At 38.9% G+C, this 62,107-nt stretch overlaps 3 protein-coding genes, 1 long non-coding RNA gene and 1 pseudogene across 7 annotated transcripts; 1 reads left to right on the top strand and 4 right to left on the bottom strand.

Annotated features, from left to right (window-relative positions):
• Positions 1 to 7,137: 7,137 nt before the first annotated feature.
• On the bottom strand, positions 7,138 to 7,720 carry LOC149407561 (uncharacterized). Its single transcript, XM_089607494.1, has 2 exons — positions 7,631 to 7,720; positions 7,138 to 7,522 (listed from the first exon to the last, which is right to left on the bottom strand). The coding sequence occupies exons 1-2, from the start codon at positions 7,661 to 7,663 to the stop codon at positions 7,148 to 7,150; spliced, it is 408 nt and encodes a 135-aa protein (XP_089463620.1). The 5' UTR covers positions 7,664 to 7,720; the 3' UTR covers positions 7,138 to 7,147.
• A 138-nt stretch (positions 7,721 to 7,858) lies between these two features.
• Positions 7,859 to 14,741, bottom strand: LOC149407560 (uncharacterized). The gene is made up of 3 exons (XR_016300142.1): positions 14,480 to 14,741; positions 8,027 to 8,245; positions 7,859 to 7,951 (listed from the first exon to the last, which is right to left on the bottom strand). It is a non-coding gene; the product is annotated as an uncharacterized LOC149407560 (long non-coding RNA).
• Positions 14,742 to 19,311: 4,570 nt separating this feature from the next.
• On the bottom strand, positions 19,312 to 32,293 carry LOC149407559 (uncharacterized; annotated as a pseudogene).
• Positions 32,294 to 41,953: 9,660 nt separating this feature from the next.
• On the top strand, positions 41,954 to 44,771 carry LOC149407558 (coiled-coil protein). The gene is made up of 5 exons (XM_089614400.1): positions 41,954 to 42,378; positions 43,283 to 43,407; positions 43,545 to 43,636; positions 44,183 to 44,269; positions 44,364 to 44,771. Exons 1-5 carry the CDS (start codon positions 42,038 to 42,040, stop codon positions 44,469 to 44,471), a joined length of 753 nt encoding a protein of 250 aa, XP_089470526.1. The 5' UTR covers positions 41,954 to 42,037; the 3' UTR covers positions 44,472 to 44,771.
• Positions 44,772 to 44,856: 85 nt separating this feature from the next.
• LOC149407557 (Lycopene beta/epsilon cyclase protein) lies at positions 44,857 to 49,167 on the bottom strand. Of its 4 annotated transcripts, none has more exons than XM_089614383.1 (18): positions 48,870 to 49,167; positions 48,670 to 48,790; positions 48,417 to 48,595; positions 48,223 to 48,330; positions 48,074 to 48,138; positions 47,872 to 47,977; positions 47,442 to 47,525; positions 47,222 to 47,368; positions 46,872 to 47,000; positions 46,695 to 46,762; positions 46,575 to 46,608; positions 46,418 to 46,502; positions 46,247 to 46,314; positions 46,037 to 46,153; positions 45,918 to 45,953; positions 45,717 to 45,803; positions 45,201 to 45,292; positions 44,857 to 45,095 (listed from the first exon to the last, which is right to left on the bottom strand). In XM_089614383.1, exons 1-18 carry the CDS (start codon positions 48,999 to 49,001, stop codon positions 44,999 to 45,001), a joined length of 1,755 nt encoding a protein of 584 aa, XP_089470509.1. In that variant the 5' UTR covers positions 49,002 to 49,167; the 3' UTR covers positions 44,857 to 44,998. The 4 variants fall into 4 exon arrangements, 3 of the variants coding, with proteins under 3 accessions (XP_089470509.1, XP_089470513.1, XP_089470519.1); XM_089614387.1 differs by having other exon boundaries at positions 48,223 to 48,321; XR_016296968.1 differs by lacking the exon at positions 44,857 to 45,095 and having other exon boundaries at positions 45,249 to 45,292; positions 45,918 to 45,946.
• Between the last annotated feature and the right edge of the window lie 12,940 nt (positions 49,168 to 62,107).

Here is a 62,107-nt window from a genome sequence, read left to right as displayed (position 1 = left end):
TTGACATCCTTCGTCCTCATCTTAGACTTCTCTTGCTTGGACGAGTCAGTGGTGCTAATTCCACTCCTTGTTCCCACCATTGTGAAAAGAGTTCCAAGATAACTACCACAAAAATAACCGTCAAGAAGGGTGATTATACAAATTAGGGAAAAATTGGGAAAGAAGGGCGACGAAACAAGAGAAATATCAAAATTTGAACAAGAGGTAACTTTCTAGTCTTTCTTGAAAATGAAACCGTCTGCGTGTTTGAGAAACTGGCATGAATCAACACGACGTCGTGACATAGAATGGGCCTTGATCAATCTCAAGCCCAAAACAGAATAGGTGGCATTTTAGCCTGGCAACACCGTCGAATAGGCCAACTAGAAACATGGGCCCATGAACAAACACATCTCAGTAATTGCTATTTTTCAATCACACACAATCCTAGGGAGGATCTGAGACTTTCAAACCGGTTAGCATCCAAGGCCTTTGTAAAAATGTCCGCGAGCTGTTTTTCGGCGTGAATATATTCGAGTTTGATCTTTTTATCTTCCACAAGATCTCGAATGAAATGATGCCTGATTTCAATGTGCTTAGTCTTACTATGTTGAACTGGATTCTTTGAAATGTTGATGACACTGATATTGTCGCAGAATAATGTCATGACATCTTGTCCGACACCATATTCAGCAAGCATCTGCTTCATCCAGAGAAGCTGAGTGCAGCTGCTCCCGGCTGCAATATATTCAGACTCAGATGTGAACAAGGAGATGCAGTTTTGCTTCTTGCTAAACCATGAGATAAGATTGTTTCCTAGATAAAAACATCCACCAGAAGTGCTTCTTCTATCAATCGTGCTACCTGCCCAGTCAGCATCACAGTATCCCACAAGCGTAGAGGAGGTATCATATGTATATAAAAGAGAAAATTCAGTAGTTCCCGAGATGTACCTTACAATTCGCTTGGCTTGAGCCAGATGGCTAGCTTTGGGATTAGCTTGATACCTTGCACACACACCAACCTAGTAGGCTATGTCTGGTCGGCTGGCAGTAAGGTAGAGAAGACTACCAATGATGCTCCTGTAAAGGCTTTGATCAACAGTTTCACCAAGCTCATCCTTAGTGAGTTTAACATGAGTAGCGGCGGGGGTCCGCTTGTGAGAAGACTTTTCCAAGCCAAATTTTTTCACAATGTTTTTAGCGTATTTACTTTGGGAGATACAGATACCATCATTCATTTGCCTGATCTGAAAGCCCAGGAAAAAATTAAGCTCACCAACCATACTCATTTCGAATTCAGGCTGCATTTGTCGTACAAAAAGGTCCACCATCTTGTTCGACATTCCTCCAAAGACAATATCGTCAACATATATTTTAGCAATCATGAGGTTGCCATCCTCCTTCTTTATGAACAAGGTTTTATCAACTCCATCTCTAGTATATCCATTCTGCACAAGAAACTGAGTTAGTCTTTCATACCATGCCCGAGGTGCCTGCTTAAGGCGATAAAGAGCCTTTTTAAGCTTGTAGACATGTTGGGGTGAGCTGGGATCTACAAAGCCTTTAGGTTGGGCAACATAGACTTCCTCATTCAAGTAGCCGTTGAGGAAAGCACTTTTAACGTCCATCTGGAAAAGTTTGAAATGAAGATGATAGGAGATGGCAAGCAAAAGTCTAATGGGCTTCAAGACGAGCAACATGAGCAAAAGTTTCATCAAAGTCCACACCTTCCACCTGCGTATAACCCTGTGCCACAAGTCTAGCTTTGTTTCGAGTTATATTGCCTTGCTAATCAGATTTATTTTTAAAAATCCACTTAGTTCCAATAACATTAACATTGTCAGGTTTAGGAACTAACTCCTAGACTTCATTTCTTTCAAACTGAACAAGTTCCTCTTGCATAGCACTAATCCAGTATTCATCATTAATAGCCTCATTTACATTCTTAGGTTCAATCTTAGAGACAAAGCAGAGATTACCAATCATCTCCCGATAATTTACAGGTGCTTTTGGGCAAGTGCGCATTCCTTCACCAATCTCACCAATCACCTCATGAGCAGGGTGATTTTTCTGAATTCTTCTGGAAGGACCTCTTTGTTCAGGAACAGGGAAAGACTCTTCATCAGGAATGATGCCATCCTCTTTGTCACCAGCATCTGTCCTGACATTAGGGCTCCCGGAGGAAACGTCGTCCACAATGTTCTCAACATCTGTCCTGACATCTGTGTTACTAGGAAAAACTTCATCTTCATCATTAGTACTTTTGGAAACAACATGATCATCATTAACCACCATATTTATGGATTCCATCATAGACTTAGTGCGTTTATTAAAGACGCGATAGGGCCGACTGTTTCTAGAGTACCCAAGAAAGATACCTTCATCACTTTTAGGATCAAGCTTGCGTCGGGGATCCTTGTCAGCAAGAATATAACATACAGAGCCAAAGACATGGAAGTACTTAACATTTGGCTTTCTCCCCCTCCATATTTCATAGTGAGTGATAGCAGTACCTGGGCGAATAGTAACTCTATTATGAATATGACAAGCCGTGTTGAGAGCTTCGGCCCAAAAGTGAGGTGGAATGTCTTTGGCTAGCATCGTCACTCTTGCCATTTCTTGAAGGGTTCGATTTTTCCTTTCCACAATCCAATTTTGTTGTGGTGTGATGGGGGCAGAGAATTCATGGGCTATTCCTTCTGCAGTACAGAACTTGGTAAAGCTTATATTCTCAAATTCCCTCCCATGATCGCTCCGGATTCTGATCACTTTGCCAATGCTTTCACCATTTTCTCTCTAAACTTTCTTACATAAAGCTTCAAAAACAGCAAAAGTGTCAGATTTCTCACGGATAAAATCAACCCAAGTATACCTGGAGAAGTCATCCACACACACAAATATGTATCTCTTCCCTTCAAGACTCTCAACCTGCATTGGCCCCATCAGATCCATGTGAAGAAGTTCCAGGACACGTGATGTGGTAAAATGTTGCACCATCTTGTGTGACTTCTTGACTTGTTTTCCAATCTGGCACTGACCATAGATTCTTCCTTCAACAATCTTTAGATCAGGGACACCGACAATGGCCTTATCAGATACAATTTTCTGCATGCTCCTAAGATTCAAGTGACCAAGCTTTTGATGCCATAGCTTGGCTTCGTCTACCTTCGTCACAAGGCATTTGTTGACTTGAGCGTTTGAGGCGGGAGACCACATGTAGCAGTTGTCACGAGATCTGGTTCCTTTCATAAGTTTATCCTGTTTCTCATTTATCACAACACACTTATCACGAGTAAAATTGACGTGCAAATTCAAATCACAGAGTTGACTGATACTGATAATCGAGTAAGACCTTCCACCAATAAAGCCTCAGTCAAACAAGACATACCAGGATAATTTAGCTGACCTTTACCTATAATCTTGGCTTTCACTCCATCGCCGAAGGTAACATGACAATTAGAGTAAGGTTTTACGTTGGTCGGGAAAGAATGATCACCTATCATGTGGCGAGAGCAACCACTATCAAAGTACCAGTCGCTACCGGTGGAAGCACTCAGAGATGTGTATGCGATATTGGCACGATAAGATGTGTCTTTCACTCTCCATTCCAACCATGAAGAAGGTTGACGGCGAGGAAGAGCATGCATATAAGTGGATTGATGCTGATGAAGATTCCTCCCATATAGGCGATAGCAGAAAGGCCGAATATGACCCCTTCGACCACAATGATGGTAGACCCAACGAGGTCTGTTGACAAGAGACCTGGTTGGTCCAGAAGGATGCCGCTGATGTTGTTTCTGAAACTTGTCATCGTCAGATGTTTGAGACATGTTTCGCGACATCTTGCCAGCTGGCTTTTGTGGAACAAAGGTAGTTTGAGATGTGGAAGCACCATGAGTATATCCAAGCCCCTTCATGTTCTTTGCAGGTTTTCCGATGGTTAGGATTTTGTCAAGGATGTCGGTGCTAGAGTTCAACATCCTGACGGATTTAGTCATCTGGTCTAGCTCTCCAAATAGATGGCTGACTTCCCGTTTCAGATCAACAATGGTTTCTAAGAGCCTTGCCTTGTCTTCAGTTAGAGAGAGAATAAGTGCACTCTGCTTGTCAAGAACTTGAGACTCTTCAACCCATTTAGTGTGTAAAATATTATACGCATCATTCATAGCGTCATCAGATAGTTCCTCATCTATAACAAGTCTCTGTGAAGATTCAGCAAATTCATGAATAGATTCAAGGTTATGAGTGGGAATAGAGGCTGTGAAGGCCACAAAGTTACTTATCTGGTCGGAGTCGCTATCTTCTTCCTCATCAGATAGAGTAGCGTTGTATCCATTTTTCTTCATTTTGAGGAAATTGGGACACTCCTTCTAAATATGCCCAAAGCCTTCACATTCATGGCACTGAATGCCTTTGCCTTTTCCAGAGCGTTCACCACTTCTTCCGTTTCTGTGAGGGTTAGCATTCTTCTGGAATCTTTGCCGAAAATTGTCTTTGACATCTTGGGAGACATTCTTCCCAGTCATCTGATTGAATCTCTTCATAACCCTGCCATAATTTTTGGCCAGCATAGCTATAGTGTCATCAGTTTCATTATCAGAATCCGAGTATACCTGCTCCTTCTGATCATGAATAGAGCTTTTGAGGGCCACTCCTTTATGTTTCTTCTATCGCCGTGATCTTCATTTTGAATCTTGGGCTTAAAGCTCTTAGAGTTTTCCTAACGAGATCTTCATCGGTCATGGGTTTGCCGAGAGAGTAGGATTCGTCTGCAAGGTCTCGAATACGCACATTGAAGTCTGCAACAGATTCATCTTTAAGCATAGTAAGAGCTTCAAAGTTTGTAGTTAAGATACTGCAGCTTTCGCTCACGGACTTTAGTGGTTCCCTTATAGGCGACAGAAAGAATTTCCCAAGCTTCTTTGGCGCTCGTGCAGGTATTTATAAGCCTAAATTTTTTTTTATCAACCCCGTTAAATATGGCATTGAGTGCGCGAGAGTTACCCAGAGCTGCCTCATCTTCAGTATGACTCCAGTCCTTCTCGGGTTTGGGACCTGTAGGAGCTCCTTTATCATCAACAGAAACTGGGGCTTCCCAACCATGTATCACTGCCTTCCAAGTTCTGCTGTCAAGGGATTTCATAAAGGCGCTCATGCGGGCTTTCTAGTAACCATAGTTGGTTCCATCAAGTACTGGAGGACGATTGACCGAGCCTCCCTCTCTGGAACTATCCATATCTGGTAATCAGAAAAAATACCCAGGAAACCACCAAAAGATTTAGGTGCCCACTCTGATACCAATTGAAAATCTGACTAGTCACAAAGACAAGATGTCGCACACAAAGTGTTGACAATGTGTCCGACAACTTGCTTGAACACAAATAATGGATAAACAACAAAAAGTGCGATAAGAAAAAGACACACAATATGGTTACCCAGTTCGGTGCAATACACCTACGTCTGGGGGCACTCTGCCAGTGGAAATGATTTCACTATCTTGTAGTCAATAGTACACACAAGGTTTAAAATGATTACATTCACCAAATCAAAAACCTCTATTACCACCAGTGAATATCTAAACCAGGGACTCCCCCTGGATTTGAGATCCGTCCCAATTCCACTCTTCGAGCAACCGCCTATGCTCGGATGACTTTCATTCTTCAAACGATCGTGAGTCTTCAATCACGAGTACACAGAACCCAACTCTCACAGACACTCAATCTTTCTGGAATAGTGTTTGAGAGAATATACCGCTCTTAACAAAACACAAAGCCTCCCAATCCGCCGGTCTTGCACGTCTAGGAGCTCTAAGTATTATATCAAAAGCGTCGAGGCTGCTAAGGGGAAATCACATGGCTTTTATAGCAGCTGTACAGGCCTGGAAGAGTATCTAGGGTTTTCTTACCCATCCTCACACGAATATCACGCAATAAAGTCACCATCGAGACAATCTGGCAATACTGGAAACTTGCCCGAAGTACTGTCTGCGCACAGGAGGAAAGATGTCTCACCAGAAGCTGGAGCATGAAGACCGACATCTTTCGAAACAACTTGCACTAAAAAATAAAGCCAACATATACCGTAACAACACATACATACACACACATATATATATATATATATACATATTTATTTTATTAATATAATGTATCATGCATAAGCAGAAAATATACACATAATTTACACTAAACAACAAAAAACGGCTTTAAAGTGTAGAAAGTACGTAAAACACTAAAATGATAAAAGTCGTACGAAGTGAAACTACATATAAAAAGTACCTAGCATAGCTTAGTTGGTAATTTTACATCACATCTAATATAAAAATTATTTGTTTAATTCTCACTAGTAGCAAAAAATTGCCTTAAAAAAACTACATAATTGCTTTATATGAAAAATTAACTATATGATTGTAGCGTTCATTTTACTACAAGAATTATCCGTATAAGCAACTATAAATGTAGTCGCGATAACACCCATATGTAGTCGCCATAGACCAACGGCGAGTACACCGGCAACTACATTTGTAGTCGCATAATCTTTGTCGCGCTTTCCTGAAGCAAGTACGAATGTTGTTGCCGTTGCTATTTTTTTTAAGGGGAAATGGTGGTAATAATACTCAATGTTTGGTCAAAATACTACTTAAATACTCAAAGTTTTTTTCTTTGGCAAAAATACCACATGTTACGTTATTCTGGGTCCGTTACTACTTGGATCGTTAAGTTCAAACGGAAATTTTAACGGCAAAGTACTTACGTGTAACTAAATCTGAAACTTTGAGTATTTTTGCCCAAGAAAAAAAAGAAGGAGTATATAAGTAGTGTTTTGTCTAAACATTAAGTATTTTTGCCACCATTTCCCCTTTTTTTAATATACCGTTGCTGGGGTTTTTTTTTAACTACGCTAGTACTGTGATAGTGATAGTACTGTGATAGTGATACTCATTCAATATTATACAGAATACAGTAATCAATCAATTACTACCAAAAATCTCAAATTTGAATATGATATAAAATATGATCCAACCAAGTTTAAGAGTAAGTAAAAAAGATGATAACAAACGAACATCTTTTAAATGCAAAGATAAGAATGTAAGTCAGCAATCGTCAACATCGAAACAAAAAAAAAAATCAACTAAAAACTATAGCAAACTAATCAGAATATAATCCCTAGGCATAATGATCATTTTCCTCCTCATTGTCCTCTAGATGGTGTTGAGGCGGGTCAGTAGACGGCTCAATATCAATGGCTTCGTATTGAAAATTTGGATCAATCGAATTCAAATACTTTGCCATCTTGTCCACCATTGATATTACCTTTTTGAGACACTCGACCATGTGAGCTGGATCCTCTTTCATCGGTGTAGCACATGAAGTGGAGGCTCCATCACGATGCGTATGGAGAAGAATTTTCGTCGGTATTTTTGGTCCGATTCCCTTGGTGTACCTACGGCCAGAGTGAAATAGTTTAAGAATGATTTCTTCATATGTGGTGTGATCATCCGGATCAGCATCTCGTTGTTGTCGAGCCTTGTCCATTTGTTCCTAAAAAAAATTCAAAATCTATTCAAAACATTATTCCAATAAATGATATATCTGATGACTGATTTACTTCATAAGTACATAATAACAATTTTATATAGTATAACTTACATAATCTGTGCAAGCAGCGGTTGATGTCCACATCGATTCTTTAAAATGCAAATCCTTCCACGCATCTATTAGACTTAGCCATTCTCCCGTCTCCTTATTACGCTATTACACATGTTTGAAGTCATAAAAAAAATAGAATAAACATAAGTCAATACTGCAAGACATGTGCAATCACATATTTGCATATATAGAGCATAACCACATGCATATATTAAGCTTAGAAATTACCTTGCGATGTCGATATTGTGCAATTGACTGGGACCCATGCCGACTTTTAACGGCCACACATGAACGATTCCGTGAATAAATTTTCGACATTGCCTTCATATATAAAAATAAACCATGTGTTAGACATATATTATTTGTGATTCTAATCCAAAAAAAGTATATAATAACCTGAGTTCTAGGACTCTCCATCCACTTCAAGAATGCATGCCACTGCTCCTTACTGTGACATTGGTCGGGTTTTAGTTCTCTGGCTTTCTCCTCGTCATATTCTTGAACTAGTTCAAACCACTTATTCTTCAAGTCATTCTTCCAGTCACACACTACCCTTCCAGCTTGTCCATGAAGTTGTGCAATAAGTTATTTGTTGTCCGGCATCGTAAATACATCCTAGATAGCATCAAGTTTCATATTTCAATATCCAACATTTTTTACATATATTCGTAGCACTTAAATACTCAACACTTACATCCACAATAAATTAATAATCTGTGACCAACAACCAAATAACAGAATATGGTCCGAAACCATATAAAAATGTAGGATAATTTACAAGATTACCCCCTAAACTCGTGCTTGATTAACAAAATGCACCCTGTACTCGGATTTTCAACAAAAATACTCTGAACTCAGTTTGATGTTGACTTTTGCCCCTTCTGTTAAACCTTTTCAGTTACCGTCGAATTGAGATGCACGTTTCACTCACGTGAGATGAGTATGGAGTTGAAATTATCATTATGCCCTTCAAAAACTAATAAAAACTAATAAATTATGTCAACATTTGAACATAAGCGGAAACAATTACAGAATTATTTCGAGTTAAACAACCCAAAATCTCTGTAACCCTAAACCCCCAAATCGCGCGTCTTGTCGGTCTTCAAACCCAAATCGCGCGTCTCGTCGGTCTTCAAACCCAAATCGCGCGTCTCGTCGGTGTTCAAACCCAAATCGCGCGTTCTCGTCGATTTTAAAACCCAGATCGGGCGTTGTCGTCGATCTTCAAACCAATCTTCTCAACCCAAAACGAACCCATAATCTCAGATTGTACACTTGTTCCTGATGGATTCGTCGTAGAATAGTGCATTTACAGCAAGCGTCGACGAAGCAGAATGTGTGGAGAGTCGTCGGAGTCCTCGTTGCAAATGCGGTCTGTTGAGTGTCGAGCGCACGTCATGGACGTGTGACAACCCAGGTCAAAGGTTTTATGGTTTTTCCAGATACAAGGTAAGGGTTTATTAATATTTGTATTCCTGGTTGTCGTCTGCTAATCACTTGATTAATTTAGGACGGTGATGGGTTTTATTCGTAGAAAAATGTGGAAGATGGTTGTGGCATGTTACAATGGATTGATCCGAAAATGTGTAAAAGGTCTCTCCAAATTATCCCAGGTTTATTGAAGAAAATAAATAAACTGGAGGAGGAGGGAATGAGTGATGAAGGTGCGAAGAAGAATATTGTATATGAAGCCAGTTGCGAGACTAAGGATGGGAGCCGGTTGATTCTAGCAGAAGTCCTTAATATTAACGCCGCTGTATCAAGTCCGTGGTGAGATGAAGGAAGCGAAGGAAGTGAGTGTGAAACTGATTGTAGAAGCCCAGAAAATCAAGAGTATTATGTTAATAATTGTTGTTGTATTAGTTTATGCGTTTTTTTTCAAATAGCCCCAAACTGAATATTTTTAATGGTATGTGTGTAATGGTATGTGTAACTGTGTATGTGTAATTGTATTTTACTGTGTGTAATGTTAACGTTTTATTTGTGATCATATACTATAGCAGTAGTTAGTATAATAGGTTTTATGGTATGTGTAATGGTATGTGTAACAGGTTTATGGTATTTTGCTGGTAAATTTGCATTCCATTTCAACTGAAAGTTATCATTCCATTTGATCAAACAAGATAGTAAGAAATTACAAACTTTGCATTCCATGTCCAGAAACTGAAGAAACCATAAGTTTGACACACTAAGTACATATAAATCAAGAGTAATTACATCATTTGAGACCTAAACGAGCCAAGTCTACCAAAATGCACAAAAAAACTACCCAAAAGGACAAAATATGATTGTAAGACCGGTAATCCAACTTCATAACTTGTTCACCATAATATTGTGGTCCAAAAACACGAGAATCAGAACAAATTCCTCGGTTCTAATACATTTCGTCTCGTTGGAACCCTGTTGAGCCTCGGGCTACGCTGTAATTGTATACATTTCAATTGATTAGATACATTGCTATTTACGGTATCTATAAGGTAATGTATTTCAGTTTTGATAGACTTACCCTAGGCTGTGGTTGTGGAGTGCCTTGACTGCCTCATGTTTGACTACTTTCACCTTCGGCAGTACCTCGATGAGCATGTCTAGCAGCTTGATGTTGATCTCTAGCATGTTGTTGTTGTTGCCTCTGCAAGTTTATTAGAAATTAGAAAATCTTCACAGTTTTTTGTAGCTAAGAAAATAGATGACATGTTCTTCTTGTGTCCTCCTAAAGCATGTCGTTAGGTAGTGACCCGGTTTTCCACATCCAGAACATGTAACCGTGACGTATCTTCGAGTCATTCTGGTTCCACCCGGTGGAATAACCTCATCATGTTCTACTCTCCTCAATTTCTTGGGTCTTCCCGGCTTTGCTCTATTTGGCGGCATTCCCATAGGTGTTAAACCTATCTTAGGCCACTGCTCGATAGGATTCATCGGAAAGATTTGGTGTTTGTATGCCTTCATGTACGTCTCCTTTTTGTAGCAATCGTCAATATACATTTCTACTTGCTGCGATCTTTCCCATATACATGCAATGGCATGTGCACACGGAATCCCTATGGATGGTCGGACATGTTGAAACCATATAAGTAATAAGGTAACTACTTAAAATAATGGATACATTTCATGACGTACCTGATAAATCCCATCGACAACATGAACAGGTTCTTGTGCCTAAGTCAACTGCGTACATGCTCCCATACATGTTCTGAACTTGATACTTAAAACCCTCGGACGAGATTCCTATGTTCGCACCACTACTGATTTTATTATGTTCAACGATTTTGTAAATCCGAGGACCAATGTCGCCCATCCATTTCTCCGCAGCTAGACGTTGTTTGCTGAATCTCTGCAAAAGGTACATCCTAATTCTCTCTAACATAGAGAGAATAGGTCTTCCTCTAGCTAGCAACACGGCCCGAGTTCCATTAAAACTCTCGCAAAGGTTGTTAAGCAGGATGTCGCACTTTGGTGTTGTTCTGAAATTGCTTCTGGCCCAATTACGGGGGTTTTTATCCAGTAACCAATCATACGCGTCTTGATCCTCTGCTTTGATCAATTCCATTTCTTGAAAGAACTTTGGGACAGAATATTGCTTTGCCGCTGCCATTACCTTGTTTTTATGAAATTGACCTTTGAAAACCTGACATTGAATAAAGAATTCAGTATTTAAGTGAGTGAATCCATCAAGACATCAATTAATAAGATCAGAAAATTAGTAAATTACGTTCGTGAAATTGCTTTGCAGATGCCGTGCACAATGTCTATGCTCTGCCTGTACAGAATCCTCTTCCCACATCCCACTCAGTGCTTCCTTCAACCCCATCTGTTTATCATTAATAAATGTCCAATGATATCCATTGTGTATGCCCACATCGTCTCGCAGAAAGTTTAAAAACCATGCCCACAACGATTTGCACTCGGACTCAACCACTGCAAACGTTATAGGAAACATGCTGTTATTGGCATCAATGCCAATGGCCGTCAACAACTGACCTGTGTGATGTCCTTTTATGTGACATCCATCCAAACCGATAACAGGTCTACATCCTTCAACGAAACCAGCTTTACAACCGGTGTAACAAATATAGAGCCTCTTGAATATAGGATTACCTTCTGCATCGGACTCGGTTAGAAACTCGACCGTGGAACCGGGGTTGGATCTCCTTATCTCAGCCCCGTAGTCCCACAACTTAGCGTACTGCTCTTTGTACGAGCCTTCTATCACCGCATCAGTGAATTTCTTTGTTCGGTACGCCTTTTGTCTTGAGCAATTCAAGACTAAGTCTTGTTGTACCTTGTTCATGAAGCCAACAGCAGACCAAGACTCGTTTTCTGTGAAGGTTGGCATATAATTTTTACACAACCATCGTGACGTAGCAAACCGGTTTTCATTTATTCTCGAGCATGTGTGTTCAGGCACGTACGTCTTTATCGCGAATGTGGTTGTCTTACCGAGAAAAGAGGCATAGCATAACCATTTGCACGTCTTATCTTTACAAATAGCTCTAACTCTGTTTGAATCGTTGACCTTATACTTGATTTCCTTCCCGGATCGGATAGAGTGCTCTCGAATAGCATATTTGAATACTTTTCCACTAGGAAAAGTCAATCCTAGTTTGAGTTCCGGTTGTGTCATATCCGTGTCTTGTCTAAACTCCTGCAATTTGGGAAGCACCTTCTTCCAAACTGAACGACGTTTATCGGTCTTCGCTTCTTCTTCGCTAGACGAGTCCAAGTTCTTCAAGTCTATATCATCTTCGTCATTGTAGTCACTATCTGTATCAGAGACTGGTTCTTCATCACTGAGATGCATTTTTCCTTTGCCTGTTAGGCCTCCATCTATAGCTGCTCCGTCAACGATCACGTCGTCCTCACTCATCTCAAATCCGCTGTCTTCCTCGATCTCTGCTTCTTTGTGCTCTTCCACTTCGGGTTCTTCGTCTGCTTCCACTTCTACTTGTGTATCTTGTGGTGGAACCTGTGAAGCTTGAGGTGGACTCTGTGACGCTTTAGGTTGACTCTGGGACGCTTGAGATTGACTCTGGGACGCTTGAGGTTGACTCTCTGACTCTTGAGGTTCTCTCTGACGCTTGAGGTTGACTCTGGGACGCTTGAGGTGGACTCTGGGACGCTTGAGGTTGACTCTCTGGAACTTGACTCTCTAGAACTTGACTATCTGGAATTGGACTCTCTGGAACTTGACTCTCTAGAACTTGACTCTCTGGAATTGGACTCGTTGATCCTTGATTCCCTTCAACTGCTGACTGAGTCTCTTCAAATGGATGTGAAGTGTCATCATGTTGACTCTGATCTAATAGGAGCACATGCTTACTTCCTCCTTCTTGAATGGGATGCTCACAATACAACAACACCTCAAACGTGTTCTCAATTTGCTCGCTTATGATGGACATCAAGGTCTGGTCTGAATCAAGCAATACAAGCTCATCGGAATAAGCGGGTATGACGTAATACAATGCTCCACAGTAGTATCCCAAGTCTTTAATGAGTATCCCATCGATCTCCATTATCGACAACCGATCCATGTCCATGTAGTCTACAAAATCTACTTTGCTTTCGACGTAAGACAATTGATCATTCACCAATTTCATTTTACCACCATGGTGAATTTGAAATGTGAACTTACCAGACCCATTCACTGTAATCAAACAAAAAAGTAAATAAAACATGTTACATAAAGTCATCTTAATCAACAAACAAGTAAATAAAAATAGGATCCTAAAACATATTAGATAAAGTTTAATTAATCATTAAACTAGTGAATAAAAGGATCCTAACTAAAAGGACACATATCAGATAAAGTTTAATTAATCAATAAACTAGTAAATAAAACACATTTGATATAGGTTAAATAATCAATAAACAAAGGATTCTCACAATGAATCCAGTGTGAACAACCAACAACACAAAGCCAAAAACTGAAATTAGTGGTCCCTACTATTTTAAAATTGAAGCTTCAAACCTACAAACCCACTAACATTAGACAAACACATCAAATGTGGTCCCAAGTGTTTCGAATTTAAGGCTTCACAACAACAATCTCAGGTCCACCGTACACAGTGGTCCCTACTGCATTTCTTACTTAATAACACTTTCTCACCCAATTTTGGTAACTTATGGGTTGTTGCGCTACTTTTGGAATCCCTTTTCTTCGTCGGAGACTGAGCTCTCTTTTTTGGAGACTTTCTTTTCATCTTATTCTTGGCTGGAGACATCTTTTTCTTGGCCGGGGACTTCGTTCGACCACCTCTAGTGCTTCGCATTGAACAGCCTGGAGGAATCCAAGCCGAAATTATCCTTTTTCGAAGAAACCCTAAAAATTTGCGATTGGGGGTTTTCTTTTTCTGACTTGTTTGGGCGGGCTTTAGTTTTAATCTTTATTATTCAATCAATATCATTCATTCAAATATAATTAATAATTTTGAGTTATTTCATAAAAGAAATACAATTATAAAACTAAATATACCTTTATACCCCCCATACTCAGCTCACGTGAGTGAAACGTGCACCTCAATTGGACGGTAACTGAAAAGGTTTAACAGAAGGGGCAAAAGTCAACATCAACCTGAGTTCAGAGTATTTTTTGTTGAAAATCCGAGTACAGGGTGCACTTTGTTAATCAAGCACGAGTTCAGGGGGTAATCTTGTAAATTATCCAAAAATGTATCATAATTACCAATACAGTATATTTTAGTAGCTAGCTATAGGCAGATGAATTAATTATTGAATTAATAAAAATAGTAGATGAGCTTATGAAAGAACTATAGACCCAAAACATGTGAATATAAATAATACTTCTTCAGGATATGATACATATTAATGAGTTTATGAAAGAAAACGCACCTTCATGTTTGTAATAACTCTTTCACGAGCATGCTCATCTTGATCAACATATTTGATTAAATTCGGTTGAAGATTATCACGAACCGTCACACCTAAATAGTTGTTGAAGATCTTAGCATTTTCCCCGACAGCTTTCCACGTGTTCCCTTCATCGAAAATAACATGTATTTTTTCCCCCATTTGGGTGTTTTGCCTTCCATTGCTCAACTGACAAAGCCTTGTTTAGGCCTCTAGTCCGTTTTGGAGCCCGTCGAGGAAGGCATTCAGGATCTGCATTTCCATGCGAGTACTCTCCACCATCATCTCCACTGCGAGTCATCAGCCCTGTAATTAAAAAAAAATGAAGTATTAAATACAATTGTATAAATAGATTAGTTAGAAAAATAAAAGTAAAAAGTAATTCAAAATCAACTACTTCATCGGTATCTAAGTCACTTTCTACAAAGATTCATTATCGTCATCTTCTTCTTCTTCGTATACGTCGTCATCACTATAAGTCAAGTCAGGGTCCTCTACATCATCGTCGATGTCTACATCAACATTGCCTTCACATAACACTATAATACTCTCATCGGACATAAACTCAGGTGGCTCGTTAGAGTTGTAAAGTATGATGTTTTCAACTCTTGGAAGTTCAACCACCAACTCAAAGTTCCCACTAAAATTCTCTTGCAAGAGTGTTACTTGATTATCTTGTTCTTGTACAGCTTCAGATATATCCCACACATTCCGATTATGAAAATGTTGCACAACTTTCCATGGCTTTTTATTCAATAAATCTGGAATATAGAACACTTGTTGCGCTTGAGTGGCAAAGATATAAGGATCATCTTCGTACCACTTGTTGTCAGTGTTAATGCTTGTAATATTTTGTATAACTCAAGGTTTCGGTTTATTTGTTTTGAACCACATGCATTTAAATAAAATAGCACGACAACCTGATTGCACTGTTAAGATTTCTTCGAGCTCACAATAAAAGGACATTGAATCTTCTCCTGGTACAAAAACACCAGAATTTGTGTAGTTCTTCTATCGTCGCGTGATTTACACACAAATTTGACACCATTAACTATACAAGCAGAGTAAGAAAACGCAGAAACAAGTGGACCTGATGCGAGAGAAAAAATCTCATCAGTGACTGATAAAGGATCTTCTTTGCGCTTTGCATACATCTTCTTTGCAAACCAGCGTGAAAAAGTTTTAGAATGAATATTTTAACATCAAGCACTCCTAACTCCTCTCGCAACTCACAAATATGTTCTCTAAAAATCAAACAAACTAGTATGGTAAGTAAAAACACAATTAATTATAAATTTAATAATTTCATACTTGTATAAATGTTAGAGCTTACTCTCTATAATCAGCAATCTCTGGGCAATTGTTCAAAATATACCATGTTATCTTGTTCTTCAAATCCTCCTCCAATCGAACAAAAGTAGGTTTACCAATCAGCTGGATACGATGCTTGAAGACAGAAATCTGCTTGATGTCTCATTCATCTCCATTGCCTGTGTGTCGCTCAGGTCTATTGAAACGTGTTTCAACATCTTTTAGATATATTGAGCAAAATGTAAGAGCTTCATTGACCACATATCCCTCAGCGATGGATCCCTCGGGACGAGCACGGTTGCGTACGTACTTATTTAATGATCCAATGTTACGTTCGATAAAAAAACATCCACCGACCATTCACCGGTCCCCCTTGAAGTGCTTCTTCGGGTAAATGCATAATCAAGTGGACCATTATGTCAAAAAAAAAGTTGGTGGGAAAATCAACTCTAACTTGCACAAAATGGTAATGACATCTCTCTGCGCATTTTTCAGATCTTCCACGCATAGGGTTCTAGCACATATCAGCTGGAAAAAATTGCATAGCTCTGTTATTGCATGACTTATTTTCTTTGGTAAAAACTTTCTAACACCCGGAGCTAAAAGTCGTTGCATAGTAATATGGCTATCATGAGACTTGAGTCCTAAAACTCTTCCATCCTCAGTAATATTCTTACTTAAATTTCCAGCAAATCCATCAGGGAATCTCACTGACTTCAAAAAATTACTAAATTCTTTTCGTTGATCGGCACTTAAGACGTATGATGCATACGGTTTAACCCATCGATTTCCTTGTTTCTTCATATGTAGTTCTGAACGAACATTAAGATCTTCCAACTCCAACCGTGCCTTATCGGTATCTTTAGATTTTCCCGGAATACTCAACAATGTACCAAGCAAGTTATCGTACCAAGCAAGTTATCGAGGCGGTTTTCGTAGCTCCTCTTTTCCATCAAAGCGTAAATCTCGTCTATATCTGTGAAGTATCGGTAAAAATTGTCTATGCCAAAAATATTCGATTTTTCTTCGACCGCGGATTCATGGTGTTCCTTCATTACACATGGGGCATGCTTTATAACCTTGCCCACTTCATCCTGACAAATAGCTTCGCGCCGGAAAACCAGTGATCGTCCATAACAATGAAGCTCGCAAGTTGAAGTTACTCTTCGTGATTGCATCTCGAACATTTATGTCGTTCATCCATAACTCTTTCGATTCGTCGACTAGCGGTCTGAGATAAAATGTTCTGTCCCGGTGAAGAAGGACCGGGGATCAACAACGTCAACATCAGGTAAGACTCTTTCATGTATAACCATGGTGGTAAATTATATATTGTCAAGATTACAGGCCATACGCTATAAGAAACATCATCTTTGCGAATGGGTTGAAACCATCGGAAGCCAAACCAAGTCTAACATTTCGAGTCTCAGCTGCAAAGTCGGGGAAACATCGATCAAAATCTTTCCAAGCGGTACAATCTGCAGGGTGCCGAAGTACACCCGCCTCCTTCAATCTCCCTGTTTGATGCCATCTCATCTGCCTCGCAGTGTGCTGAGAAATGTATAATCGGCGTAAACGATCACACAATGGAAAATATCGTAACACTTTATGTGGAATTTTCTTTCCTTTTTCGTCATTTTTTTCCCACCTCGAGGTTTGGCAAACAGGACAAACTTCATCGTTTATGTTCTCCTTCCAAAACAATGCACAATCATACTTGCATGCGTGGATTCTTTCATAGCCCAAACCCAATGCTCAAAGTTTTGACTTGGCCTCGTAATGTGATGCAGGCACTTTATTTCCTTCTGGATACGTAGTCTTCAAAAATTGTAGAAGTTGATCAAAAGATTTGTCAGTCCACTTATTTAGGACCTTGAGATGCATCAACTTGACAGTAAAAGTCAGAGATGACTTCTTTGCTCCTAACCAAGCCTCTGTCTCTAATTCATTGAACATTGCATCAAAATACGCAGGTATGTCTTCTTGATCAACATCTTCCGCATCTTCAGTAGCAAGATCATCGAGGACATCAAACATTTCATCTCTCTCAGCATTAGGAACAGCTTCTTGGATGAAGGAAGGAATAGGTTGCCGGTTGGGACTAACATTGGTAGCTGCTTCACAGTGGTAGATCCATGTCGTGTACGCAGTGTGAAACCCAAAGTCAATGATGTGTGCTTCAAGTGTCGAGAGTGTATGCCATACTCTATTCACACATTTTTTACACGGACACTTTGTACACCTTTCCCTATTTAGATGTCCTCGAGCCATATTTAAAAACTCTTGAGTTCCACACCAATACTCCTCCGAGGTTGGACAAGTTAGAAAAATCCAAGTTTTATCAATTGCCATATTTAAATTGTGACTGTAAAATATGTAATACATAAACTAATTTTGACCACTACAGTATTATATAAGCATTTAGTAAAAGGAAAAAAGTAGCGATGCAAGTAACATAATTAAATAACATCTTTTATAATATTGAACTCCAAGTTTTTTTTACTCTTCTAAAACCTATGTTAAGCTAAATTGTCAACTGTCATATGATACTAAAAAAATCTACAAGAATAAGCTACAATCATACACAATCAGAGACAAAGAAAACATTATATAAATTTTTATATCCTAACACGAGCAGAGAAGAAGAGCTTACCTGCCTGTTGGTTTGGATAATGAGCTTCAGTGGAAGAGTGAGAAATAACATCATGCTTCTTGCACTTCCAAGAGATGAGTGAATCTCCAAGGAAAACACAGAATCCAGTGGTGGACTTGCGATACGTAAGATCACCAGCCCAATCAGCATCAGAGTAAGCGCGCAGCTCCAATGAAGACGAGGAGGGAATTAATAGACTCTGAAACTGAGTACCACGAAGATACCTGAAAATGCGCAGAACAACAGCCCAATGAACTGTGGTAGGAGTAGTGACAAACTGACTGACAATATGAACAGCATGCGCAATATCAGGACGAGTAACCGTGAGATAAACCAAGCTTCCAACCATCGTGCGGTATAGACTGGGATCAAGCAGATGAGACCCATCAGATGGAGAGTAGCGTGCATTGGTTTCAAGAGGAGTATCAAAGATTCTGTTGTCAGTGAGACGAGCGCGCTCAAAGAGATCTGATATATACTTTGACTGAGATAAAAGGTAGCCCTTCGGAGAAAAAGCCACCTCTATACCCAGAAAGTAACGCAACGAACCCAGATCTTTCATAGGAAAACACCGAGCCAAGTCAGACTTCAACGATTCAATCCCATCATAATCATCGCCGGTAATAATCATGTCATCAACATACAAGGACAAGAGGATACAACCTGTACTTGTATGCTTGACGAACAAAGCGGAGTCGTGCTGACTAGGAATGAAACCAAGGGAGGTGATCGCAGTGGAGAACTTCTCAAACCAAGCTCGGGGAACTTGTTTGAGACCATAAACGGCTTTGCGCATCTTGCACACATGATCGGGCTGATGCGCGACACCAGGAGGGGGTGTCATGTAGACCTACTCGTGAAGATCACCATACAAGAAGGCATTCTTCACATCCGTCTGAGATATCTGCCAACGATGTACGGAAGCCACAGCGATCAGAGCGCGGATCGTCGTCATCTTTGCGACTGGTGCAAAAGTATCTTCGTAATCCATACCATACTCCTGAGAATAGCCTTTAGCAACAAGACGGGCCTTGTACCGCTCCATGGACCCATCTGATTTGGTCTTGATCTTATAGACCCAACGAGAACCGATGATCTGCTTCCCTGACGGCAACGGTACGAAGTCCCAAGTGTGGGTTTGATGTAGAGCAGTAAGTTTCTCAGCCATAGCAGTCTGCCAAAGGGGGTCAACAACAGCCTCTCTAGAGGACAAAGGCTCAGAAAAAGAGTGAAGAGACACGAGAAAGGAAACAAAATAGGTAGAGTATGAAGAATAGGAAAAATCGGGAAGTTTAGTGGACTTACGAGGACGGGTGGACTGACGCAGAGGAGGATGATCCGCAATCTCAAGTGATGGCTGAGCAGTCGTAGCAGGAGGAGTCAGAGAAGTGTGTGTCTCAGGAACCAAAGTATCAGTGTGTACAACCTCATCGGTGTCAATATCAAAAGGATCAATGCAAATAAGATCATTCTGAGTCATGTTATGAGAACTAGCGGGAACAGAGAAGAAAGGAATATGCTCTAAAAACACAACATGACGAGAGACATACAATTTCTGACTGACCGGATCAAAACAACGATATCCCTTTTGACCAACACCATATCCCAAAAAGGCACATAAGGCAGACTTAGGAGACAATTTATCGCGCTCGACGTGAGTTTGGAGAACGAAACAAGTGGAACCAAAAACACGCAAACAGTCATAATCAAGGACTTTTCCAAACAACTTTTCGAAAGGGGACAAACCTGAATTATGAGAGGTTGGGATTCTGTTTATGACATAGGCAGTGATATGGATAGCTTCCCCCAAAAAAATACTAGGAACCTCGGCAGACAGGAGAAATGAGCGAGCAGTCTCAACAAGGTGACCATGTTTCATTTCAGCTACACCGTTTTGTTGAGGTGTGTCAGTACATGAGGTTTGACGGATTGTCCCATCGGAAGCAAGTAACTGGCAAAAATCGTTAGAAGTATACTCACCTCCTAAATCGCAACGAAAACATTTAATGACAGCATAATGTTGTGTTTTTACGAGGGCTCTAAAATCACGGTAAATGCTACAAAAATCAGATCTACGCTTCATTAAATAAACCCAAGTATAACGAGTGAAATCATCAACAAATGAAACGTAGTATCTAGAACCACCCTTAGTAGACACGGGATCAGTTCCCCACACATCAGAATGCACAAGATCAAACAGAGCAAGAGAAGACGAAACACTTTTATGAAAAGGTAAAGCTGAAAATTTTACAAGTTTACAACCACTACAATCAGAAATATCCTGGGAGTTCAAATTTCCTAAAACTCCCGTAGAAACCAAAAAACGCAAATGAGATGCTGAAACATGACCCAAACGAGAATGCCACAAATAAAAGTCAGATGACAAATGACTCAAACGAAAAGAAGATAAATCCACACTAGAGGCAGCCACTGTTGGAATCGATCTAGGGTTTGAGAAAAAGTTTAACGCTTCGTTAAGCGGCGGAATTTTAAAAATTTTCTTTTTAAGTAAAACTAGTTTTTACTAACCTAGACAAGAGCATGTGCATGTAAATAAAAACTAATATGAGCTATAAAAGTTACTAACCTTTCTTGAAGCTTGAACTTTGAAGAAGCTTTTGGAAAGTTCGCAACGCTCGTCTCCCCTCGCAGCACGTCTCTCTTTCTTTCCTCGGCACCTCGAGCAACCACGAAAGTTTCTATCACTAAATCACTCGAAAAGAAGGAATCAGTGAGTGGGCACTTTTAAACGCTACGACTTAAGAACGAGTCTCGAAGTCGCAGAGCTAAACACTAGGTCGAGTGAGGACCTAGGTGCCAAGACAAGAGAAAACCGAAAATAAACTAGAGAGAGAGAGAAGAGGACTTCGGCCAAGTTCTAGAGAGAGAGTCTCTCAAATCTCTTAAACTTGGATGAATGAAATGTGAGGAAATGAGGCTCCTATTTATAGGAGAGGTCTCACCTTCAATAAGGTAGTTTCCTCTTCTATAGAATATCACATATTCATGAGCAATTTCCTCTTTTTTCCCTTTGAGATACTCGGCCAAGCTAGGGTTTCTAGAAGCCTTGATTTGTTTCCTATTTTGTTCAAGGCTTGCCTTGTCTCTCTCTTGGCCGAATTCCATATAGCATCCTTATGCAAATTTGTTTCCTCTTTTTCTTTTGGCAAGTATCTTGATACATTTATGCACAAAATATTCTCTCTTGGTTGGGTATGTTGGGCGCCCAAGGCCTTCTAGAAAAGGCTTCTAGAAGCTTTTCCATTTGTTCATGACAACATGAAAAAGGCCCAATAAGAATTTTCAATAAAATTCTTATGAAATGAAATTAATTCACAAGGCCCAATGATCAAGTCATGGCCGAGTGAAACATGTCACAAAATGACCTTGTCAAAAAATTTATTGACATTCATTTCATCCTTTGTCTCAAAAGACAAAAATACCCTTTTAACTATTTTCGTTCTTGTTTTGGCTTAGCTTCCAGTTTAACTATTCCTATCGATGTGATTCGTGACAGTGACCTCATGGACCCAAATGAACAAAGCTTTAGCTAAACACTTGGACTCAAAAGTTCACAAACCTTTTCCAAGTTTAGCTTAATGCCAACTGACTCCACTAAAGAGCTGACACTGAAAATCTCTCGGTTCAAATGAATTTATTTTCTACTCAAGAATTCGACCTAATTATGATGAGCGGATCCACTGAATATTATCTATGTTTACCCTTCATGAATGTCATCAGCTAGTCGGGATTTACTAAATTACCATTTTACCCTTCTAGCTGTTATTTCCTCAACTCCTTTGTCGCTTGTGAATAAGTTAGAAACAATGTATTGACGAGGAGCTAACAAGTCACATTGTTTCATCCAAAAGAGTCAGGACTCAATTTGGACACTGGCCAGTTCATTTATTCACACTCCAAGGAACAAAGCATGAGGTGACATACATTGCATTTCAGCAATCTTGTACATGAATTCCATATCTATGAGAACTTCACAAAGTTACTCATGACATACTCACAACTTAGTATTTCACCAATAGGCCCTGTTCGGAATGACATAGTGAGTCCGAACTCTGACTTTCTCAAATGAGAATACTAAGGTGTGAAATGGCATGTCTCATTTCAGGATTAAGGTAAGCATGATGCAATTCATACATAGTGACTTCGAGACATAAGAGGTTAAATGGTTTGTTCTTATATTGTCTCTAGAAGTGCACTGGTCAATTCAGTACCTTCGGAAGATACCTAGAAGAACTACAGAGTCCCCAACTCTCAATGCCTCATAACCAGACATCATAGATTCTTCTAACAATCATACTGAGGTCAATAGTCCTTTGACCCTAAGATTGCGAATATATCGTTTTAAGCAAACTACGAAGAGTTTGTTCATGCAAATCTACATTTGTCTCTTCGTAAGTTGTTAGGTTTGTTTATGGACTAAAAGACCAGGGTTTTATCATAAAGCTTCAGACAAGGAAGATTGAATGAACGTTTCAACTTTATTAATGAATAGGCAATTACAAGCAAGAGTCTTCGTAAGACTATATGACATCAAATGTACATAAATAGACACTACTACTCTTCTTGTGGGCACCATTGACAACAAACTCCCACTTGACTCAAAGAAGATGTGAGTAGTCCTACATGCCTAATCCCTCTCGAAGTTGGTTGAAGACCATGTTCGCTAGGGCCTTGGTGGATGGATCTTCCAGAGATCTACTTCACCTCCACGTCTCCGCGTTGCGCGATCTCTCGAATCAAATGGTATTTCCTCTCAATATGTTTAGAGTGCTTATGGCTTCTAGGTTCCTTTGAGTTAGCGACAGCCCCACTATTATCACAATAAAGGGTCATGGGCTCGTCGACGTTTGGAACAATTTCCAAATACTTAAGGAACTTTCTAAGCCATACAGCCTCTTTGGATGCTTCACAAGCAGCCACATATTCTGCTTCCATTGTGGAGTCAGCAATGCAAGATTGCTTAATACTTCTCCACACAACAGCTCCACCATTAAGGATGAACACAGATCCCGAAGTGGATGTCCTGGAATCCTTATCCGCTTGAAAATCGGAGTCGGTATATCCCGTCATAGTCAGGTCAGTACCTGAGTATGTAAGCATCAAGTTCCTACTTCTTCGAAGATACTTAAGAACATGCTTAACAGCAATCCAGTGCTCGGGTCCAGGGTTGGATTGGAAACGGCTAACTACGCCAACGGCGAAACAGATGTCAGGTCTAGTGCAAAGCATGGCATACATGAGACTTCCCACGGCAGAGGCGTAAGGAATTTTTCTCATGTCTTCAATCTCTTATGCAGTCTTGGGAAACTGGTCCTTAGAGAGTGAAACTCCATGCCTAAAGGGTGTTTGACCCCTCTTGCAGTCTTGCATCGAGAAGCGATCCATCACCTTTTCAATATAAGATGCTTGAGAGAGCGACAGGGTCCGGTTTTTCCTATCTCGAAAGATTTGGATTCCCAGAATGTACGCGGCTTCTCCTAGATCCTTCATATCGAATTGCTTTGCTAGCCAGACCTTAACCTCAGATAACTTACCCACGTCACTACCAATGAGTAGTATATCATCGACATATAGTACCAGAAACACAACTTTGCCTTCGTGTATTAACTTGTAAACACAAGGCTCATCTATTGACTGTTCAAAGCTTAAGCTCTTTACAGTTTCATCGAATCTAATATTCCATGATCTAGATGCTTGCTTTAGTCCATAAATGGATTTAAGCAACTCACAAACCTTGGTCTCTTGACCTTTATCCACGAAACCGTCTGGTTGAGCCATGTAAATGCGCTCGTCAAGATTGCCATTCAGAAAGGCTGTCTTGACATCCATTTGCCAGATCTCATAGTCAAGAGCTGCAGCTATGGATAGGAGTATGCGGATGGATTTAAGCATCGCGACTGGCGAGAAGGTTTCTTCATAGTCAATCCCTTCTTGTTGGGTATAACCCTTCGCCACAAGTCGTGCTTTGAACGTCTCGACGTTCCCATCAGGACCCCTTTTCTTCTTGTATATCCACTTACACCCTACGGGTTTAATCCCTTCAGGAAGGTCTACAAGTTTCCAGACTTTGTTGACATACATCGAGTGCATTTCAACTTTCATGGCGTCAAGCCAAAGGTTTGATTCAGAACAAGCCATCGCTTGGCTATAGGAAACAGGGTCATCCATGTCGGAGACGGCTACGAGAGTGTCTCCATAAGACATGTACCTGTCAGGCTGTTGAACAGCCCTCCCACTACGTCGAAGTACTACTTGACGAGATTCTGATGAGTTAGGTTGTGTTTCAGTTGGGGTAAGAACAGTTCTTACAGATGAGGTAGAAGCTTCCTCACCCAACTTTTCTTCAAGCACAATTTTGCTTCTAGGTTTCGCATTCTTCATAAAGTCCTCCTCAAGGAAACGAGCATTCGTGCTAACGAAAGTCTTATCATCCTCGGGACTATAGAAAGTAAAACCTTTGGTTTCCTTCGGATATCCTACAAACAGGCACAATTCTGACCTACTAGCCAACTTGCTAGTCTTTTGCCTCAGCACGTGTGCAGGGCAACCCCAAATTCGGATGCGGCCAAGATTCACTTTACGGCCAGTCCATCGTTCATAAGGAGTACCAGGAACCGTTTTGGACGGAACTTTGTTCAGAATGTAGGCGGCTGTTTCGAGGGCATATCCCCAAAAGGAAGGAGGGAGTGATGAGTAACTCATCATTGATCTAACCATCTCCATTAGAGTTCGGTTCCTTCTCTCTGACACTCCGTTTTGTTGAGGTGTGCCAGGTGCGGTAAGCTGAGAAGCGATACCTTCTTCTTTAAGAAAGTCATCGAACTCTCCAGACATATACTCACCACCTCGATCAGATCGAAGGGTTTTGATTACTTTGCCAGTTTGCTTTTCCACTAAAGCCCTAAAGACCTTAAATACGTTAAAGGTCTCGGATTTGTGTTTGAGCAAATAGACAAACCCATATCTTGAGTAATCATCAGTGAAGGTAACGAAGTATTCGTATCCTCCACGTGCCTGTTGGTTGAGCGGACCACATACATCAGAATGTATTAGTTCCAGCAACTCAGTGGCTCTTCGACCTTTATCAGAGAAAGGTCACTTAGTAATTTTTCCTTCTATACAGGATTCACAAGTAGGCAGTGAGCCTATTGCAGAGGCTTGGAGTGGACCATCCCTCACAAGTCTCTTAATCCTATCTAGACTGATATGACCAAGTCTTAAGTGCCAGAGGTATGTTGATTTTGTTAGATCGGAGGATTCAGAAAGTTTGATCCTCTTTGGCTCCCTAATTAGATCGTTATCTATTTCGGTGTCTAAAAGAGAAGGTTGAGTGGGATAGATGTAAAAAAGAGCATTCTTCATACATGCATCAGTGACAAAAGAATTATCAGGAAACGAAATACGAATTTCATTCTTAATGAACTTTAAACAATAATCTTGCTCACGAAGACGAGCAACGGATATTAAGTTCTTCCCAAAGGTAGGAACAAAATAAACATTATTCAAGTTTAAAGTGCGGTCTTCAAAAGACAGCGTCACGGATCCCACAGCCTTTGCAGACACCAGGCTCCCATCACCCCATTTGAAACAGAACTCGCCTTCCTCTAAGCTTTTGGTTTTCTTGAAACCATTCAAGGAACAGCAAATATGGTTAGTAGCAGCGGAGTCAAGAATCCACGTTGATACATTATCAGCTACTAAGCATGCTTCGGTAACTAGTACAATACTATGTTCCTTTGCTTTGAGATAGGCGGGACAGTTCTTTTTATCGGCCTTGTAAGGTCTCTTCACAGTTCCAGAAGCGGAGGCTTTTTGCTCAGTAGCATGTGCCTCTCCTTGATTCCTCTTTCTCTTAGTGAGACCTACAGCAGTGTGAAGTTCCTCCATAAGCTTGGTAACAGTGTACTCTAGCTTGTTAATGGAGTAGTTCATTTTGGAGGTATCAAGAGATGCGGGGAGAGTTTCTAAGATCATATCTATGATATTCTTCCCATCAATCTCAGATCCTAGGATTTCCATCTTATTTAGAAAACTAATGATCAGTATCATGAAGTCTCCAACAGGAGTCCTAGCCTGCATATGACAGTTCATAAACTGTCGGACTGCTTGTAGCCTTGTTTGACGCCTTTGCCCTCCAAACATCTCAAGGAGATTGTAGAGCATGTCAGCGGCAGTCTCGATGTCACGATGTTGCTCTTTCAGCATATTGTTCATAGATGTCAAGATATAGCACCTCACAATCTCATCGGATCGAAGCCAGGCCGCTAAGGCGTCATTGTCCTCTTGAATTGAATCATCATTCGTCAGAGGAGGACACGGGGTGGTGAGTACCCATTTGTGCTTGTTAACGGTAGGTATTATGTCGAGGTTACGTTTCGAATCTACGTAGTTTTCGTTTTCGAGTTTGATCGAGGAAAGAAAGATTGAGAGATGTTTGCGGGACATAAAGCCTATTGAAGTTGAAACAAGTTTATGATTAGTCTTTGGTTTAGGATTTAAGTTTCATTAAGACTTTTGTAAAACCCAAAGGTGTTATAAACCAAACGATAATTTACTCCCTCAAGAGAAGGCCGCAAAAAATCTCCATTTATAAGTAAATGACACATCATTAATGCTAAGCCAAGATGTCAATACATCTATTTTGACTAGCCACCTTGTAAAATGGTTTGATCACTCACATCCTTTCGCAGAGCCTCAAGGGAGGATACTAGGGATTGAGCCTAAGTGTGCAACCAACCACTTAGTCCAAAAGATCAGCTTTGAAAAACAATCCCCCAAGGGGAGGCCTTGCCATCATTGCATCACTCTCGGACGTAGCTCATTGAGCAATGATCGAAGCAATAACGCCTTGGAGTACTCACATTTAAGTGAGGGTCGCAAGAGCGGCTCTTAGTCCCACGTTATTGCATCTTTCACTAGTGTTGGGGATCGCGGGTTACAAACAACGAATATAACCCTCCCACTTAGTTTTTGGAGTTGGTTCATCCACTCTTTTAAGTTCGGAAACAGATTTCCTAGTTAGAGAGCGACAGAGCGGACAACTAGAAGAGAATCCTAGATTGACATGTTCAGAGCAGTATTAGTGCATAAAGGCACAAGGTACATACTCGATCTTTTCCTATTTTCTATTTCGGGAAAGTGCGTGAGGGAAGTGTGAACTTCAACTCACTCGAACACTTGAAAGTTTGAGATTACACATCTTTTTATTTTTCGGCTTGTCTACAAGGAGACCTCCCACTCAAAATTTCAAGAGCATATAGATTTTGAACATATGTGATATAGATATAGTTTTGAAAACATTTTGAAAACTTATTTGATTTGGATGACAAAATATTTTCAAGTTTGAAAGTGAAAACGGTTTTTCAAAATTCAAACTAGTTTTGTAAAAATTCAATTTCAATTAATCTTTCAAAAATAAAAACTTTTAATCTTTACACATCATGTTTATAATCATATGAAAAACATTTTTGCTCAAGAAAATTTTCTCATTAGAGTTCTATAACTCATGGTAGTGGGGTTTGAAAATCCGGATTTCTAAAAAACTGGAGTTTCAGACAGCCGCGCACCTCGGAGTAAAATCGCCATAACTGGCGTCTCCGATGTCCTTTTGAGCCGAAACCGGTGGCATTGGACAGAGGACAGACTGAGCTAAAATTTGATTCAAGAATCATTAAATTTAGATTTCTGAGCAGAGAGTTATGCCGCTTTTAATGCGGGTTTACATTCCAGCTCGAAGAAAAAGAAATAAATTAAAGCTTTGTCGTTTTAGGTGCGAAAAAGAAACGAGTGTAACGGAACGTTTTATGAAGGTTATTAAAGCTTTTATTTGTGTTTTATTAGCAAGGTAATAACATAGAATAAAAGAAATAACAACATGCATAAAACGATTCAAGTAAATAAACGAAACTAGCAAGAAAATAAAACTAGTCACAAAATTTACTCGAAAAATCTCAAACCTTTAAAACACGTTTTTCAATATAAAAAATTAAAAACTTTTAGAACTGATTCTAATGTGTTTTAACATCATCCCAAACTCATAGAAAATCAACATGGTTTTTAATTTAAAGGCATGAGCAATAAATTAAAAAAAAATCTAAGATTACAATTCTAACTTGTCACAAAATTAGTAAACTTTCGAAAACGATTTTCAAGCTCATAATTTAAAAACATGCACATGCATTCCTTTGACCATAGCTCTGATACCATTTGTTGGAATCGATCTAGGGTTTGAGAAAAAGTTTAACGCTTCGTTAAGCGGCGGAATTTTAAAAATTTTCTTTTTAAGTAAAACTAGTTTTTACTAACCTAGACAAGAGCATGTGCATGTAAATAAAAACTAATATGAGCTATAAAAGTTACTAACCTTTCTTGAAGCTTGAACTTTGAAGAAGCTTTTGGAAAGTTCGCAACGCTCGTCTCCCCTCGCAGCACGTCTCTCTTTCTTTCCTCGGCACCTCGAGCAACCACGAAAGTTTCTATCACTAAATCACTCGAAAAGAAGGAATCAGTGAGTGGGCACTTTTAAACGCTACGACTTAAGAACGAGTCTCGAAGTCGCAGAGCTAAACACTAGGTCGAGTGAGGACCTAGGTGCCAAGACAAGAGAAAACCGAAAATAAACTAGAGAGAGAGAGAAGAGGACTTCGGCCAAGTTCTAGAGAGAGAGTCTCTCAAATCTCTTAAACTTGGATGAATGAAATGTGAGGAAATGAGGCTCCTATTTATAGGAGAGGTCTCACCTTCAATAAGGTAGTTTCCTCTTCTATAGAATATCACATATTCATGAGCAATTTCCTCTTTTTTCCCTTTGAGATACTCGGCCAAGCTAGGGTTTCTAGAAGCCTTGATTTGTTTCCTATTTTGTTCAAGGCTTGCCTTGTCTCTCTCTTGGCCGAATTCCATATAGCATCCTTATGCAAATTTGTTTCCTCTTTTTCTTTTGGCAAGTATCTTGATACATTTATGCACAAAATATTCTCTCTTGGTTGGGTATGTTGGGCGCCCAAGGCCTTCTAGAAAAGGCTTCTAGAAGCTTTTCCATTTGTTCATGACAACATGAAAAAGGCCCAATAAGAATTTTCAATAAAATTCTTATGAAATGAAATTAATTCACAAGGCCCAATGATCAAGTCATGGCCGAGTGAAACATGTCACAAAATGACCTTGTCAAAAAATTTATTGACATTCATTTCATCCTTTGTCTCAAAAGACAAAAATACCCTTTTAACTATTTTCGTTCTTGTTTTGGCTTAGCTTCCAGTTTAACTATTCCTATCGATGTGATTCGTGACAGTGACCTCATGGACCCAAATGAACAAAGCTTTAGCTAAACACTTGGACTCAAAAGTTCACAAACCTTTTCCAAGTTTAGCTTAATGCCAACTGACTCCACTAAAGAGCTGACACTGAAAATCTCTCGGTTCAAATGAATTTATTTTCTACTCAAGAATTCGACCTAATTATGATGAGCGGATCCACTGAATATTATCTATGTTTACCCTTCATGAATGTCATCAGCTAGTCGGGATTTACTAAATTACCATTTTACCCTTCTAGCTGTTATTTCCTCAACTCCTTTGTCGCTTGTGAATAAGTTAGAAACAATGTATTGACGAGGAGCTAACAAGTCACATTGTTTCATCCAAAAGAGTCAGGACTCAATTTGGACACTGGCCAGTTCATTTATTCACACTCCAAGGAACAAAGCATGAGGTGACATACATTGCATTTCAGCAATCTTGTACATGAATTCCATATCTATGAGAACTTCACAAAGTTACTCATGACATACTCACAACTTAGTATTTCACCAATAGGCCCTGTTCGGAATGACATAGTGAGTCCGAACTCTGACTTTCTCAAATGAGAATACTAAGGTGTGAAATGGCATGTCTCATTTCAGGATTAAGGTAAGCATGATGCAATTCATACATAGTGACTTCGAGACATAAGAGGTTAAATGGTTTGTTCTTATATTGTCTCTAGAAGTGCACTGGTCAATTCAGTACCTTCGGAAGATACCTAGAAGAACTACAGAGTCCCCAACTCTCAATGCCTCATAACCAGACATCATAGATTCTTCTAACAATCATACTGAGGTCAATAGTCCTTTGACCCTAAGATTGCGAATATATCGTTTTAAGCAAACTACGAAGAGTTTGTTCATGCAAATCTACATTTGTCTCTTCGTAAGTTGTTAGGTTTGTTTATGGACTAAAAGACCAGGGTTTTATCATAAAGCTTCAGACAAGGAAGATTGAATGAACGTTTCAACTTTATTAATGAATAGGCAATTACAAGCAAGAGTCTTCGTAAGACTATATGACATCAAATGTACATAAATAGACACTACTACTCTTCTTGTGGGCACCATTGACAACAGCCACATCCGTTACTTTAAGTTCATCCAAGACATAGAGTCCCCCCTGCTTACGGCATGTCCCAATCACCATCTAAGATCGCGGATCCTGAACACAACAAGATGAAGAAGAAAAAGTGATTACAAAACCAGAATCGGTCAATTGACTAACAGACACAAGATTTAAAGCAAGACTAGGGATATAGTAGGCATCAGGAATGCAAATATGAGATGTAACAACAGAACCAAAACCCTCTGATGGCATAGGGGTGCCATCGGCGGTCATAATGTGTATGGACGAGTGAGTGGAAAAAGACGCAAAAGATGAAAAATGAGGGGACATATGGTTAGAAGCACCCGAATCAAGTATCCAAATGGAGGATGGTATACGTGGGACTGACGATGAAGACAAACCTTTAGAGGAAGAGGCTGACATGGCATGAGGCTGAGAGGCAAGGAACTGCTCAAACATGTACGGGTCCACAGATGGGGCAGTAACGTCGTTGGTGGGCGGAGGTGTCCACGGAGGTGTCGGACGAGGTGCCCACGGAGCTGGTGCACGAGGTGCCCACGGAGCTGTCGGACGGGGTGCCCACGGAGCCGTCGGGCGAGACTGAGGTTGGGTTGGGCGTTGTTGCTGCTGCTGCTGCTGCGGCTGTGCTCCGTCCCTGCCTAACTTCGGACACTAAGCCTTCCAATGTCCCTTCTCTTTACAGAAGGCACATTTATCCAGAGGGAGTGATGACCTGGACGTACTACCAGCAGGAGAACGATACGGGGCAGCAAGGACAGCAGGCACCGCGGGTGATGGACTCTCCTTGTCGATCTTGGACTTGAGACGAACCTCTTCGGCCAGCAGCTCGTTGACCATAGAATCAACAGAAGGAAGAGGACTGCGGAGAAGAATCGCACCACGCAATCCCTCAAAGTCGTTACGAAGGGCCATCAGGAACTGAACTAATCGCTGCTCCTCACGCCGAGAGATGTAAGCCGTCACTGCCCTCAATTCAGCCGACTCAGTCAATGCCAATTGATCCCACAATAAGGACATGGCAGAATAGAACTCTTGAATACTCAAACCATTTTGCCGAAGCGCACGAATATCCATCTCCAACTGATACTGTTTGGCAAAATTAAACTGAGTATAGAGTCTATCTAGATGTCCTCAGACCTCCTTCGCAGTCTCGTACTTTGCCAACTAAGGACCGATCGAGTGGGTAACAGAATTGTTAATCCACGTGATAATTTTCGCGTTGTCAAACTCCCAAACATCAATCGAAGTTGCAAAATCTTCAGCCTTCTCATCGGTAGGCTTACGACGCACACCCGTCACATAACTCCACATCGATTTTCCACGCAAAAAATTCCTCATAACATCACTCCAATATGAGTAATTTTTGCCATCCAGTTGAACACCAATTGCCTGAAGGGAATCATCTCTACGACCCGCCATATCGAAAAAGCACAAATCCAAACACTAAAAAAACGAAATCCAAACAAACAGATAGAAACCCCCAAATCGAAATCCGAAAACGAAATCAACAACGCATCCAAACAGCACCGAACCGATGAACATGACAATCACTCAACCAATTACGACATCCACAAATCAAGAAAAGGAGGCGAAAATACCAACGATACGGACAAAAAACGTAGCTCGATCCGCGAACACCGTGCTTGGTATATTAACTTTCTTCAATCAATTAACAAAAGCCATGAATGGAGAAGACGGCTTTGATACCATGAAGATTTAGGGATTCAGAGAAAAAGAGAAAGTCTGAATAATGAATTACATAATAGAATAGTCTGGGTATATATAACCTTAATACAACAAAAAAGGGAAATAATCCTAAATACAATAATAATAATAATGCTTGGTATATATATACGCTAATAGCTCAAATCTGTTGTGCCTGAATCTCTTTGGAAAAAATTGCCAAAATAAAAAACAACTACAAGTTAGATAATCCTCAAATAAAAAATTGCTTAAAAATAAGATAATCTCCAAACAAAAAGACCAACAAAAAAAAAAACCAAGAATTATGCTCTAAACTAAATCAATCCCTAAATTTATATAATTTTTTGTGTTTTTTTTTTACACTGCTCTTAAACTTTGTTAAGCTAAATTATCAATTGTCAAATAATAACCAAAAATCTACAAGAATAAGCTACAATCATACACAATCAGAGACAAACAAAATATTATATAAATTTTTATATTCTATCATGAGCAGAGAAGAAGAGCTTACCTGCCTGTTGGTTTGGATAATGAAGCTTAAATCTGTTGTGCCTGAATCTCTTTGAAAAAAATTGCCAAAATAAAAAAACACCTACAAGTTAGATAATCCTCAAATAAAAAATTACTTAAAAATAAGATAATCTCCAAACTAAAAGACCAACAAAAAAAAAAACCAAGAATTATGCTATAAACTAAATCAATCCCTAAATTTATATAATGTTTTGTGTTGTTTTTACACTGCTCTTAAACTTTGTTGAGCTAAATTATCAATTGTCAAATAATACCCAAAAATCTACAAAAATAAGCCAAAACCATTCAAGCAGAGACACACAAAACACTATATAGATTTGGATAATGAAGCTAAAATCTGTTGTGCTTGAATGTCTTTAGAAAAAATTGTCAAAATAAAAAACACCTGCAAATGAGATAATTCTCACATAAAAAATTGCTTGAAAATCAGATAATCCCCAAACAATAAAACCAATAAATAGATCAAATCTAAGAATTATGTTATGAACTAAATGAATCCCCTAAATAAGACGCTACATAAAAAAAAAACAAAAAAAACAAAAAAAAAACCCTGAGAATGGCTAGTGACGGAGACGGGTTTGTTGACGGAGTGAGAGCCGAAATTAGGTCGGCAAATCAGATTCACCTAATAATTCATCTAAACATATAATAATTATATAATAAAATCTCCTAAATTTGTTCTAAAAAATTAATCCCCAAAGCGTGCTTAATCAGAAAAAACTAACTTGAGAATTGCGGAAAGAGGGAGAGATCGAAGACAACTGAGGAGAACAAGTTCACTCTACCCCCGCGGAGATGGGAACAAAGCTTCTCCAAGAACGTGGCATCGCGATTCCGGTTGTCGAGGCGGTCAGAGATGGCCGGAATAGGCTGTGGGAGGTGGTCGATGGTGTGGGAGTCTGAGCGTGACGGCAACGAAAGAGAAGAGCCGAAATCAGTTTCCTTGGAGTGGTGAAGAAATCGCGAGAAGAGCCAAATCAGTTTTCTTGAGTGAAAAAAAAAAACGCGGGTATGGTTCTATTTTTTAGCGGGGTATAGTTATTTATCAGAGTAGTGGGATTTTTTTTTTTAATTGTGTGGGCCGAAATTTTTGTGCCTACATTACAAAGGATGGGAATTTATAACCGGCAACTATTTATATTGTTGCTATTAATTTGCGCGCGTCACTTGCTAAATATGAGAATTCTTGTAGTATAGAAACTCTTATGTATTGCTCTTTTCATAACAAAATCTCTAAAATCTATCCATTTAGTATAGAAATAAATAAAAATTATAATGGCTATACCTAAACCTTTTAATTTAGCTCCAACATTGGTGAGCAAGTATGTGTATTTCATTAAAAGCTCTAATTAATTTTATTTGAAAGGATTTAAAAAAAAAAAAAAAAACTTAGGAGCTATGCAGGCAAGATTTAAGTCAAAGAAGTCACTACGTATGAGACAAGTAATCAATGATAGATGTTGAAAATCGGTATAATTAATTAGTTGTACACTTGAGAATTTATAATAGAATGAAATTAGAAATAAGAATACATTTACAAGTTGCAAATTAATATGGAAATTTTCAAAGTTGAAACTACCCCTATGATTAAAATAATAATGTTACGTACGTACCATACCATACGTATGCATTATTTTTCTTATCTATATGAGAAAGATAAAATCGTATCTTCCAAGTAATGAATACATATAACTGCTTGATGGACAAGAAAACTATACATATATAATTATCATTATTATTTATTAATGCTAAACTAAGCATTATTTAAAACTTTTGTTTTCGTCATGCATTTGACTTGGCTTGTTCCATTTTGTTCTTCAAGTAATTCATAGGTTATGCTTTTACAATTTAACACCAGTTATGTGCCTGGTAATCTTTTAGAAGCTTCAACAATACGTGATTTTTTTTTATTCCACGGAGCTTCTATCGGAATAAAAGTAAACACTCATGGATATAAGTAATGTTGGATCATCAGTGACATAATTTTTTTTTTTTTTGAAAATATCAGTGACATAATTTTAGTTATAAGTTTGACAAAAGAAATTATAATAGATGTTCAAATCAAAGCTTCAAGATGTTGTTCAAGCGAGTTCAAAATTCGATGCTTAAGTCTTTTTTCTCCAGCGCGAAAAAACTAAATATTTTGTATACTTCCGATTTTCATAGACAAATAAGATCAGATTTCTTGATGAATCCAACTTATTAAGATTTTGCGAGAGATTAGGAATTATATCATATAAAACCCACCTAGAATTTGCTTCGATCAATTCACTTTTCTGCTTGGTTAATTTACTCAACCATATTTTTATGCTCGTCTCTCTATTTTGGAGATCATCATCGACAACGAGCTCAAAAATAATTGCAACTTGTGTATCGTCATATTGAGTGTGTGAGAGTGTGTTTTGTTTTGCATTGACATGCTTGTTAATCTTCGAGAGAGGATTGAGTGAAACAAAGAATGAGTCTCTAATCTGAGGGGCGTAGGGCCTCCGTTCCTCCACGTGTTGGGACTCACCATGACTCCACATTAGTATCATATTGTCCGCTTCGGACTCAAGACCGCACGATTTTGTTTTTGGCTTTTTTTCCCAAAAGGTCTCATACTAATAGAGTTAGTGGAACTCTTATATCCAAGGCAATTTTTGCCTATTCTTCCTATGTGGGACCTGGGTTGCTACCACAACAATCCTCCTCTCAAACCAAGAACCACATACACGTGGTCTCCCCTCCAGGGAAATCATCTTGTACCGCCGTTTGGCACCAACAGGACACGCCGCCCCTGACCATCGACATTTTCAGGGAGACTTTCGACACAAGGCACTCCCATCGTGAGATCATCACTTTGAGGGCTTCTCCTACCACATCACACACGCAGCAGCACAAACTCATTCCTGAACTTTTGGCTCTGATACTAGTTGTTGGGATTTCAATGCTGAAACTCATCTCGCAATCAGAAAAAGAAATAAACAAATACGAAGAATAAGAAACAAGGATTTATAATGGTTCAATCTCAACGTGAGATCTACGTCCACTTTACCGCTACAAAATCCCTATAATCCAATCTGATAGTGTTTACGAAACTCGTCCTCTCTATCTCTCTCTCTGTACCCAATTTTCACTCTCACTTTTTCATCCGTATGAGAGTGACAACTACAACTTATTTATAGAGAAACAACTAGGGCAACTGACAGGCCTGAAATACCCTAAATACCCTTAACCTAATTCCTGACCAAAACGACATACGCACTGTCGTCTGGTCTCCAGCTTGACGTGGTCAGCTCGACGATCGATCCTAACTCGATAATCGACCTCAGTCTTCAGCATTCCACTCATGAGCTCGGCGCTGGTCTTCAGCTCGTCAACTCAACTACTGATTAGGCTCCACATACCAACAATATCCTACTTGTAGACTAATCACATCACGTCTCCATATGCAGCGACGACTTAACTCATCAAGTGAGGAGTCCAACTTAGTTCGAGCACAATCTCAGTTTTTTATATGGCAGTGACTTTGTAAACATGTCCGCTGGATTATGAATTCCTATGATCTTCTCAAGCACCAGTACTCCATCATCCAATTATGATATGATGAAGTGGTATCACAGTTGTATATGCTTCGTTCGAGCATGATACACCGGGTTTTTGCCAACTGAATGGCAATCTTGCTGTCATTGTACAACACACTTCTGTCATAGTCTTGATCCAGCTCGCGCAGAAACATATGCAGCCATATCATCTCCTTCGTAGCCTCGGTGATGGCCACGTACTCTGCCTCACAGCTCGACAAAAGCAACAATCTTGTGTAACCTCGACACCCATCAGAAAATCGTCCCTCCAAACGTGTAGATGTATTCAGACGTACCTTTCATGTTGTCGACGTCGTATCCATTGTTAGCATCGACGTATCCTTGGAGTCCTAGCTCGGACTTCCTGAATATTAACGCCGAGCTTGAGCTACCTCTCAGAGATCAGAGGATCCACTTTCACATCCACCCAGTGCTCTCTCCTCGGGTTACTCATAAATTTTCTCACAACTCTCATTGCAAGAGCAATGTCCGGCCTCGTACACCCATTGTGTACATCAAGCTTCCGACGGCCGAAGCATAGGAGATCTTATCCATATACGCCAGCTCGTCCTCCGTCACTAGCGACTGCTCCTTGGACAATTTAAGTGGCTGACCATCGACGTGTTGACCGACCTCGCCTCCTCCATATTGAAGAGCGCTGGATTACCTTCTTCATTTACTCCTCATGCGAGAGCTCAAGGTCCTCTCTGGTCCCTTCGATCCTCATCCCGAGAATCTGCTTCGCGGCTCCCAAATCCTTCATCGTAAACTCTACAGACAGTCTCTTCTTCAGCTTGTCGATCTCGTGTAGGTTAGCACCTACAATCGGCATATAATCAATGTAGAGAAGAAGAAACACATAGAAGTCTTCAAGTCTCTTGAAGCAGCAGCAATGGTCGGCCTTACATCTGCCAAACTTCTCGTACCACAGCCTTGGGGCTGGCTTTAGCCCGTAGAGACTCTTTTGGAGCTTGAACATGAGCTCAACTTTACCCTTCTCTTCAAAGATTTTGGGCTACCTCATGTAGATCTCTTTGTCGAGATCACATGAAAAAATGTTGTCTTCACATCCATCTACTGGAGATGCAGATTCTCCTTGGCTACCAGCTCGAGTACGGTTCTGATCGTTACAAGCTTGATGACGGGAGATAAGATTTCCGTGAAATCAATTCCCTCCTTCTGCTGGAACCATTTTCAAAACCAGACTTTCATTGAACCGTTGGCTTCTGTTGCTCTCCTCCTTTATCTGGTACACCCACTTGTTGTGCAGTGCTTTCTTCGATCACCGAAATCCACTGATTCACCTCGAGTTCGATGTCTTCATCAGCTTCTTCTACTTCAATCTTGTGACTGTCATCAACTCGCGCTGATCTCTCCTCGGTCGTCAAAGTGTCTTCTTCCAGCTCATTCGTCGAGAAGTCTCTCAAGTCGATCGTTGAGCTTTCTCGCCGAGCTCCCCTTTCAGCTCGTCATTGTAATATCGTCTGCTCGTTGAATACAATGTTACTACTCTAAACAATCTTGGGTAATCTAGCAACGTAGCCAATTTCAAACATAGTTTTAAGGATGTAGCCAACGTTTGGTGAATTTTGTAATCTAGCCATTTACATAAATAAACGGTTAGAAAATATCGAAAATACCCTTATGTAACATAAAACATAGAAACCAAATACTAGCCAACGTTTCAGCCAGCCAAAGTTTATCGTGCGTAAAATAAACAGAAATTAACTGAAATTAATCCAAGAAAACTTGATATACTGAAATTTACAGCTATGAATTACCTAATATACCATTGTGATCAAATTTAATTGAAGAAAATAGTAGTCAACGTTTGAGGGAATTCTAATCTACACGTGATTGAAATTTGGTTAATTTGAATACATAAAAGGATATTCGTTAATGTAATAAGAAATGAAAGAAATATTAATTGATTGTAGAAGTCAACTAAATAAATGCGTATTGCAAATTTGATTGGCTTGTGAATAACACCGTATTAAATGCATATTAAAGGAAAGGAAAGAAAAATCAATTGATAACACCATCGACAACTTCAAACTGGTGGGCATTGATCGGCCGTACCTGCACATATGTAAATTTACCATAACTAACAGAAATTAACAAAGCAGCAGAGATTAACAAAAAAGTAGAAAGAAATAACGTTCAATAACAAACTTTGCCAAATATAGAATGTTTTTAAAAATTCTAAATATATACGCGTCTATTAACTTCGAAAATTTTGGTTGATCAAACGTGGGCCAAGTTTTGTAAGCAAATTCTAGTAGAGGATATTATAATAATTAACATCTTACATAATTAAGACACGTCATCATTTTTTGCTAGAGTGAAAATTTGGACAAAACGTCGGCTAGATTACAATTTCAATGTTTCAGGTGGCTTAGTTCGACTAATTTTTCAAATCTTCCTCGCATCGACAACCCATAAACAGCCAACTCTTAGATAAGAAAAGTTTACCTGCTTACTCCAAACAGAGTCATCAATATGAACGTACGATAAAAAACCAACTCTTAGATAAGAAAAGTTTGCCTGCTTCTCATTCCATGCCTCTTCTGGAATTCTGAAACTCAAGGGAACGCTTGGTCCTCAGTTTATCTAGAAGGGTGCCATGTTGATCGCACGTGCCCAAAACGTCTCGGGCAACCCATAGTGAATCCGCATACTCCGAAGTCGCTCATTAAACGTTCGGTTCATTATCTCTGCTACTCCGTTCTGTTTAGGGGTCCCCGGGATCGTCCTCATCATTTTGATCTCGTTTGCAGCACAGTACTACTTGAATTCAGAGTCGACGTACTATCCTCCGTTGTCTGACTTCAAGCACTTCACCTTCGAGCTCGTCTTCAGCTCTACCATCGCCTTCCACTTCTTGAAGGTAGCGAACGCATCAGATTTATTCTTCAGGAAATAAACCCATACCTTCCATGTGGAGTCGCCGATGAACGTCACGTAGTAGCAAGATCCCCGAGTGAAGGGACATGAGTTGGTCCCCATACATCGGTATGTACCAGCTCGAGCTTCTCCGCCTTCAACTCTCTGCTCGCATTCGTGAAGCTAACTCGTTTTTGCTTCCCGAGAATGCAGTTCTCGCATGTGTGATGTTTCACCATCTTCAACTTCGGGATCATGTCGTCTTTCACTAGTATCTTCATCCCCTTCTCGCTCATTTGCTTACTTTTCCGATTTAGGACTTGGGTTGCTACTCCAACAATCCCCCCATCAAACCAAGAATCACACCTCTTCTCAAACCAAAAACCACATACACGTGGCCTCCCCTCCAGCGAAATCATCTTGTACCGTTGTTTGTCGGCAACAGGACACGCTGCCTGACTATCGTCATTGTCATAAAGACTTTCGACACAAGGCACTCTCATCGCGAAGTCATTACATTGAGGGCTTCTCATTCCACATCGAAAACACAGCTCAAACTCCCAGTGCTCCTAAACCTTTGGCTCTGACACCATTTGTAGGGCCTCCGTTCCACAACCGTGTTGTGTTACCACCTCATCATGACTCCACATCAGTATAATGTTGTCCGTTTTGGGTCCAAGCCCTCACGGTTTTATTTTTGGGTTCCTTCCCAAAAGACCTCATACTAATGGAGTTGGTGGGACTCTTATATCCAAGATAATTTTTGCCTACTCTTCCGATGTGGGACTTGGGTTGCTACCGAACAAGAGGAGCTCGAATTTACATCCATAGGAGAAGTCAAAAACGAAGGTGTTTGTGAGTGAGTCATCAAACTCAATATTCATGTTCGTTTGACAATTCATATAGTGGATTGTTTTTTTTTTCACCCGGATGTATCAGTCCCCATGAGTATGTGCTTTATCACCGAACATGGTTACCAATTTTGTTTGTCCTTTACTGCTTTTAGTTTATTGTTTGATTGATTGTTGATTTAATTAATCCTGCTAAAATCAATTAGTTGTTCAACAAGTAGTTTCAACAACATAGTTGATTAACCATCTAACATCACGTTAAGTAATTTCAAGTATAATATAATACAAATTTAAGTTGAAATTAATCTAACACTAAGTATAAACAGTGTTCGTATATTTTTTTTCTTCCTACTTTTGACATAAGAAACAAAGAGAAGCATTTAAGAACTTATGTGGCTCATTCAAAATACTCATAGTTATTAATGAATATTTTTAAAACAACCGCGATCCGAAAAGCTATAATATGAAGATGATTCTTCAACCTGCAAATATGGACAATAATTTATTATATATTTCTCATACCATGATATTTAGCGTGTTAATTACCATGGCGTATAAGAGATTTAAGAAGTCCGAGAGTTTTGGGAGCGGGGACATTTGTATCACCAGACAATCTCTTGGACATGGACTCGCTCGTGAGAAGTACGCTGTGGTGGAGGTCGCCTCCGCGAACTCGCACGTTTATGTTGGGTCGATGGAACTTTTCGTTGAATTTTTAGCTGTCATGGCCTATGAGATCTATGGTTTTGAGTATGAACATTGAAGTTATAGTTATTGGGATGTATTGAAAATCACACACGCTTTTATCTTTTGAAGTAAAAGTGGTTCAAATGGTTGAATGGTTTGTGAAGCTATTGTTAACATGATTTTTTTTAGAGATGATCTATCTGAAGTCGTGATGATCGTATATATAATATATAAAATTCCTATTTATCATCACAATCAACAATCTAAATATGAAATTTGAGATTCTCCAGTTACCGGTGAGGGCATCAGAAATGACGTCTTCTTCGTCGACCACCTCGCGAGGGCTCTTCGGTGGCGATGAAAGACATCAGAACGGCGAACGACGTGACTGAATCAGTATGATCTTATCAGTCTCACTTTCTTCGTGATTTAGAGAATGATAATCGCGACGTGGAAGCGAGGGAGCGATTCTCCAATCACCAAAGTTCATCGTTTCTTCACTCATTATAGTCAAAATTTTAAATTTTTAATAAAATAACTAAAATTACATTGTCAACAAAAATATTGACACTGTCATTAATTATTTTGACTATTTATACAAGTAAAGACTTTACATATTTGGATTGTTTCATTAATTTTAATCAAATTTAAATATTTTACAATCCATCTTTTAATTTAAAGTAGCTATTTACCTATACAACCCTACAAATCACAAAATAGGTTACCTATGCTATTTGCCCTATTCAAATTAATATATTTTTAACGGCGTTTCATACTTCAGTTACCATGGTGACTAATTGCGGTAACAATCCGATCGCGCTTATAAAAACGTCCACGTAGCCGTAGGAATCGCAGGTAATCAATTAAATCAACAATAACCATTCCATTCCCAAATCCCAATTACCCTTTCGCATTCCAATCATCGGAAAATTAAAACGAAAATGAGCTTTCTGGCGGGAAGGTTAGCCGGGAAGGAAGCAGCCTACTTTTTCGAGGAATCCAAAAAGGCGGTCACGCGATTGGCCGTCTCCGCCCAGACGAAGCCCCAATCGCCGCCGTCTCCTCCGCCGGGACCGGACGTGCTTCCCGAGATTCTGCGTCACTCCCTTCCCTCGAAGCTCTTCCGCGACCACTCACAGTCTCCGCCGCCGAATAATTCGAGTTACTCCCCTTCCAAATGGTCTCTCCGATCGGAGGACAATGGCTTCTCCGTCAATTCTCAGGCGATGAATCCGCTCTCCGGTTACGTCTCTCTCCCACAGGTCACTTTTGGCCCCAAAAGGTCTCTCTCGCTCTCTCTCTCTCTTGATCGATCGATTAAATTTCTTCCGTAGTTTCGTAGCCGTGGCGGATTTGAACTAAAGATTGAAATTTAGAATCATATCTGTTTATTAGAGATAATTGTAATGTGATATGTCATTAGAGCTCTTAATCGACCTAAACAGAAACGATTTGTTAAAGCAAAGAACAAAATAACACACATACGGATTTATACTGGTTGAAGCTCTCTTCAGCTTCATCAATATAGATTTCACTATATTAATGGGAATGTAGAGTTTGAGTACAATCATCTCTACAAAGATTTAAAGAAACTAGGCCGAACAAGAACATGCGTCAAATTTTCCAAACTACCCCCGAAAGAACACGGCACTTCCACTCCGGAATAAATAAAGATTTAGGTAAATAGCCAAGGTTTGTCTAAAATTAGTGAAATAGCCATGTCCGGTTTCAAAAACTTTTTGGTTCTTAGTATTAATTTTTTTGAATGTGTCAAAAAATTTAATCTTGCTTATAGCAACGTAATTTTGGCTACTTCGCTGAAAATTTGAAACTTTGGCTATTTTACTAATCAATTAGTTTCAAATGGCTATTTTGTATGATTCGTAATCCTGAAATTCGCCAAAGATTCCAAAAAAAAAAAAAAAGAAAGAAAACAGACTGGAACAGTTCTGGTAATGTTTGGAACGTCCATTCTGCTCCGATTGCCCAGGTTTAGTCTCTACGGTGAGATTTCTCAAAACATTCCTTACTAAATCCCCAAGCTAGGTTGACTTGCTTGAAGTCTATGCATAGCGTGGGCAATAAATTAGGCTCCAAAGCTCAACGGCCGGGACTTAGATGAATTATCTCCTCCGGCGAGTATATCGGCCGGGAAAAGTAAACTAGAATGAAATGTTGTGTGACAGGTGGCAGCTTCCGGGAGAAGAGGGGTCGGTGATGGCATCAACGGCCAATGATTTGCGGCGACAGAGAGACCCGCTGGTTGCTGATCCCGAGAAGCTCAAGGCTATGGCTCAAGGCTTTACCCAAAGTAATTAACCCCATGAACCTTTATATGTATATATACATATATATATATATATATGATATACACGGCTTGTTTTCAACACTCGGGTTCATTTTCGGCCAACTTATAACATTTTTTTTTCCATTTCTCGACAAATATAGTTGGAAAGGCTTTCGCTGCTGCAACAGCGCTAGTTTTTGGCGGGGGCGCTTTGATATTAGGAATGGCAGCTTCGAAGCTGGACTTGGAAACTGTGAGTCAATATATCTTCTAATATAAAATGTCTATCCATTTATCAATAAACTGATCAAGTACGATTACCTTATTGTCAAATAAGTTGAATTTGAATTATGCGTACTCTGTGAATACATAGCTCGGCTAACAAAATTTCTTCGCATTTTAAAATAATCGCGATAATTATAAATTCGAAGTGGAAAGAATAATGCTTTGAGAAGAACTATAAGAAGTACGGAATTGTGAATTCAAATTATGCATCCTAGTTTCTGAAATGATAAAAAAAAATGAAAACCAAACTTTCTCTCGAATAGTGCTTAAATTAAAGGCTTACAAAAAGCAGGTGGGAGAATATTGTAAGAAAGATTGGTCGCACATACTTTTCTTTTTTTTCTTCTACGTTCTTTTTATTTGTGCAAGTATAGATCTTACTATGATTAAAGTTGCTAGTTTCAATAAATTTTCTTTGGCGAATTTTGTTTACTAGTTCAAATGTCTTTGGTCAACTAAATTCTTGCACGCCATATTTATTTATTATTTACCAATAACGCGTTAATATTAACAGGGAAGCGATATACGAGCAAAAGTGAGAGACATTGTTGAGCCAAGACGTGAGATGGTTAGGAAGCAGCTCAGTCCTATAAAAGACTATGTAAGAATAGCTTTACAATTAAATTTTTGAATGAGACTGATATAATGCTACTTTTCTTTTTTTCTCTATTGACTAATTTTTTTTTTTTCTACAGGCTGAAAATATGTCAAAGAAATGGCATTTTGAGAAAAACGAAGACGTTAAAGAAAAGCGTATCGTAAAGGAACTTTCTAAAATGTGGACTGCAAAGTCGTCCAGTTAATATTTGCTCATCATCTTCTTGCGTGTAAAAACTAAAAGCTCTGTGATGAAGGTAATCGATCGTCTTATAATGCTTTAACATTTTGGTTCATGAAAAAAATAAAGTTCAGAGATTAATTTCTTTAGGATGTCTCTAAAATACTAGTGATATGTATTGTTATGTGATAGGTTACTGTATATATATAGTCTCAAAGTCTCTTGTTTTGTTTGTGAGATGATCCAACAATAGTACGTTATGATTGGCTGGTGATTTGCTATGATTATTTGGTGATTTGTTTCGTAAATAATTTCTTTTACTGTTTGAGTTTTAGTGATTATTTAGAGGATTTAACCTTGTTGCTGGCACTTTAAACAGAGTCTTCAATATGATGATTACCAATGCATAATTGACTGAAGAAAATAAATATATTATAAAAATGAACACTTTTGAGAAATACACCTTGATGGACCTCTTATTTTCAACAAGATTTGAAAGTGATCAAAGAATAAATTTGTCATCAATTATCTCTGTCTTGAACTTTTCTCTGTTCATAGCTCATAGTCAAAACCAGCTCCGTATTTCCAAGCTTCGAGTCGTCGCTTCCACTGATATCTCGACTCCGGTGTAAGTTTACTTAACGACGGCCTTGACAGTTACGATAAAAATATGAGATTCATTAAGCTTGTTTTAGCCAGGACTTATGAAAGCTCAGCAAAAATTACTACTTATAATAATAATATTAATAATTACCTTATTAGAGGCTCTGCGAAAGTCGACAAAATTGTGTAGAAACCGAGCATGGAAAAATGTCCAAACCAGTCCAGAAGTACCGGCAAACCAACCTGAAAGCTCAAAACCAAGAATGTAACTGAACCAACCACGTACTTTCTTTAATTTTTGGTTCTAAACAGTGAAAATCCAATAGTTTTCATATTTAGTCTTTAATTTTTGAAAATATTATATTAAACTTCCATTCGAAATTCTCTAATTAGCAGAACATCAAAAAATTTAAGCTTTTAGCAAAATAGCCAAAGTTTTCATGTGTAGTCAATAGCCAAAGCTTGACACTATTAATGAATTTTTTGACATACTGTATACAGTGCAACTTACAGAGGTAAGAATTCAAAAAAAAAAAAAAAAAACTATTGAGTGTCAAAATTTTTATTGACACCTGATATTTGCGCAAATTTGGGCTCTTTCACTAATTTGAGACAAACGTTAACTATTTAACTACAAGATCCTTCAATCTAGTCCTGAAATATTTACCTGTGCAAATATTGAAGGAAGAATTTGAGGTTTGGTTATCATGACAAGGCCTAGAGTCTTTGTGAGAGGCCCAAACTGAATAACATCCTGCCATATTACCCAACATTCAAGCTTAAATTAAACTAATCCATTTTGGCATATTCCATTGATCGGGAATAGAGAATGTACAGTAAATAGATATTACTAGAGAGAATAGTAAACCTGAAGGAATGGTCTCAGCACTGGATCACCTAGCCTCTGATGAAATAAGAAGAGTCAAAGATCAAGAAGAACAAAATACAAATTTCAATACTAAATAAATAAAATAAAATTTGGCTTACTTGCATACACTGAAAATTGGTGTTAAGAAGGTCGGTAATAAAATCCGGTGGAATATTATTAGGCTGTTGTTTTGCCGACATTGCTCTTTGGAACAGCCACGAGGTGCTTAAGTTTGGCTGCAACAATCAGAACTTCAACCTCAATTAGATATTGCAAAATATATGGTTTAAATACTGATTAAGATCAAGTGATAACAGAAATTGATCTACCATGTATGGGTTTAGCAGGGACAAGTTGTAAGAGTCGAGAAAGTCGCCGCTAATTGCCTCGTATATCCCTTTAAATTTGAGGAAAAATAAGGCTCAAGTTTCTTTCTTCTTTTTTTCCTCGAAAATTATTTGATCTTGAATTAGATTTGGCAGATATAATTAATTATATACCACTTGACAGTCTGTCGAGGTGCCTTGTCAAGCTCCCAAAACCGCCGAACGAGACAGGTGACTGGATACCGCTAGCATCGCCAAACTGCAAAGAATATCCGATGATGATTATGTTATTATTTTTGTTAAACGAAAGAAAAAAAAAATCGAAAATCACCTGTAAAACACGGTTAAAAGCTGCCGGCAGAGGGCTGCAGAGCGAACATTCCTCATCAAGAAACCGAAACCATGTCGAAGATATTATATATACATAAATATATTGACAGTGGCGTGTTACCTGTCTCGATATGTAGGGAAAATTCCGTACACAATTCGACGAATCTCGAGACTGTCGAGAGAGACTCCCTAAAATAAATAAAAACCGATGAGTTTTGATGATCACAATTTTTATGAAATGAGTGTACGAGTCTGTGAAGATATACATATATCTACACACACGCAAAAAAAATCTGACCTGATAATCTGGCATTAGTTCCCAGAAATCTTCTAGCAATTCTTCCAAAGCCGGCGAGCCGGGTTGTGGATCAACGTAAGTGAACATATAAGTGGTGCGATCCATAGGACCTGAACCAGCCGGAAAGGCCTTCATATAAACAGAATAAATTAACTTTCATTTTTTTAAATATATATAAGAAAATCCTGCAGATACAGTTTTTCAGTGCTCATTCCAAGAATACCGACGTTCAAAAACTTTCAAAAAAACCAACCGTGTAAACAAATTTATGTAGTGGGATTTAAAAGAATTTGGTCGGTATTTGTAGAACAAGTTTTGAAAAGTCCACATGGCAACATTCTTTATATTACCTCCCAAAAGCATTGGATTTGAGAGTTCCCGATCTTTCTCACGGATGAACTACTATATATGACATCGCTTGTGGAATTAGCAGTGAAACCGGAAGCGCAACACCCAACAACTACGCAAGCACCGTCCGGTTTTCTTCCACCTCTGATCTGCAAATTACTTAAAAAACAGGCTTCTCATTTGTTTGTATAGTGCAAGAAATGATTAAGAAATATTGTTTACCTGTTTTACGATAGGCGAAAAGTTTCCCATCGCGTCGATGATGAGGCGAGACGACAGAGCATTTCCATCAGAAAGTAGCGTTACCTACTTTCGAGAAGTTTATTAACCACCCGTTTATTTTTCTGATTATTTGTCATATGAGTTCTTGATATTCATTGTTACATATGCTTCATTCTGTAACATAAAAAGAAATTACAGAGAGGAAAAAAAAGATAACCTGCAAATATGTTTTCGTTGAGAATAGTATAATCCTTAGAATATCCCATTTTCTGATTCAATCAAAGGAATCTTGCTCTTGCTTAACTAGGCTGATCTTAAGAAGTTATATATTTCTCTTCTAACTTAACATTTAAGTGATTATATTGATTGTGTTCCTAGATTGAGCACTCAATTCAGGTAAAGCATTCCAAGCAAGTGTTTGGATACTCACAACCGCATCGTCATAGACTCGAATGGTGGAGAAACTGCATTCCTCGAAGATGACTCCGCCGAGAGAAACGAAACGGCTTTTCACAATCTCTATCAGAATTGCTGGTCTGTAACACCAACCACATATGATAATAAGAACCTGAATTAAAAACATGATTTTGGGCTACACAACTAGAAGGAATAGATAAACAAACAATACTCACGAGATGCCGAGATTGAGGATGTCTCGAACCCATATCTCACCTTTTCCTTCGAATCCACATCTGTTCTGTGGCATACACACAAAAGTCAACCAAAAATTAAAGTGAAATGTCTATTTAGTCAGCAAAACGAAGTCGAATATATAGCTTACGGGGTTAAATTCCGCCGCAGTGACTTGATCGATCTCATCTTCGGTCAAAATTCCGAGCTTCACGATCTCCATGAGCTCTTTCTTCGAAATGTTCCATTCCTGCTCTCTCTGATCATTCATTCATTCGTGGATTAGCCTAAACTCAAATGTTCATAAACCAGAGCCCTCAAAAATCTTTTTCCTTTAAAATTTACCCCTTTAAGAGCGTTTCTTTCCACAACGGCGACTCTGAGGCCTTTGGAACACAGAGCCGTGGCGACGAAGATTCCGAGAGTTCCGCCGCAGACGATCACATCGAAGTTATCTACAACCTTCTCCGCCACGTCAGAGCTCCCAGGCACAGTAGAAACCACTCTCTGTGGCTCTTCCACAACTACAATAAATCATGAATAATATTTTGAAATTCTAAGTGAAAAAAAATAATCGCAATCAATTATCAAAAGAAACCTGATTTGGAGTTGCAAATAGTTGACCAGAGTTTGTCAAGCCTCTTCAAGGCGGCGTATGAGTAAGACCCACCGGCGCCACCAACTTCACCGGAATTTACTGAAATGCCCTCCATGATTTTCTTCCGAAATAATAATATAAACACAATTATTACATAGACATCAGTTGAAAAATAATCCCATGTGAGATGAATGTAGTACCTGGGTTTTAGATGGAAACGCCTGAACTTTAAAGCTGGGTCGTCTTCTAGAAGTTATCTCTCTTGTTTCATAAGAAAGTGGACTTGTATAAATATGACCGTTAATTGGCTGGAGAAGATGAACCAACGCCATAGCTTTGATCAAAGTTGAAACCGGTTTTCTCTTTGGTGAATTACTTGGCTTTAAGTTATACGGTTAGGAGACGTTAAAGAGTCTCAAAATCCATGCGTTCCACAATTTGACACGTATTAATTATAGAGGAGATGGACTATTGTAGTAACGATGCCAATTGTTTATATCCAACGGTCCAAAACAAACGACTTCAAGGACTCAGGAAAACATGATAGTGTAAATTGTGAAGGCCTATTTTTTCGAGAAGTAGGATTTGTATTTGAATGATTTGTAAAGTTGAAGCTGTAGACTCTTATCGATTGAGAAATTTTCTCCAACTAAAGGAGTTAATAATTGTTCATGAAAAGAGTCCCAACTAAATGGATTAATTGTTCATGAGAGTAAGGTTTTGTTAGGTATGATGGATTATAGGAGAGATGAACAATAATAATGAGATTATAGGAGATGGATTTGTTATATCCATTGTTTTGTAAAAAATAATAGAAATGAAAAAAAAAGGAGAGATGGATTTATATATTTAGTGGGATCCATCAATCAACTATATATTTATTCCAAAGATTTAAATGTTGTTTTTTATGCCGTTTCGAGCCTCTTGATTTATGAAAAATCGATACACCGACGAAAATCGAGCGGAAAAAAAGTGGAAAATGGTAAATAAAATGACGTTTTCGATGGAAAACCGACGTGCTGATGAAAAACCGAACGAAAATAATATTATATATATATGTACGTATTTTTAAATTTTTAAGCTTGAGATTTATAATATCAATTATATTTTTATAATCTTCAGTACATAATTTATTTTACACCAATATAATATCAAATCCCCCAATTCGTTAATTTATTTAAACCCAATACATATATTTATACAAATTTCACACACACACACACACACATATATATATATATATATATATATATATATATATATATATATATATTTTACCTTATCAATATTTTATATACTTGTATCAATTTTTTATCCTTGCGATTGTTGAAGAATTTTTTATAGACTCTACAAAGGAACGTATTCAATATAATTTGAATTGACAACACATTAACGTATATGTGTGTACAATGACATAATAGTAAGATTAAACTAGGAGGAGAGACCTTACAAGTCAAGCATTGATCGACACGTGGCAGTGGTCTACGATGACATGACAATTTTTCTAGACCGGCAAGCATAAAGAAGCTGATATGTGGGCCCACAATACCTCTCTTTCCCTCTCTCTCCAATCGTCTTCTTCAAAGAAAAAAATACAGTCCGGTGAACTAGAGAAAAAATTGCCGAAGAGCAGCCGAATCCACAGCTCCCAAAACGACAATCGACGAAAGACGTGCCATTTCGACAAAAATCGACAACATCAAACGACAAAACGAAAAATACACGAATCGTCGGCCGCTAAGCCGCCGATAGCGACTTCGTCGGCGATTTTCGTCGATTTTCTCTCGCATTTTAAATCTTGAATTTCATTCACATTTGAATGAATTGTCCAAAATGACAAAGCAACTTTTATCCAAATTATAATAATATCCTCTTAGTTGTTAGCAATTTCGTACCGTTGTTGACCAATATATGACATATAAATAGTTAGATTACTAATATTTTGAACATGAACAAAAAAAAATTAGAAAGTTGTCATATTAAGATTATTGTAATTTTATAATTTTTCTCAGACACTTTATAATGTATGTGATCTTGCATTAAATAAATAAATAAAAATAGCTACTTCGTTTACATGTTTTATTTATTTATATATGTGAGTGTCTGAGTAGTGCATTTTATACTACACTTTTAGTTCAAACAAGTTTTATGGAAGTTAATACTAATTTGGTCTGAAATAAAAGAAATAAAGGTCCCATATAATGTAAAGAATAATTAAATAATATAATGCGATAAAAGTCATCCATTCTCTACATTTTTTTTTTTTTTTTTGTAATTGTACCGTATAGAAATAGATAGATTGTAATCTCTCCAACTTCCACATATTATACCAATTAATTGTAAAAGCTTATAATACAATATTTTCCTTTCTTTTCTTTTACATGCCACTAAATCAATGCACTCATATTTTCATCTTTCCTACTATACGAGACCTAAAGTTCAAAATTGAAAGCAGTCGAAATCGGTCTCCACATAATAATATAACAACCAACTCCTAAAAGATAGACAATTAACTAAATACAAAATACAAAAACACCTAGACTCGATACAATGAAAAAAGTGATTATCATATAGATTATCATCTTTGTATCTGACTTCTCAAAGTGGATATATATTTCAAATCCAAAACTCATGATAAACCGATATGTAAAACAAATCTCAGTTTCTTTGAATGAGAAACTACCTTAAAATTTTTGTGTTTAAATTGTTACGACAAACTTTGCAAAATTAAGGATGATAGTCTCAAATATCGGTACAACTCAAATCACTTGGGAGTAAAACATTGTCATCTAATTCGAAAAGGTCCGACTATAATAATCATGTTTATGATATGCTCTCAAAATTATTTCAAATTTATAAACTATTAATTTAAATGACTTTTAAGAACAATATATTCTAAAATATATAAATTTAAATTAAAACGGTAAATCATCTTTATTTTAAACGAAAATTACAAACGATAGAGCATCAATTATGTTTAAAGCAAGCTATAAATATTAAGAAACATAATTATCAATAATTTAAAATATTATAGACCATCAATATTTGATGAAAAAAAAAAATTAGCCAGTATTCCATTAGCTTTAAAAATTCGGTATATTCCTAATTTCTTCAATAAATTTTTTAGTATGAGCAAATACACAAATTTGGTTTTACTATCCCAATGGTGTCAACTACTGGAAAATATGATATCTTAGACGAAAATATCTCAGGACAAAAAATGCTATTAAAGATATGAACTGTTTGCAAGCACGAACCACTAAAAGTATTTAGATCCAAATCATATTATTGTTATAAATACCAAGATTTGTGGATGTCAATTCTGTTAGTCAACTATTGGCTTTATGACTGATATCAATTATCTCCTTATTATCTTCTTTTGATTTATTCTTCGCCTAATTGTATTCTTCTAATCCCTATAAATAGAGGGTGAAGAGACTCATTGTAAATACACTCAAGCAATAACATTCTCCATTTCCCTCTCTCTCAAGCTCTCTTGCTCTTTACTCTATAACATGTTATCAGCACGTTAGCTCTACTCGTTATTCGTACGTTATTATTCAACAATATCTCTAAAAACCTACGTCTACTTTTTTATACTATGATCAAAATGTTTGCAATGATGGCAATGTGTGGAATCTGATTGATCCACCAAAAACCTAACAATATCCTTTTTTTTCCTCTCATTTTTATCTTTGCGATGATGGTAAATGGACATTATTGGAAAATTCCAGTCCAAATCCCTAGCAAAACCGTCTTCATCTTTTCATATGATTCTTTAATCCATTATTGGTCTATACTTGTTCATATCTTGTTAACCTATCGTCATATCTATCTTTTTCACGTTGAAGTTTATAACCTCATTACTCATGTTTGTTTAAGATTTATTTAGCAAAATAGCCAAATCAAACCTTTAACATTGCTAAATAGCCAAGGTTTTGTAAATACTAAGTAAATAGCCAGATATCATTTAAGACACATCTGCATTTACTAAAATGCCCAGGCTTCCCCGCCCATAAGCACACGGTTCACTTTAAAAAAAAATAAAAAAATAAAAGAGGTATAATAACTGCAAACGAGAATCCAGGAATAATAACTGCAATTAATTATCCATTATCTCTCCACCAATATTCAATTTGCCATTATTAAGAAAAAACTCTCACACGACACAGCACAACCCCGAATCCAATCGGAATTGAATTGACCTTTCTATCGCTATCATCACCCCCGACGATCACCGCACAGAGCTCAGCTTCTCTTCTCTCCGAATCCCAGATCGATCGGCGATGGCGATGGAGATGGGCGATCCGGAGGGGATCGACGGAGTCTGGATGACGTGGAACGCGTGGCCGCGGACGTGATCCCACACGCGGCTTGCGTGTCTCCGATCCGATCCCACCCCGAAATCCTGACCCTTCCGTACACCCCGAAATACCGACCCTTCCCACACGCGAGTGAACCTCGCCGCCAAGATCTGGATCTGCCCAGGTATGCATGTGTTGTAATACAAAATCATGTGTCATTCAGTGATTATTATGTTTATTGTAAATCCTTTTGAATGTTTAAATGTTGTTGGAACGAGTTTGATGTATAAATCTTGATGTGTTATATCTATATCTTGATGCGCAGTAAAATGAAATCATGTATCAATGTGTTAGTTTTCCCGATATACCATTGTGAATGCGTTTAGAAAATTGGGTGTTTGGATGTTAGAAGAAAAAATTGGAGTCGACATATTTTGCAGTAAATCTGAGTAAATATTGGATAGTCTAAGTTATTTGGACCTTTTCTTTATTTACACATATTTACTGCTGAGTTTGGATGTTAGAAGAAAATAATAGTAGTCGACATATTTTGCAGTAAATATTGGATAGTCTAAGTTTTTTGGATCAAATATTTATTTACACATATTTACTGTTGAGTTTGGATGTTAGAAGAAAATAATAGTAGTCGACATTTTTTGCAGTAAATCTGAGTAACTATTACACATATTTACATCTCAAGAAGAACGGCGAACCAGTTGCAGTGAAGCTTGCCATCAATGAGAGACCAAAACGCGTTATAAAGAAACCAGCAATGCTAATGATGTGTATTTTGAGATTTATGTTTGCTAACTCTTTTGGTACTTTGGATTCTTCGTTAATCCAAAGAAACATATATATGAGTAAATTTTGTCATTACTAAGACCTATATTTTTTTATGTTATTGGTTAAACCGAAACATGACTTATGTAAATCTGGGTAAATAACATATCGACGCAAATCTAAATGAACACTCAACCAACATTATTTACATTAGTTTACTGATCCCTACAGAAATCAAGAATGCAATATAAATCTGGACGAAGAATATAAGAAATAATATATAAAAAGAAACAAAAAAATTACAACTGCCACGTCCATTTAGTTCCTAAAATAAAGGGATCATTAATAGACTAAATCATGTTCACACTTATATCAGGACATACAATTCCAAAAATTTCGGGAATAAATTTCATCCGAAAATTCAAATTAGTAATTCAAAATTTAAATGCTCATGGGCAATTTCGGAAATAAAAAAACCTATTATTGGGCCACGTCATCCGAATGGCTATTTACTTAGTATTTACAAAACCTTGGCTATTTAGCAATTTTAAAGGTTTGAGTTGGCTATTTTGCTAAATTACCCTTTGTTTAAATATATTTTTATATCACAATTATTTTCTATACACATGTTTGTCTTTTTCTATCATTTTCACAATTATTTTCTATAACTTTTACCATAATTATTTTTCTCTCTTCCTGGTTATACGATATATATAAATATATATATATATATATATATATATATTGAAATTCTGATTAGTCACAAGGATAAGATGTCGCACACAATGTATTGACAATGTGTCCGACAACTTGCTTGCACACAGATAATGGATAAACAACAAACAGTGCGATAAAGAAAATACACACGATATGGTTACCCAGTTCGGTGCAATACACCTATGTATGGGGGCACTCTGCCAGTGGAAATAATTTCACTATCTTGTAGTCAATAGTACAGGCAAGGTTTATATAGATTACAATCACCAAATCAATAAAACCTAGAGACTATTACCACCAGTGAATACCTAGCCAGGGACTCCCCCTGGATTTGAGCTCCGTCTCAATTCCACCCTTCGAGCAACTGTCTGTGCTCGGATGACTTTCAGTCTTCAACCTTTCGTGAGCCTTCAATCACGAGATCACAAAACCCAACTCTCACAGACACTCAATCTTTGTGGAATAGTGTTTGAGAGAATACACCGCGATTAACAAAACAAAAAACCTCCTAGTCCGCCGGTCTTGCACGTCTAAGAGCTCTAAGTGTGTTTTATCAAAAGCGTCGAGGCTGCTAAGGGGGAGCGCATGGCTTTTATAGCAGCTGTACAGGCCTGGAAGTGTATCTAGGGTTTCCTTAATAAAGTCACCAGCGAGGCAATATCTCATAATGAAGACACCAGCGAGGCAATCTGTCAATACTGGAAACTTGCGTGAAATAAAGTCTGCACACAGGAGGAAAGATGTCTCACCAGAAGTAGAAGCATGACGACCGACATCTTTCCAAACAACTTGCACTAAAAAAATAAAGCCAACATATAACGTAACAACAATCTCCCCCTTTGGCTATTTTTTAGGCAAGAACTTCTAGGAACAGTTCTCATACAAGCGTCATGACCAGAAGAAAAGAGTCAAAATAAATGACCTCATGACGCCTCTCCCCCTGGTTGCCTCAAAAGAATACCAAAGGCAAGGATCAACCAAAACAGAGGGAGGTTCAAATACAGCCTGAAAAGGATGAGAACTCACGCAAACAGCAGTACATATATCATCAAAAGCATAGAAGAGAAGTTTTCACACCATTTAGAACTCAGTATGAAACACAAGATAAACTGTAGCACAAACCAAACAGAAAGATGTATGAAAAGAAGTTGGATTATACAAACCAGTTCTTAAAAAAAAGGAGAGAGTAGATTTAAGTCGAGCCACCATCGTCCTTATCACCAAAATCATCCCGGGCACTGCCATTATTTCCTTCATCGTTCTCAGACTCCTCAGCATCATTCCAGTCCTCAGCATCAACAGAATCATCAGCAGCATTAGCTTGGCCTGGCTGAGTGGAGGTAGCATCACTAGGAGGAACAGAAAGATCTCGAACAAGGGCTTCACACTTGGACTTTCTGTTGGAGAGAGTCTCAATAGTCTTTTTGAGAACTTCAATCTCCTCAAGGAGTTCTTTCAGCACATTCCTCTGAACCTCATCAGTCATTGAACTCAAATTTAGTTTGCTCCCAGAGATGTCAGATGTCGCGACTGAAGGTCTGACAAGATCACAAGCATGTTTCCCATCAAACAGTTTGTGACTGAAGTTGAGAACACCAGGTCTTTTACCCGCCACATCTGTACTTCGCAAAATATTCTTGTTTTGCTTGAGTAGGATACCAGTGATGAGAGAAGGGAAACCTATGGGGAGCTTCACTGCAAACGACTTGGCATGTTTGCCAAGTGATCAAGCACAAATTCACCAAAATCAAAGGAGGAACAGGTACCTATCTGGTAGATTAGCCGTGCCAGATCCGCCTTGATACTCGACCCATTTGGATGGCCAGACTTTGGTTTCGTCACCAGTAATCTCTTGAGCAATGATGTCCAGAGAGGGTACTCGATCAGCCGTAATGATTTTCCCTCTACCAAGGAACTCGTAGATAACACCAGGAGAGATCTCAAAACAGTGTCCTCTGACGAAGACCTTTCTGAATTCTGCATCATCTGGAACATCGAAGGACGAGGAGGGGTTGACAATGAATTCCTTCACCAAGGCCGGGTAGTATACCCATATGCTGGTAACAGTCCTGAGAATCTCAGCATCGTGCAAGAGCCCTATGACAGCATCGATCTTCAGAGCCTCAGCAGACAGTTCCTTTTCAGGAAAGATGACTCTGTGATACACATACCTCCATTTCAGGACACCGTCTTCCTTATGGAACGAGACATTATCCAAGGGAGCAGCAGGAACATTCTTTGGGAGCTTTTGCCCTCCCACAGATCTCTTGCTCCCTATTCCAAGAGAAATCACCGGTTCCTCTTCTTCAACATCAAGGACCTCGTCGATAGGAGACATAGGAGTCTCAGCAGGCTTCTTTCCACGTTTCTTTATCATGCCCATCTTTTCTTTCTTCTTCTTCTTTGCAGGGACGGGAACAACATGAACACTTTCTTCCAACAGCTTTCTCTTCTTCTTTCTCTTCTCCGACAGAAGAGTGGCAATATAGACGTCGTCATCTTTCTGGACTCTCTCTTTGAGAGAGGCAAGAATATCTTCCCCAGCATCCTGACCTTGATCAGTCTCCTTCTCATGCCTCAGAGAGGAAGATGTTGGAACATCTTTCGAGACATCTCCACTTAATCCTAGAATACCACCAATAGCATCAACAGGAGGAAGATCTTGTTCATCGAGGAGAGAGTTCAAAGTTTCACTGTCCCTAGGATTTTCATCAGAGGGAAAAAAGGTTTCAGGGTTACCTTGCACAACCTCGTGAGGGCTTTCAATGGGAGACCCACCGGTGAGGGTTTCTTCTTCGGGAGCAACGTCATCCTTTCTTCTTTCTTCAGAAGAACTACTGGAGCTTACTTCTCCAGTAATGTCAGTGATCGAGAGAGAGGCTTTCTTGAGCATGGAATTTCTTGCGGCGGAGAGTGAGGGTTCTCAGGAGGAATTGACGACCCAGTGATTGCATCTCCGGCCTGACCATCGGCGCGTTCATTGGATCGCAAACCTCATACCCGGACACTGTGCTTGTTACTCTCCTGCCCAGGCTTCTTTGTCTCGACATTTTTCCCCTTCATTGTGGTTTTCTCTTTCTTGGAAGGAATGGTTGTGTTGATGCCGCTTCTGATACCAACCATTTTGAAGAGAATTTCAAGAAAATTGTCACACAAATAACCGTCGAGATGGGTGAAAGCGCAAATTAGAGAAATAATGCACAAGAAAAGCGATGAAATACGAGAAATTTCAAAGATTGAACAAGAGGTAACTTCCCAGTCTTTCTCGAGAATGGAACCGTCTGCATGTATGAGAAACTGACAAGGATCAATACGACGTCGTGTCATGGAATGAGCCTTGATCCATCTCAAGCCCAAAGGAATAACAAGTGGCATTTTAGCCCGGCAATACAGTCGAATGGGCCAACCAGAAAAATGGGCCCATGAGAAAACTTTCACGAAACACACACGAACAAAAATCAGAGAAGTACTAGCTTTGACAACACAGAGGATAAAACCAAAATTCCCTCTGAAACTCAGTAATTGCTATTGTTCAATCACACACAATCCTAGGGAGGATCTGAGATTTTCAAACTGGTTAGCATCCAAAGCCTTCGTGAAAATGTCTGCGAGCTGTTTTTCGGTGTGAATATATTCGAGTTTGATCTTTTTATCTTCCACAAGATCTCGAATGAAATGATGTCTGATCTCAATATGCTTGGTCTTACTGTGTCGAACTGGATTCTTTAAGATGTTGATGGCACTGATATTGTCGCAGAATAATGTCATGACATCTTGTCCAACATCATATTCAGCAAGCATCTGGTTCATCCAGAGGAGCTGAGTGCAACTGCTCCCTGCAGCGATGTATTCAGCCTCAGCTGTGGACAAGGAAATGCAGTTTTGCTTCTTGCTGAACCAGGAGATGAGATTGTTTCCAAGGTAGAAACATACACCAGAGGTACTTCTTCTATCAACCGTGTTACCTGCCCAGTCAGCATCACAGTATCCCACAAGCGTAGATGAGGTATCATAAGTATATAAAAGGCCAAAATCAGCAGTTCCTGAGATGTACCTTATAATTCGCTTGGCTTGAGCCAGATGGCTAGCTTTGGGATTAGCTTGATATCGTGCACACACATCTACATAGTAGGCTATGTCTGGTCGGTTGGCAGTGAGGTAGAGGAGACTACCAATGATACTCCTGTAGAGGCTTTGATCAACAGATTCACCATGCTCATCCTTAGTAAGTTTAACATGAGTAGCGGCGGGGGTCCGCTTGTGAGAAGATTTTTCCAAGCCAAACTTCTTCACTAAGTTTTTAGCATACTTACTTTGGGAGATAAAGATACCATCATTCATTTGCCTGATCTGAAAACCCAGAAAATAATTAAGCTCACCAACCATACTCATTTAAAATTCAGACTGCATTTGTCATACAAAAAGATCCACCATCTTGTTCGACATTCCTCCAAAGACGATATCATCAACATAGATTTGGGCTATCATGAGGTTGTCATCCTCCTTCTTTATGAACAAGGTTTTATCAATTCCACCTCTGGTATAACCATTCTGCACAAGAAACTGAGTTAGTCTTTCATACTATGCCCGAGGAGCCTGCTTAAGGCCGTAGAGAGCTTTTCTGAGTTTGTAGACATGTTGTGGTGAGTTGGGATCTACAAAGCCTTTAGGTTGGGCCACATAGACTTCCTCATTCAAGTACCCATTGAGGAAAGCACTTTTAACATCCATCTGGAAAAGTTTGAAGTACAGATGACAGTAGATGCCAAGCAAGAGTCTGATGGCTTCAAGTCTCGCAACAGGGGCAAAGATTTCATCAAAGTCTACGCCTTCCACCTGTGTATAACCATGCGCCACAAGTCTAGCTTTGTTTCGAGTTATATTGCCATGCTCATCAGATTTATTTTTAAATATCCACTTAGTTCCAATGACATTCACATTGTCAGGTTTAGGAACTAGCTCCCAGACTTCATTTCTTTCAAACTGAACAAGTTCCTCTTGCATAGCATTAACCCAGTATTCATCATCAATAGCCTCATTCACATTTTTAGGTTCAATCTTAGAGACAAAGTAAAGATTACCAATCATCTCCCGATAGTTTACGGGGGGTTTTGGGCGAGTCCTCATTCCTTCACTAATCTCGCCAATCACCTCATGAGCATGATGATTTTTCTGAATTCTTCTGGGAGGGATTCTTCTTTCAGTCACATGAGGAGACCCCTCATCCGGAACAATGTCACTCACTTTGTCATCAGCATCCGTCCTGACATTAGGGCTTCCAGAAGAGATGTCGTCCAAAGAGTTCTCAGCATCTGTCCTGACTTCTGTGTTACTAGGAAAAACTTCATCTTCATCATTAGTACTATTAGAAACATCATGATCATCGTTTACCACCACATTTATGGATTCCATCATAGACTTAGTGCGTTTGTTAAAGACACGATAGGCCCGACTATTTCTAGAGTACCCAAGGAATATACCTTCATCACTTTTAGGATCAAATTTTCGTCAAGGATCCCTGTCAGCAAGGATATAACAAACAGAACCAAAGACATGGAAGTATTTCACATTTGGCTTTCTCCCCCTCCATATTTCATAGTGAGTGATGGAAGTACCTGGACGAATAGTAACTTTATTATGAATATGGCAAGCTGTATTGAGAGCTTCTGCCCAAAAGTGCGCTGGAATGTCTTTGGCTAACATCATCACTCTGGCCATTTCTTGAAGGGTTCGATTTTTCCTTTCTACAATTCCATTTTGTTGTGGTGTGATGGGAGCAGAGAATTCATGGGCTATTCCTTTTGCAGTACAAAACTTAGCAAAGCTCATATTCTCAAATTCCCTCCCATGATCACTCTATATACTGATCACTTTGCCGATGCTTTCTCTTTTTTTCTCTCTGAACCTTCTTGCATAAAGCTTCAAAAACAGCAAAAGTGTCAGATTTTTCACGGATAAAATCAACCCAAGTATACCTGGAGTAGTCATCTACACACACAAACACGTATCTCTTCGCTCCAAGACTCTCGACCTGCATTGGTCCCATCAGATCCATGTCGAGAAGTTCCAGAACACGAGATGTGGTAAAATGTTGCACCATCTTGTGAGACTTCTTGACTTGTTTCCCAATTTGGCACTCACCACACATTCCTCCTTCAACAATCTTTAGATCTGGGACACCGACAATGGCCTTCTCAGAAACAATTTTCTGCATGCTCCTGAGATTCAAGTGACCAAGCTTTTGATGCCACAGTTTGGTTTCGTCAATCTTGGTCATAAGACAGTTGTTGGCCTGAGTGTTTGGGGGCGGGAGTCCACATGTAGCAGTTGTCACGAGACCTGGTTCCTTCCATAAGTTCATCATGTTTCTCATTTATCACCACACACTTATCACGAGTAAAGTTGACACGCAAATTCAGATCACAAAGCTAACTAATACTGATAAGATTAGGAGTAAGACCTTCCACCAATAAAGCCTCGGTCAAGCAAGACATACCAGGATAATTTAGCTGACCTTTACCTACAATCTTGGATTTCACTCCATCGCCGAAGGTGACATGACAGTTAGAATAAGGTTTTACGTTAGTCAGGAAGGTATGATCACCTGTCATGTGGCGAGAGCAACCACTATCGAAGTACCAGTCGCTACCAGTGGACGCACTCAGAGATGTGTACGCGATATTGGCATGGTAGGATGTGTCTTTTACTCTCAATTCCAACCGTGTAGAGGGTTGACGGCGAGGAAGAGCATTTCTGTGAGTGAATTGATGCTGACGAAGATTCCTCCCGTATAATCGATAGCAGAAGGGTCGAATATGGCCCCTTCGACCACAATGATGGCAGACTCAACGAGGTCTGTTGACAAGAGACCTGGTTGGTCCAGAAGGATGTCGCTGATGTAGATCTTGAAACTTGTCATCACCAGATGTTTGAGGCATGTTTAGCGACATCTGGCTAGCATGCTTTTGGGGAACAAAAGTAGTGTGGGATGAGGAAACACCATGAGTATATCCAAGCCCCTTCATGTTCTTTGCAGGTTTTCCGATGGTGAGGATTTTGTCAAGGCTGTCAGTGCCGGAGTTCAGCATCCTGACTGATTTAGTCATCTGGTCCAGCTCCCCATTTAGACGGCTGACTTCCTTTTTCAGATCCACAATGGTTTCTAAGAGTCTTGCCTTGTCTTCAGTCAGTGAAAGAATAAGAGCACTCTGCTTATCGAGAACGTGGGACTCTTCAACCCATTTGGTGTGTAAGATATTGTATGCATCATTCATGGATCATCAGATAGTTCCTCATCTAAAACAAATTTCTGAGAGGATTCACCATATTCATTAATAGATTCATGAGTATGAATAGATGCTGTGAAGGCCACAAAGTTACTTATCTGGTCGGAGTCTCTATCTTCATCTTCGTCATCCGATAGGGTGGCGTTGCATCCCTTTTCTGCTTTTTTAGGAAGTTGGGACACTCCTTCTGAATATGTCCGAAACCTTCACATTCATGGCACTGGATGCCTTTGCCTTTTCCTGAGCGTTCACCTTTTTTACTGTTCCTGTGAAGGTTAGCATTCTTCTGGAATCTTTGTTGAAAATTGTCTTTAACATCTTGCGAGACATTCTTCCCATTCATCTGATTGA

This window comes from Urtica dioica, chromosome 1 (genome assembly GCF_054948205.1).
Source record: "Urtica dioica subsp. dioica isolate 48M chromosome 1, U.dioica_male_clone48M_v1_H2, whole genome shotgun sequence".
In the NCBI taxonomy this organism is placed as follows: Eukaryota; Viridiplantae; Streptophyta; class Magnoliopsida; order Rosales; family Urticaceae; genus Urtica; species Urtica dioica.
The sequence above is the reverse complement of the archived record's forward strand: the minus strand, read 5'-3'. Positions and strand labels throughout refer to the sequence as shown.

Bases quoted from the DNA above. Each gene is read 5' to 3' on its own strand.
- LOC149407557 (XM_089614383.1), bottom strand. From the start codon at position 49,001: ATGGCGTTGGTTCATCTTCTCCAGCCAATTAACGGTCATATTTATACA. The intron at 46,609-46,694 runs GTAACACGCCAC...TTCGCTCTGCAG, and splicing joins TTCCCTACATATCGAGACAG to CCCTCTGCCGGCAGCTTTTA. The intron at 45,096-45,200 runs GTAATTATTAAT...GTAACTGTCAAG, and splicing joins TTCGCAGAGCCTCTAATAAG to GCCGTCGTTAAGTAAACTTA.
- LOC149407561 (XM_089607494.1), bottom strand. From the start codon at position 7,663: ATGTGGACATCAACCGCTGCTTGCACAGATTAT. The intron at 7,523-7,630 runs GTAAGTTATACT...AATTTTTTTTAG, and splicing joins CCGCTGCTTGCACAGATTAT to GAACAAATGGACAAGGCTCG.
- LOC149407558 (XM_089614400.1), top strand. From the start codon at position 42,038: ATGAGCTTTCTGGCGGGAAGGTTAGCCGGGAAGGAAGCAGCCTACTTT. The intron at 42,379-43,282 runs GTCTCTCTCGCT...GTTGTGTGACAG, and splicing joins GTCACTTTTGGCCCCAAAAG to GTGGCAGCTTCCGGGAGAAG. The intron at 43,408-43,544 runs GTAATTAACCCC...CGACAAATATAG, and splicing joins GGCTCAAGGCTTTACCCAAA to TTGGAAAGGCTTTCGCTGCT.